Below are 72,089 nucleotides of genomic sequence, written 5' to 3' on the forward strand. Positions count from 1 at the left end.
AAATAAATGTGTGCTATTTCATATTCATTTAGTAGCCACCAATAATTTTTGATGCAAACCTCTTCTGAGGTGCTGTTGCATAAGTGTGATCTATTTTGGCATTGCCTTTTATTCTTTTATTCTCAATAAAACTTTCATGCAGCAGGTACGACCACTTGTCCTTCTGAGCTAATTGATTAAATTCCACTACTGAATTTAGCTTCTAGCTTTTAGACAAAGAAATGGAAGAGCACAAAGGGCACAGATGTTCAGGCAGGAGAAGTTTCTCATGACTTTCAATTTCTTAGATGACAGAGTAGCTTACCACTGTAGTTTAACTGAGGCCTACTCTGAAAGTTAACAGAAAGGCACACTTCTCGGGAGTTACCCAGCCTTGGAGTTTTCAGGGTTTCTGGTGTTATTTCCCTGCCAGTATGCTGAAAATACTAATCCTTGGTTCTCAGAATACCTCAATAACAGGGGCAGTATATTAACTATAATCCTCATAAGTGCATTTTATTTACCAAGTCTATTGTGGTGCGTAAAGAATATTTTTTATTCTTTTAAATTTTAATATTTAATTTAATTTTAATATTTAATTAAAATTAAATATTTTAATTTCTTAGTTAAGAGGTTTGATATATTGTCTAATAGCACATAGTGAGTAAGCAATTTAGTGTATCTTAAGGGAATATGTGAACTCTGGCTGGACCTCAGGGAGGAAGGCACAGAGGTAGGAAGGGAAATTGGTAAAGAAAGCCCGAAGCATGGGTACCTAGAGGCCCTCACTGAGAATACGGAACTACTGTCCATAACCCAAGGAGCTGAGAAGCAGAAACTTGCCTTGAAGCAACCGGCTGAAGTAGAGCTAATGTTTGAAACACACGGCACATGCACTTCTGATGAAATTTCCTTCTGTAAGAAAACAAGAGCTTCTTCCATTTACATCTGGATACCTGGATTTGGCTTTAACTAAAACCTTGAAGACATATTGCTGTTATTCTGTCGACACTGGATGCCTAACTTGAAGGCAGCACTCATCTGTCACTGAGGCCACCTATCAACCAGCAGTTATCAGATACAGAATTCTGCTATGTGGCAGGAAGTGGTTTATTTGTTAATCAGGGGCTTATAACGATGACACGTGCACTTTTTAAAAGGTAACCTGTTTTAATGAGGTATACTCATTTATATTTGAACTAATAATCCTATTTAAAGCTAGCTGAATTTAATCTGTACTCTGCAGTCATCAGATTGCCTTAGGAGGGATTAATATTAGTCAACTTCAAAGAGATCTTTATTTATAAATGTAAAATTTTGTATTTAGAAACACATAAACATATGTGGCATTAAAGAAATATTGGCAATAAACTTGGAAGAGAGAAAGGGGAGGTACCTGGGAAAGTTTAGGAGGAAGGGGAAGGGGGAAATGATGAAGTTATAACCTCTGAGTGAAAAATTATAGAAATACAAAATTGAATTCTCTAAATAGTTGCTTAGTTTTGATAATGAAAGTCCACAATGTTCTGTTTGATTACACTGATTGGTTCAGATCTTATACCTTCTTATTTAATATGTTAAATTCTTTCATTTTTATATAAACTGAGAAAGTAAGCTTTATTTTTAAGATCATTATACCCTTAATGATTTGTAGGCATGAAGGATTAATGTAGGCATGCCAAAGGTAAGAGATAGGAATTACAGGATACAGCACAGAGACGAAAGTACAGACTTGCTAAATCATTACGGTAAGGTAGAAGAGGGAAGAAAAAAGGAACGTTTACCCAAGTAGATATGAAGTCACATCCTGACCAAAGGAGGAAGTGCCGCATCACAGGGCTCAGAGCTATCTGGTGCTGTACATCACAGACAGCAACTGCCGTCTGCTTTCAGTTGTCTCTGTAGCAGCAGAAACTGTGTACACTAGAGGTGGCCTGAATTCAAAATGCTAAAGAGGAAGCCATCTAATGCCTCAGAGAAAGAGAAACACCAAAAACCGAAGGTAAGGTGATTCCTAACAGAGTTAAATAAACTGAGACTTCTTACTAGATTGTAAATTGTACACACACACATACATACATACAAACATACATACAAACACACACATAATACACACATTAACACATACATATACCATATATAAACGCATACATAGTCATATATACAAACTCACTCACTTACTCAAACACACAGACTTTTAAACATACACACACAGTCACACACTACACACATGTGCACACATACATGCACACACACAACCTATACTATCACCCCACACATACATACATAATATTTTATCTGGTTTTTTTTTTGTAAGTTTATTCAAGTAGAGAGCTTAGTACATCATAAAACCTATGGAAAAATTCACCTGGCCAAATTAGATACCAGTGGGCAATTATGGTCTTCACAATTGTGTATTAGATTCAATTATTCATGTTGGTAGTTAAGTTTGGGTTTAGATAATTTCACAAAAATCTGTTTGGTGGTCTCTGCATAAGCCATTGATATCATAGACTTTCTTTGGACAGTTTTCATTATTGAGGTGTTCAATGTCTTTCCAGAGTAGTGAATAAATTATTTTATTTGTTAAATTTTAGGCATTTCAAATACATATTTATAAGAAAGCTGTAAATGGAGAGTTTGGGGGTTAATTTTATTTTCTTTTTGTAGTTTGAATGTTATACTATGATATCTTGTTGTAGACATGCATTTACACATTGTCACTAGAGAAAGTTTTGTGTCCTATTTTGAGAAGCAACAAAATTACAAGTTAGTAAATTGGATAAGTCAATCTTATGTAGAATACTCTTTTTTATTCTTTCTCTTGTTAATAATTTTCACTAAAATATAGACAAGCCAAGGTTACCTTTTATTATGGCACCGTTAGTTTTACCAGCAACATTAATTTCTTTAGAATGAAGTTCCAATGTCAGAAATTATCTGCTTTGTTTATACATTTCTAATGCTTCTCCAGTCAATGAAAATTCAATCTTTTTGTTGTTTGTGCAATAAATAGTAGTAGATTCTGAATATTTTTAAAGAGTTGATATTTTCTTATCAGCTTTTATTTGTTATTGTCAGAGAAACTGTTTAGAAATTGATTTTGTACTTCTGAATTGAGGTGACTTGAGACAATGTTCAATGTTTTGCAACCTTCCTCAACAAATCTGAAGCAAAATAAATTCTCTTTATTTATAAACGTAAAATTTTGTATTTAGAAACACATAAACATGTGTAGCAATAAATAAATTTATTTATTTATAAATAAAGAGAATAAACTATTTCCAAATGTGGAAAACTAAAACTAGATGAATTTCAATATTTCTAATACAAAATTCCAGCAAAGTTTAGAGAAGCCTCTTATATAAGTATTATAGAATAGTAAATTGCAATTTCCATCTTTTTCCTATTAAAATGGAAATTCAAAGCAACATATCCCAAAATATACAAAAAATTTCAAATTTTCACGTACATTTACTCATGTTATTACTTGTATGAAAAATAACTCTAAGTGAAATAAATGTTCAGTTGACAATAGCTTTCATAGATACTATAAAAATCAAAATAAAGCAATAGTTTTCCTCCAAATGCTTTAAGTATGACATCTGACTATTTCATGAGGACCGTGACACACAGATTGTGATTAGAATGTTTATGTCACCAAACTATTTTCAAAATTACCTTTTATTATTTGCAATGGGCTAAGCACAGTAATTATTATATAAAAGATGTGAACTATCTTATTGACTTCCTCATTTATAAAATAAAAACGCACTTGATGTGCCTAATATATCACAAAAAATAATAACACAGAAAATATGTAAACATATATAGCTTTAAAATTTTTGCTATGGAACTAATAGTCCTCCATGTAATATAACTATGTCTTAGAAACAACTCCTTTTAATTCATATTTATTTTGCCATAGAGAAGTTTTGAATATTTTATGAGTTAAGGGTATAATCCATGAAGGATGGCAGGAAAATGTTCTTTTCTTATCCCTACACACACGGCTAATAGAAGGAATATAAAATCCTCCATACCTAACAAGGGTTTGTGATGTGATACCTATCTAAGAAAGACAAAATAGAGCTACCAAGAAACTGGCCTGAAATACGGGGTGTTGCTGTTTATACTGAATATCTATCAGATAATATTTTCCATACCCTGAGCCATAGCCATTTATTTTTGCAGGGTACTCGCAAGAGTATGGAAGTGTTTCTTTTGTTTTTCTTTTTCTTTTTTTTTAAATTGTGACATCAACAATGAGGGAAAGAATATCTAATCCTCTGGGGTATTTAAATCTATAAATTTTGGTTGTGGCTGTAGTTGGGCAGCACAGCCCTGACTGCATCCACAGGTTTAATCCTCCAGTTCCACATACACAGGAGAAAACTATGAAACCTAATGTTACCTGAAACAAAAACTAGTTAACTTTTTATTTAAATAGAACACCAGTGGGCACTAAAATTAGGTGGGAATAAGAAGTTCTTGGATGCTACTGCATAATGGGATTACTATGTGTAATTAAAATGTAGCATCTTCTAATGAAATGCTAAGTCAAGGGTCTAGGTACAGCTCAATCTATAATGTGCTTTCTACACAAGCATTTTATCCTCAGAAACTACATGAAAAATGACAGTGTGGTATTCTGTGCCTGTAATCCCAGCACTGGGGTGGCAGATCCAGGCATAATCCTGGACCGAGCCGGGCAGCCTGCCTAGCCTAAAGGAAATGACAATGGATTTTCAAACCTGTGCGAGCCACTGCTTCAAATACCAAGACAGACAACAACCTAGGAGGAAAAACAGCAGCGGCTGTCCAATGGCCTTCACATACACATGCACACACATGTAAGGAACCTCTACATCCATCCACATGTGCATGCACACATACACACACAAAATAAATTGATAAATGTTTAGAAGACATGTGTTTGATTTAAGCACTTACAAAAATGATGCATGTAGCAAAACACTGTAGGGAAGCCAGACCGTGTACAATTTTTGTTTCTTAGATATTAGTTGAAAATAAAGTTAAAGAAAGAGACTTTGTTATTAGTATTTTCTAATACATTTTATAGTTGTGACATTAGAATATTCACAAATCTAATATGCAATAATAGATTTTTAGAGAATTCTACCTACGAAGCAATGTATTATTTTTTGTTTATAGTATTTATCAATAAACATACCAGTGAGTAAAACTTCAAAACAAGTAATAGTTTTCTCACATCTTATTTTATCATTTATGGTGTACCTCTGTCTTAAACACTGTTTCTCCATTCTACTAAAGTTTATTTTACTGAAGTAGCGTATATACAAGATGAACATCTTTCAGGTATATTATTAAATAACAACATATAGGTTGAGAGTGAGAAACCAATGTTCTTCCATATTGGGTAACCAAAAGTATCTAAAGACATATTATAAAATACCTAACAATATATATTAAAGGGTTAATAAATTCTTACAAATTTAATGTGCCCCAGAACCATATAGGTAATTTTCAAATAAAAGTGAAACTTAATGAATAGTGGCTGAGCAGCCTACATTTTTTACTTAGAAATAACCTTGTTTAATACCCCATACCTTTTTATTGTGTTTTATTTGTACTATTTTAGCACTGGTGCTCAATGTTGACAATGATCTAGAGACTTGTAAGCATATCCATATGCAGTCTCCATAACCTTTTTATCTATACTGTTTTTAATGACCTATAAATGTTCAAATAATTATAGGACATAGTTTTTCTTGTGCTTATCTAACATGTTTATTTTTTCTGCTGTGTTTATTATGATTTTATTACCTAACAGTTGCTCTTCATGGATTTTCTACTCTATTTAATAGTTGCCACAACTCTCTTGGATAACAACTCATATCTAGCTTCATAAATGAAGAGGCAAATGAATATAAAAGATTACATATATTTAACAAAATCAGTTAACGTAACAAAAGATGCATAGATGAAAAATGTCATATGAAAAACTTATGATACCAATTTCCACTATCACAGTACTGGGAATTGTGCTGTCAGTGTCTCTTAAATGCCAGAGGAATTTTAAAGACTACAGAGCATCTATCTTTAGGGACATTTGTACTTTGAAAAGGAATTTAAGGTCCCTCTCTACCAACTAAATTCTGGAATTGTACCCATGAAATCTCTCCAGGTTCCTTAGCTGCAAATTTCAAGACATGGAATTGTGTACATTTTTTTAAGTTGTCAAATGGTTTCAAAATATTATAATTTGCTTAGCTTTCCAACATAGTAGGGTCTTGACTAATATTTGAAAAATAAAAAGTTTTGTGAGTCTATTCCATGTGATTCATCACAGTAAGTTGTTTGTGTGTATGTGTCTAAATCCATCTTTAGTTCATTTCTGAGTGTTGAAGAATAAATCCATTATGCGCAAGGCTGGGCAAGATTCTTAGAAAGCTTATTGTTTCCCCGAGGTCAATATTTGATCCAGGTGAGGGAATATGCTAGAAAGTTTGAGAAGAAAAAGAAAATGGAACGCACAGATGAAATTTGGAACTGTAATTAGGACAAAACAGTCTTAATATATCTAGTATGGTAATCTGCGTGAATGCATTTTAACCGGGATCTTCTTGGAGTTAAGGAGATTCAATACCACTGTCATTGTAAAGGGAAACATTGGAATAATGGCACTTCTTGAAATAGCTTTTTAAAAAAGGTTCTTTTTAATCTAAAGTGCATACAAAATGAGACAGCATTAGTGTCACAGATGCTAATTTTCACTAGCAGTGACTGAAGTGGCATTCTTTCCCATTTGCATTTGATCCCAGCAATGATGAGAGGTGATGAGTTGATGATGAGCTGTTTTCACTGCACTGCCCGCTGTGCAAATTTATGCTCCTAGACAGGGATGACACATAGTTGTGGCATTAAAGAGCTGTCTGCATTGCTTTTTTGTATCAAGACTGTTAAAATGCACTTTAACTCTTATTTAACCAGGTACAAGGAAATGGAGGGCATTTCACGACCTGGTACTTATTTAAGATAAGGCATTTGCATGAGAAGCCTATGTTCGTTAAATCCTTGGGAATTTTACACAACAAATTTGATCAAATCACCCCCCCCCAGTTCTTTCCAGATACAGTTCAAGTATTATATGTGTCTAAAGTTCAGCATTTAGAACTGTGTTAAGCTTTTCTTACCTGTCAAAAATAATCATTTGTATCCTTTTTAATAACCCACCTAATCCAATTTGTGCTGCCCATGTTCATGGGATTGGGTCATCCATTAAGGTGTGATTGACCTACCAAGGCCACACCTTTCAAGAAAACTGACTCAGTGGTGTCCAAATATTCATAGGATTGGGGTCATCCACTAGGGTGTGGTTGACCTATGAAAGCTAACTCTTCATCCCTCAGAAGCTATCAACTGCCCATAGCTCCTCAGGCAGGGGTGGGAGTTTGTGAGACTCCACCCCCGACGCTAGAATGTTGCTGAGCATTATCGCATGCAGATCCATGTGCAGACAAACGCGGGTGCTGTGAGGTCTTGAAGCAGGGGTTTTGTCAGGGCCCGAAGACACTGTTGTTCTGTTCCTCCCTAACCTCTGACTCATTACCCTTCTGTACCCTCTCCCATAATGGCCCCTAGAGCTTTGTGGGTGGAATGATGCAGTTGTCCCAATTTGTGGCTGAACAATCCTCTGACAATCTGAAAACTGATCTCTTAGGAGTTTCTGCATTAACCACCACCCACTGCACAAAGATACTTCTCTGGTGAAGTCTGAGAGCTGCACCAATATATTGGTATAAAGATTTAGAGGACAGTTTGATGCTATATCTGCTTAAGAGAAGAATACTTTTAGGGTCACCACTGTGGCTTGTAAGCACCTCAATCATCAGGTCGTAAGCAGATTTACAATAACAGGTATGAGTTTCCTATGAATCAGGCCTCAAATACAATCAGAAAGCAGTTTGTTACCAAACCCCAACAGTTGTGCCTCTATTGAACCCATGGACGTATCTGACCATGTTGTTAATTGATGTAGTTCACGGGTTCACAGTTGGGTAGACTGTTGATAACTTCATGCCCCATGACATACATAGTACTTGCCATTATTATAAAAGTTAAGCAGTAGAAAGAAAGATTCCTGGTTGGTACCAAAATGAGTACTCTTATATAGAGAGCAGTGTAATCCCATATATGTGAAATATTTCACTCAAGGTTAAAAACTATTTTGGTCTTACTTGGGCAGTGGTGGCATGTGCCTTTAATCCCAGTACCAGGAGGCAGGGACAGGACACTCTCTTGTGAGTTTGAGCTCAACCTGGTCTACAGAGCGAGTTCTAGTACAGGCTCTAAAGCTACACAGAAAAACCCTCCCTTGAAAAACAAAACAAAACAAACAAACAAACAAACCCCCTCAGCACCACCAACACCAAAAAGCACCCCTATTTTTGGATTTTGGGTTTGATTTTAACATGATAGTGCTTCTATAACCAAATCTGTGCCCTAGTGTTGCTGCTGTATTTCCTAGGGCTTAATTTTATAACACTAATTAAGATGAATTCAGACGACTGTTTAGCTTTAAATAATAAATGCTGAAAATCTGTTGATCCATCAAGGGAAAGCAGTATCTTGGACGGGCCATTGAAACATCTTTGACTCTGTCCTCTGTCTTACAGAACGCGTCACTTTCAACAGCATCCACACTTTAAATGCCAAACGTTCTGACTGCTACTACTCGACACTGCATTTGTATTCTGCTTGTCCACTTATTCTAAGTAGAAATGGCTCAACTTTACTGCTCACTCCTTGGAAGAAAATCACCCATCATTAACACACAACTTCTGGAGGGCTATTACTTCCTCCTTCAAAATACAATTATTTCTATTGAATTTTATTTCAATTTTAGGGTACTTCAATTAAAAAATGAACTCATAGCTTATTCAGCTCACTGTTAAATTGATGAAAATTTTGAACTATTTTTAGTGATGAACACTCTTTCCAACAGATCACTAATTTGCTTTAGATTTTCCCATCTTAAAGAATGTAAATCAAAAATTAAATTTTAATCTCAAGCAAGTAGCAAAGAATTTAGGGCCAAGAGATTGCCAATATTTAGGAAGTACTAAGTAAGTATGCAGAAAAATCAAAGGATGGTGGGAGAATTAGGAAAGCATAGCTTCCTCTCATCCTAGGATTTGGATGATATCCCGTAGGAAGAATATACAGCCACCTCAACTACTATTGCACTCTGTGCGTTAAAACCGAGTACTCAAGTATCTTTCCCTTATATCTATCCCTGATTTAGAGATAAATAGCTTCATTATCCACAGGGAATCAAGTCCATAAGCAGTCTATCTAAGTTTCCAAGTACGCATTACCAAACTGATCCATTTCTCCCACTTGCTAGAATTACGGACTCGGGTGGATTTTTAGAAATAAGTCATTCATGGACACTTCTTATTAAAGAAAAAAAGCTGTCCTCCATTAGGAAAAATGAATGCTTTGAAATTGTCTGTGGTGGTAGTTGGGATGATTCTTAGATAGATGAAGAAAGCTACTGTCTTATGGTTAAGTCCTCCTCCTCCAAACTTTACATGTTAGGAGGCTTGGCTTCCAATGAGGTCTGCAAGGGATGAACCTGTCACACAGCTCCCAGTTTACCCATAGATGGATGCCCAGTGTTGTCTTTTCCTGTGCATTTTCCCCCAGGATCTCTTTTTGTATCACTGACAGCATCCTGAAAAGAAACCAATAGGATTTGATTAGGGAAAACTCAATGGTTATATATTTTTTTGAAGTTAATAATCTCTTTGAAGTTTTTAACTTCACACAGTTACCTTCTGAAACTCTCAAGTTAGAAGACAGCAGGGTTTGGGGGCAACACAGTTTAGCCAATAACAGCGCTAGGACTGTTAAGTGCTCCAGCCTGTGGAGGTGCGGATTTTATCTCCAGCTGCTGCTTTTCTTCCAGTTGTCTTTGGTTCCTTTCTTCTCATGGTCGCCCCATATTTGACCTGCACTCCAGATTACATGGCATGCTCCCCCTTTCTCACACCCTCCTGCCCCCTTCACACTCATCTTTTCTCATGAGAATGTACCCCTGCTCTATTCCAGTAGCTGCCATAAGGCATCATTTGAAATACATAAGGGAAAAAAATCTGTTCTATAACCTTAGGCAGTGCTTTATGGTTACATATTAGGATCCTCTGAGGTGCTTTACAAAGATACCCATGAACTCGCAGTCTGATTTAGGTGGTTCATGAAGACCCTTCTTCCTGATGCTACAACCACACTGTCTGCTGTTCTTACTCTGGAATGATTCTTGTGTATTCATGAACTCACACCTGTTTTATTACCTAGCCAGATTGTCATCTTCAGGAAGCCTTCATCAGTCACTCCAACACGAAGTAGAAGTGGTCATCTGGCAGAGCAGTAGGCAACATGGACCAGAGTCACACAGAGCGAGGCTTGAAGGAATGATTTTTGGTATTTCCTAACCAGAGGACTGTGAGGAGTTTGTTAAACCTCATTTTAGCCTTGGTGTAATGATTGGAAAAGGGACTGTATAAAAACCTGTCATGTAGGCTTCTTATAGGTTATTAGCATGCGGATATTTCCTGGCCTTCATCTATGTTCAGTAGATGATCTTCCCCATTTTCTAATCTTGCAATAGTTATTCCAGAGTTGCTCTGTTTTCCTGGCTATAGTTAGCTTCACTCAAACTAGCTCTCTTGCCAAGAAGCGGAGATAGATCTTACTCATTGTACCCTTGGACTCGGAGGGAACTCAGGATGGATTGAAGAGGCCTTTCTGACTTCCAAACTACACTGGCTTTCTCTTCCTTTTGCTGACTACCACCAAAAGCATTTACAGAGTGCACATTGCAGTGATCTTTCAGTATGTGTGCACTGTGTGCGGCATGACTAATGGGTAATGTTAGTCATTTACTGAAGTGACCTACTTCAGAGAAACCAGAAGACCCATCCACGATAAAGATCTGGGTGACACACACACACACAAACAGAGCAACCGTTTCTAGAATCAGATTGCAATGAAACAAGACAGCAATCAAATAGTAGATCATAATGGAAAAGGCATAAAAGATTGTTTGCAGGACAGTGTTGTTTTGTAGGGAACATTACACACACACAGACACACATACACACACATTTGTATGGGGGGAGAAAATTACACCCATGACTGCAGAGATGCAAAGAGCAGAAGCAAACATCCCATTTAGCTCTGCATACTTGCTCACTACCTGAGATGCAACTGGAAATAGCATCGTGTCTCCAGTCTTGACTTAATTGACTTCACCGTTATCCAGCTACACTAACCAAACCATGTCCCAGCAGTGACCTGCTGCCTTGGGTGCCATTTCTTCCAAGGAAGAAAGTTCTTTCATTGGTCTACAGTATGCATTCTCCTCAAGAGAGGAAGTTCTCACAGGAAGGAGATATTTGACAGTGTCACCATCTGGTCTTGCTTGTGAGTCAACCTGAGGTTGTTTATTTCTGTGAGCCTGATAAAATTCCCAGACCTGACCCAGAGACATTGGTTTCCTAGAAGGACTGACCCAAATTACTAACTGGTGTTACTTCTAATAGCTTTTCTCTATGAAATAAAGTGAAAAACAGCAAATAATGAATTTTATTTCTGTAATTACATAGTTTTATTATCTAGAATAAGACTCAAGGCATATTTAACCTTGAGTTAAATATAAAAATATTATTTTATAATTCACAGTGATAGAAATTAGATACTAACCTCTAAAGAACAAACTGAAAGATTACAGGATTTTCCAGAAATATTTTCCTATTACAGTTGACTTTCTAAGTAAAAACAATATAAACATAATATATGTTGAAATTGTTAAATTGTGTAATGTCTATGCGTATATATGTTCTTTGTTAGATCTGCATAGCTATTGGATTTCTTTGGTTCAATGATAGCTTTTGTTTGAGTTGTTTAAGTTAGGGTAGCTAGAAATTACTCGAAGATTAGCTCGTTATTACTTATTACCTTCTTATTACTATTATCTACCAATTTAAAGTAGCCATTAGCAATGAAACAAACGTTTATAATTTAAAAAATATTCCTTCAGAACTAGATATACTACATTTATGAGCCATGACATTGTAGGTCACAGAGTATTCATTAGCTTAATTTATTTCTAACACTATGTATCTCTCAATACACTGAGATACACATGTAACCAGATGTAAATTTGCTGAAAGAAAAACAAATATACTTGATGAACTGGCAAAGCCAAAAAATCCTAGCACCCAGGCTCCCTAGTACTATTTATTCCCACATACTCTTTCCCTGTTTGGGAATGCATATCATATATTTACCACACATAAACATGTCTGTTCTTACTAAGAGAAAAAAAAAGAAAACGTTTAAATTCCTAAGCCCTGTGGCAGCAGCTGCTGCCTGCGAAGGGGTGTTTATAAGCTTTATGATATTAACTGCACCACTCAACCCCAGGCAGCATAAAACATGCAAAAAAGAACTTTCTGTCAGTTTTATTATTTCTAAAAAGGTTCCCCTTGAAGCAGAAGAGTGACCTTGCTTTGCTGAGCTGACATATGCCACTGGATTAATGGTGGAGTTCGGCTGAAGGGAAGCTCACAGACACATTACAACTCCAGGAGCTGGGCTGCCGGTGCCCATTAATCAGGGCCACCAAAATCATGCATCAAACCCACCCATTTAAAAGTAGTAAAAATGACTTAAAAAAAAACTTGATGCGAATTAGCTTATTGTTTGTCATCACTTGTGTTCAAGGAGATCTCACTGAATGACTAAAATACCCTTTGGGGAGACCTTTAGAAAGGTCACTTTGTACGCAGAGGCCACCTGAAAGCAGAACTTGTTTAAAATGTAGGGGACTTACATGGTGTGCTCCTGAGTGTCTTCTGGGAAAATCAGGGAGTATATTCTTTTTTCCCAAGTTAATTTCCACCTCTTTAACTATGATTTCACAGTGATGAGTACTATACACAAACATCACCTCTTTGTGAGCATATATATTCTACATTAATATATAATATTATACAATATATATCACACACCACATCGTCATATATTAACCCTAATGAAAGATTTAGTTGTAGTAATACAAGACTGACAAAGCTATTAGGTGATGTTTTAAAGACCTAAAGTTTGAAAAAAATGTATTAAATGATTTACTGTGTTCAAAATATCTTGGAGTTGGAAGTGCCACAACCTTTTCACCATGCTGATCACGATTTCATTACCACTTTGCAGTGTTTTTCCACCTATAACTATTGAAAAAGTTAAAAAAGGTCTTAGATATTAGCTTCTACAAGGAGTTGTTCAGTAAATAAGTGACAAGTCACTCTTATCTCTTTGAACTCTCCTAATACCAAAATTGGATGGACTTAACTACTGCTTCATACATTTTCATTTAGATTAATGCTGCTCTATTTGGTTCTATGGTATAATTTCAGTTGCAATGGTACAATCTGAAAAATTAGGCACTTATTAAGGAAACCAGAGAGTTTTTTAATTTACAATTTGGGCTAATTTAGCAAGGTAACAGTATTTGAAGTTCTTCTGCTAAGTAATAGTTGCTTTGTTTGTTTGTTTCTTGAAACTGTGTTTTTGTTTTGTTTTTTGTTTTTGTTTTTGTTTTTTTCATCACAGCCTTGATTGTCCTGGAACTCACTTTGTAAACCAGGCTGGTCTCAGGCACACAGAGTTCCACTTGCCTTTGTCTCCCAAGTGCTGGAATTAAAGGCACATGCCACCAGACCCAGCCCTAGTTGCTTTCTTTTGCCAGGATCTTAAAAATTACTTTGGTTATTAGCCATATCATACTCAAAATGCCAATACAGAACGATTATGCTTTTGAAGTTTAGTTAACTGCCTAAATAATTAGAAGATTCAACTCAGTAATAGCATGATCAGTTAAAATCATATTTAATATTTATTCATAGATTAAAAAAACAAGTATGTCCCAAAATTATCTTCTAAACTTATTGGGAAGAATGCATATTTTTTTCTTGTTAGAGATTTGAATCATCTATCCTTTGCACAGCCTTCTCGTACCATAGTCCACAGAAGCCAAGATTAGTCATGTGAAAATAGCGGAAGGAAACTTCATCTTTTGGTAAGGAAGGCAGATACATCAGCCTTGTTACCTTGGTTTCCTGTGTCTTTCCTCCTATGTCCTCCATCTTTCCAAGAACTAATTGTATCTTATAAACACTATGCACACAGGTAGCCAGGACTTCCGAAGCCTAGAAGTAATGTCTGAACATTTCTCTGTATGACTCCTCAGAAAGCTTTTAAACAAACTGTCCACACTAGCATACTGGTATATGAATTTGAAAAAAAAATGTATTTAAAGCAAATGAAAATATTGCTTATGAACTCCTCATAATAATAGAATAGAGTACTTTCTACTGAATTGCTAGAACTGTAACATAACTTACAGTCTTCAGTTACACTCTAAAATAATGACACATCATGGCAGATCACATAGAGGTAAAGTTGAGAATCTTACATACTCTTTTTACTCTAAGAACTTGTTTAACACATAAAATCAACTGTTATCAATAACGTTTTGCATTGACCATTTTCTGTTATTATTGAAGTTCTTCCCCTCTCCCTTGAGTAATCTCTGAAGTACTTTCAATTTACAGGAAACCTTTTAGTGGCACATAAAATTCTAAAACTAAAGTTTCACTATGGAAGCTCTGAGTAAACTTCAGACTCCAGCGGTAGCACCACCCTCCATGTGTTTGACAGTTGATAGGAAGCTGATGAGGTCAGGAAGCAACCAGCTAGTGTTGGTTCCTAGAGGCCAGGTGCACACACTGAAAATATCCATAACACTGATTTGTGTTGTGTTGTTTGGATCCTTTTATTTTCTCTGCATTGCCTTTATGCCTTTGTAATGCTAGTGCCGAAGGCAGGAATGTGCAGTTCTGGTTGTTTTTTTTTAGCTTGAAGTTCCCTCACACTCCACGTACTGTTTTCCATTGGCACCACATGAGGCTGTAATTATTTAACGCTGAGGCAATCCTAACAGATTATTTTAAGTGATTTAAATTTGATTCTCTCCAACGTCTTAGCACCTGAGTCAGCCAGAACAATTAAATCCTCGAATGCTTTTGGATAAAGGGTGACAGACTTGTTGGGATTTAGCTTTTTATAAAACAACATTTATGGTGAGCTCAAACAGGATTTTGATATGAAGAGTGGATACTAACAAATGTCTTCTTATGGGTAATATTTCAATGTGAAAACTTCTTGGCAGTTAAGCACATATAATCTTCAATTTGTCAGTGTACTTCAAAATACTGTGGGTGTCTGACTCACATATGCAAATATTTCGTTTGAAATAGATTGACACTTCTACCGATGCTTTACTCAAATTTGAAAGTCATGGTGGAGATAAGATTTTATCTGGCAACCCTAAAAGCTGGTAGCTGGGTAAGACAGAAATGTAAGATCAAATCTCCTGGTTTTGGCCAAAAGCTTGATTCATACTTTTAAAGGAGATTCCATAGTTTTCTTTCATGTTCATAATACAGACAGCTGAGTGGTTTAAAAAAAAGTCTATTTAGTTCCATCCTTCCATCCTGTTCAGAGGCAGCTAATCTGGAAATGAAAAGACTAGACTAAAATTCTGTGAGAGATGGCTTGGCGGAGAGGATGACCTCAGGGTGGAGGATTTTCAAGGATGCTTTGTGCAGTTGTTGCTTTGATTTTTATTCAAATTGTAACCCTTACACCAGACTGCTTGTCCAGATGGACCAGTGATTACTAACAATGCTGCCACTTGCATGTGAAATAACAATCTACAGAACTAAGGTTGTTATGCAAAACTAGAGATGACTAGAGACTAATGGATGGATTCCCTAAGTCTGTTACTTGTATTGTGTTCAAACACTCCAGTTGACACCAACTCCTCCAAGGAGACTATAACATTTGTAACTGAAGGTTTCTCTCCCACCTGCAGATTCCTGAATATTCACTCTGAGGCTCAATATTAATTACAAACTGTTTGACCTATTAGCTCAGGCTTATTATTAACTAGCTCTTACAATTTAAATCAACCCATTTCTATTATTGTATATTTTACCAAGCAGGTCACCTCTTGCTTCCCAGGAGGCTGCTGGTATCTCCTAGACCCTGCCTTCCTTTCACTTTCATCTTAGCTTGGATTTCCCACCTGGGTTTATTCTACCTGGCTATTGGCCAAATCAACTTCTTTATTAACCAGTGATAATAAAACATCTTTTATTTTTTACAGTATACATAAGGGTATCCCACATCAATATGAAAACAGAAAACTGTGATCAAGGGACCACATATAGACTTTGGAGCAGATAATCCAAAGCCACAGTTATACAAGAAATTCATGCCCTGGCAATGCTGAAGCATACATAGGCAGCCCATAGATAGGGTTCTGTTTAACTTGCTCATATTGGGTTTTCTGGTCCAAGTTGATAACGACATCTGACCAGGACTCTTCCTCCAGAGGGCACCAGATCTCATCACAGATGCCTTTGAGCCACCATATGGTTCCTGGGAATTGAACTCAGAACTTTTGGAAGAACGGGTAGTGCTCTTAATCTCTGAACCATCTCTCCAACCCAAAGATTTAGATTTTAGGAGGCTGGAGAGATGGGTCAGCGGTAAAGAGAGCTTATTGATCTTGTAGGGGACCCAGATTCAGTTTCTAAAACCAACCCTATACTGCTCACAACTGCCTGAAACTCCATTGCTGGGGGACCAATATGCCCCTGGCCTCTGCCAGCACTGATGTATGTGTCACCATCATGATCATTTATGCCCTGGACATGCTTAAGCATGCATGGGCAGCCCATTCATGGTGATTCCCTAGTTGTTTCTATCCTGGGCAGTCCTAGATACTAGTGTTATCCTCATACCCAAGATTCCAGTCTTCCTTTATGCTATCTATTCAGCATTTTTGGGGCCTTCCTATTTGCCTTATCCTGTGTACTCCTCCAAACAGTACTATCTTTGGGTATCTGCTGTCATTCATTCTTATAACATGACCAACGTATCTCAAGTGCCATTGCTGTATCCTGTAGTTTATTTCCTTCTGTAGATGGAGACGTTTCTTAATGTCATCACTGCACAGCCTATTTCTTCATGTGATACCCAGAATCCTCCTGAGACATGCCATCTCAAACATATTTAGTTGCTCTTCTGAGGAGCGTTTCATTGTCCAGGTTTCAGAGTGGTAAGGAAGGCAGCTCTAGACAAGTTCTCATATACTTGTATTTGTTGTTACCATTATGTCTCATGTTGACCAAACCTTTCCTATTACCTGGAATGCAGCCCTCACTATTCCTATCTGCCTCTTGATGTCTGAAATAGTTTTGAAATTAGGTTTCTTCCCAGATACTCAAAGTCAAGCTGTTTGCTTGGGGTTCTGATTCTTTATTACAATATTAAAATCCTTGTGTGCCCTTCCCATGTGCTGTATCTTAGTCTTCTTGAGGTTTACTTCATATCAATGTTTTCACTTTCTGCCACCATGGCCTACAGCTCATTTGGACTTTCAGCAAGTAGTGTTCTGTCATCAGTGAAACACAAGGTATTGATCCACACATCACCTATCTGCACGCCTTTCTCCTCATCCTCCAGGACTGTTGTTATTATTAATTTCAGGAATATTTTAAAGTGTAGTGGTGAGAGGATGCATCCTTTCAACACTCCTACGATTGACATTATTTCCGAAGGCACATAAATACACATAAACAAATACAATAAATAAATCTTTAAGAATGAATTCTGATTTTCAAAACCTCCATTTTATATCCCAGTGACACAGAGTACAAGAAATTACAAACCAAGAAAAATATGAAATTTTTAAAAATTGATTTACTAAAAATTCAACAGACTATTACATTTTAACAAATTATCTTCTAGTCACCTATGTATTTGTATGTATAAATGTTTGACACAAACACACATAAATATACTAAGTGTTTTTTCTCAGAAAATTTCAAGCATGTGCAAAAATAGAGTACTATAATCTATACTAAATATGTACAAGACAGCTAGCCATCAAATGACAGCTGTGGTTTTTTTTGCCAACACACTTACTACCTGTCACAAAATTTTCTATAGTATAAATTGAAAATAATTTGTTGATGTTTATTCAGCATCAACAAATAGCCATTCATCGTAAACTTTCCTCAATTATACTTTTGATGGTTTTGGTGGTGATTTATTTGATCTATACACAAATGATACCCACATTGTATTTGGTTGATCTAACTGATGAAGGCTCTTAATTTAAAAAATTTATAACTTACCTGTTCTTTTTCTTTTCAATTTCCATCTGTTAGTCAAGTGGGAAAAAAAGAAGTTATTTGTGCTGAGTTTTTCCCATCTGGATTTTTCTAGCTAACTAAATCCTCTTCACATTACTGAACAGACTTTCACGTCTGTGTATTAACTAAAATATCGTAGAGAGAGAACTGTGGTTAGTTCTACCCTTTGATCCTGCCCCCATGCCCATACATCTTTCCGTGTCATCTCTCCTTCCCTCTGAAGATCATCTTATAGGAGATATACAGTGCTTCCATCATAAAGCACATATTCTGGCTGCTTCTCTTTGTTTAGACATTAAGCACTTACTATATGCAGTATAAGTAGAGATCTGCAAAATAGTAATTTTGTAAGTTCATCAATTTTAAGAAACAGAATATATACATATTTGGAATAATTTTCTACAATAAATTTTGTAGTTACTCTGAAATATATTTCATTCAGAAAAGACAGTTTGTTGTCTTTTATTTTTGTCTATTTTCAAAATACAGCTGTGATGTTTTTCAATACAATAACTGATGTGTTTCTCTTCAGGATGATTAAAAATCAGTGAATTCTGACCTGTTAAAATATGCTGCAACTATTTCACAATATGTTACATGTATTATTATATTTACAGAAACTAAATAGCATGGCTTGGGCTACAATCTATTCAAATGCTAAACAAATTCCATAGAGCCCCTTATGTATTTGGCAGTCACGTCTGTGGATTGACAAGGCAACAGGCATCGTACTATGTTTCTGTCTTAGTTCAGAAGAGATCTGCTTCCATTTTGAAAATGTGTGCATAGGATGTAGTTTGTGAACTAAAGTGACACAAGACTGGGCCGTCATTGTTCCAGACCATTATGTTTATGAGTAGAGCATGTATGGGAGCATTTTAAGTGGAGGTACATCAGGATGTGGGAGGTCCTTCTGTCTATGTGTTGCTTTTATTGGTTAATGAATAAAGAACTGGCTTGGCCTATAGCATAGGAGGAGGAAAGTAGAGTTAGAGAGAAGCCATGGAGCCACCAGCGACAGATGCTGGGAACTTTATTCCGTAAGCCACAGCCACATGGTAATATAACAAATTAATAGAAATGGGTTAAATTAATATAAGAGTTAGAAAATAAGAATCTAAACCTAATGGGACAAGCAGAGATTTAATTAATACAGCTTCTGTGTGATTATTTTGGGTCTAAGCTAGCCAGATGGCTGGGAACCAACAGACAGCCCTTCTTCAACATCACTGGTGTTTTCAAATGAAATTTAAGATTCCAGATCTTATTTAGGCATTTTATTTCACATCTGCATTGCTCTCAATATAGTGTGAGAATGTTGACTTCAAATGTTATTGTACTGGTACTCGCTTTAATTGTTAATGCTTACACATGCACCAGTACTACTGGGCACAACAGGTGGAAACAGGTTAACGTTTAGTTTGCATTCCATCTTCTCCTTGCAACATTACTATGTACAGACTATCAAACTGCTTTTTTAAAAAATAACTTATAATAAGTTTTTCCCTTAAACATTCATCTTGATTTAGAAGTAGGTATATTTGTTTCATTTGGATTGTAAAGTTCAGGGATTCTTCTTTTGATTGAATTGGATTTATGAATTTGTGAAGCTTTCGCATAGCTTTGTGTTCAAATCTATGAAACAAAGTATATTCAGAGGAATATATTTTCTTTCCTGTCACCCCTACTCATTTCTCACACAGCTCTGTGAGAGGAATCCTGCATTTGCCTTCATGAGACATATGCTTAGATAAATGGTGGCCTGTTCTGGATCCTTTCTTCTGTTTTGTTGTTTGCATTTTCACTGTATCATGGGATGGTTCTATTGAATTAGGGAAAGATGAATTTCAATATTTCGCCATTGATCCATACACATACTACTCAGTTAGTATCTTTTTGATGAATGTTGGCAAAATATTGCAATGAATATGATGTATATGTGTATACAAACATTCACTCATATCCAAAAATTTAAAAATTTAGTTGTTATGAGAAAATACATATATATATATATATATATATATATATATATATATATATATATATATGAAAATTTATGGGACGGTGACAAATTTCTTGTAGTGGCATTTTATAAATGGTATTCTAAACATATAAGGACTGTATACTTTATTTTGCTGAGGTTGAGCTGGGTTTGAACCTAAGTCACTGATCATGCAAAGTGTGTGTTTTATTTCTGTGCTACACTCGAAGTCCCTGAATATACTTATACGCAGCATAAAGAGCAAACATGTCCTAATGCTACCATTCTCAGATATTATCTAACATGTGACTTGCTTTTTTAGTCACACTGCTTTGTCCAGAGACAGTTCTTCACGTAATTGCTTTATCTTGATGGGAGCTTCTGTCACCAGCTAGTATCTGCAAAATGATTGCACTACAATACATATTTGTGAATATTCAAGCATATTCTCATTTATTAAGGACTACTATGTAAGAAGCAGGCTTTGATTCCACACATTTTACCTTTTCACTATAAAATTTGACAGCAAAAATTATAAAACTACTCCTTGTCTATACCTCACAGTAGGCATTAACTCCTTTCTAACACAAGTTATAACCTATAAATATATTATGAAACCATCTTTCTGGACTGTAACTGATTTTCATAGTGGGTAATGAAATATATTAAATACTCTTTTAAATAGGTACTGAAATTTGTTTCTTACGAGAATCTTAGGATGGACAGACAGACTCACCTACCTTAAAGTTCTTGTGAAATTAGTTCTGACAGGACTGGCGGGACCCAAAGCAGAAGTTTTCTTTCTCTCTCTAAAATCACTGTTTGTGTATCTGTTTTTCTTTATTGGTATAACAGGGGCAGAATTAATTTGAAAAGGTGGTGGCTATTGATTACTTAATGGAAGACTGTAAGTATAGAGAAACGCTGACGTGAAATCTATTCCGTGCCCTCCCATGCAATAGGCCCCATTATCTAGCAGTGGGAGCCATTTTGTAACTCTCATTAATATGTAATAGGCAGCATCAGGCTGGATATAGGCTACTAAATTGCCACCGGCCTAGGTTCCAACAGGCCATAAGAACGTCTTAAGTATACAGTAGAGTAATAGGTGTCCGTGATGTATGAATCTTCAAGCAGGACAGCTGTTTCCTCACTTCCACCTGAACTCAGATCAATGATGGCCTGATGGATACGCCTACTAGGCACGTCAAAGTGATTCACACCGTGGGTGTGTCTCTAAGTTGGAACGCTCTATGAGAACTGACTTGGTATTTTCCGCTGTGAAACACAATTTCAGCTACCTCAGCTCTCCTCTCACCACAAGCAAGCAGAGCTGTGTGCCTGTTCAGCACAGGAGGCCTCTGCCAAAGGTGCTGCGTCTGCACAGCCATCACGCTTGGAGCAAGATTCTGGAGCACAAAGACTGTCAGGCTCACTAGTTGTCACACGTCCAGGATCTCTTTAATTTCAACCCATTGTACACGGAAAATAAGGAATTTTAAAGGCAGTGGTGGTGAGAGGTGTCGGAGAATGAGTCTAAGGACTAGGATTCTCTGGGAAAGACTAGCTAAAGTGACCTCTGATTCTGGGTGGACAAGAACAAACTCTATAGATTAAATTAAAACTATTAAATTAATTCAATTAATTTAAATTTATTAAAAATATTTTTTAAATAATTTAATTATTTAATTTTTAATAATTTAATATTTTTTATAAATTTATTACTATTTATTAAATTAAACTCTATAAATTAATGACTACTGCTATATACCTTTTTTCAAGTTACTAGGTTACCTTTCCAGTAAAAACTGTTCATTTCAAAAGTATATTTCCTTGAAATGATGCATAGTCCTTAGGACACGGTAATTTTGGAGCCAGTTGGTGGTGGTACATGCCTTTAATCTCAGAACTCAGGAGGTAGAACTCACCCTGAGTTCAAGACCAGCCTGGTCTACAAGAGCTAGCTCCAGGACAGGCTCCAAAGCTACAGAAAAATCCTGCCTCAAAAACAAACAAATAAAAAAAGATATCTTCTTTGGATTTATAGGTACACACACACACACACACACACACACACACACAAGCATGCACACACACCATAAGATTAGAATCCCGCCATCCTAAACAATGCATAAAATCAAATTGATAGTGAGAAAGTCAATCTTTTGAATCAGTGATTTTGAAAAATTTTGAAAATGTATTCAGGAGAGCCATTTACTTTGAAGCATCTTAAGATTATTTATAATTACTTACCCAGAGTGAGTAAGCATAAGAATGTAAATTCAGTCTGCTAACATGTGAAGCTTCTCCGTGAAGTCAATGAGGGGAGATGACCTGCAGAATGGGGAAGGGGAGTGGGATCTCAGTGCAATCCCACGTGAAAACGTGAAGAAATTCAGTGTTACTCTCAAGCTAGGCATACATCTGTGCATTCTCTTTCCGATTATGGGCAGAGACGTTAAAGTTTACAAGATTTACTAGTGGGAAATGTACTTGCGTTATTTTTGTTTTTAAGCAAACCTATCTTAGGAGGCTGAAGAAATCAGTCAGTCGCTTGCTTTGTTCCATTGTTGTATCTTTATTGGTTGTTGGCTTTGTTGTTGCCTGTTCAACTTGTTTAAAGGAGGCTCCGTTTAGAATCGTCAGATGCTTCAGTTGCTTTTGTCAAGTGATAAATACTATAAGTTAATTTAAAAAAATTCACCACTATTACACAAATCAAAGGAAGATATTTTAGCAAGTTTTAGTATAAAATATGATTAATGTTTATGCCTCCAATGCCTATTGAGAGTCCAGAGAAGGACTTTCCATAGCCCACATATTCAAAATGCATTTCAGAGAAGCTGTAATAAATTTAGTACTTTCAGTGGTGAAAGTCAAACCTTAAGTTTCTTTTCCTTTTCCAATTTTACAGCGCAGCAGCAGTTTTGGGAATTTTGATCGTTTTCGGAATAATTCCACATCCAAATCTGACAACTCACCTGAGGTTAGTGTTTTATTCTATCTTTATGAACATTATAATAGCATATTGTCAAAGTTTAAATGTTAGCTAAGGAATTTAAATACATTTTAAAGTCATGTAGACTCTTATAAAATTTTGAAATAAATGAGCAATTAGGGCCTAATATCATGTTGGGCATTAAGAGGTAAACAACTATCTAAAAAATCTTCTCAATGTTTGGGCAGAACATGAATTTAAAGTTAGTGACAATTTAAATATTCTTCTAATGCAAAGTTACCGTGACAGTTCCAGGTCTCTTGAGCATTTCCTTGCTAAACAATACACATGCAGGAGATGACGGCATGCTAAGTTGTTAAATGGGCTTGATGGTTATTCTGATAAGACGAGCATGTAGCTACTCCACTGAACTCTGCCATGTCTACTGTATGCATTAAAAGCCTTATTGGTTACCATTACAAACATATTGGTAAACTATGCACAATTTGTATGTGCCTAAGCAAAGTTCACCATAACATTAAAATTTGTATATAATAAAAATAACTATTTATATTTACATTTAATTAATTACTTATCATAAAGAAAGCATAATGCAACCAATTGATTGTCTATTGAGAACTATTGGAACTATTGGCATTTCAATTTTATTTTTGAAGGGATAGATCTGTTCACTAAGCAAAGTTGCTTTTCTACTACAGAGAAATGATTAAGGTAGAGCCCAACCTTTTCTCTGGCTTTACTGTCTGCCACTCTGTTATACCATTTTATTTATGAGCCACCACTTGGGATGGATGACTAAGGAAAGGAACAGTAACTAGTTAAATAGTAGGAGGGATTCACATCGAGAAAACTAAGAATGCAACACTATTCATTATTAAACCTAATCCTCACCCTACCCTAACTCAGTGAACTCACTAATAGTTGCTTTTAGATAAACAGGTTATATAAACCTTACATACAGATGCATCTATATATAATATGCTATTTTTCCCTCAACAAGGGATATTCTAATAATTAAAAATATCATTTCATATAATATTATTTTAATATATCCATTAACATGCACCTATATGTATAACATATTGACTTATGTAATATATACATCAGCTATCTCACACACACACACACACGCGCACACACACACACACACACACACACATACAACACACTTGTCTTAGATTCTTCTCCTGCTGTTGTAACAAAATATGCTGCCAAGAGCAACTCTAGGGAGAATGGGGTTATTTCAGACACAGTTAAAAATCCCAGTCCATCAGGGTGGGAAAGTCAAAGGTGCAGGAATATAAAGCAGCAGGTGGTGTCACATACAGAGTCAAGGAGCTGTGAGCAATGAACACATGCTCAGTTTCCTTTCTCCATTTATAAAGCCTAGCCAGGGAATGGTGGCTAGAGCAGGTGGAAATTCCCATCTCAAATGGATAATCAAGATCATCCCCCAAATGCTTGCACACAGGTTCAATTCTTAGTGATTCTAGATGTTCCCAAATTGATTGTAAACACCAACCATTGCAATCACTTTTTACTTTCTCTATATTTATTTATTTAACTTAAATTTTTTTTATTCATTTTACACCAACCACAGTTACTTCATCCCTCCCCTCCTTGTGTTCTCACCACCTCCCCATCCCCATCCATTACTCAGAGAAGATAAGGCCTCCCATAGGGAGTCACCTAAGCCTGCCATATGAAGTTGAGGCATGACCAAGTCCCTTCCCTCTGCATCAAGGTTGAGCAAGTTATCCTACCATAGGGAATGGGCTCCAAAAAGATATAGTTATATACATACTCTCTCTCACACACACGTATATATGTATAAACACCTGTTTATGTTTGTGTGTATATACATGTGTAAATACACAGAGAGGAATTTACTTATGACACTTTATTTCCACTTAGGGTTTCAGATAAACTTTTAACTCGCTATAGCCATGTACAGTGTATCCTGCTACTATTTAGTTTTTAGGAAATCTATGTAAGCTTCTCAAGCTCATTCACTGTCAATGGAATAAGTAGTAATGGCCTTGTAATTTGTTAAAGCATGGAGAAGAGCTGATAAAATAGTTTCTCATTTCTCAGAAACCCAGCATCAATTTTTCACCCTTTTCACAGGTACTTACATAATGGCAGGGTTTCTGTTAACTACTCCAAAGTCCTGTTGCAATGAAAGATGAAAATGCCTACTTCATAAGGTCTGGAGACTGCAGCAATATTGCCTAAAAAGATGATGAAAACAACAGAATTGTAAATCCTAGACAGAAATATAGTCCAGGCTTTGGAGAACTTCACAGAAAAGAAAACAATTTACAATATATGGAGACAGTTTCTTTGAAGCCTCTATAAATAATTATGAGAAAGCCAAACAGTATTTGTATTGCTTTATTTGAAGCTTAAATAATAGTAACAATATCGGTTTTAACTAAATAATATACTCTCGTATTTATTTCAGTTAGTAAAATAATTTTTCAATTAAAACAATAAAGTTAAAAGCAAAGAAAAGAGAGAAGAAAAAGGCTAACTAAAATTTGAATGCTTCCAAATCAAATTTTATTCTGGTATTTTGAATTAAGCAAAGACTCTGCCTTTATAACCTTGAATGTAGAAATTAATAATGTGCAATGAGGGCTTAAATTGGCTGTCCATTCATATTTATCATAGGCAATTTGGGGTAAGATATGAAGCAAAATATAATATTGATTAATAATGATGTTAACTATGTGGTTAAACTCTCATATTAAAATATTAAAGCTCACTACCCAGAAGTTTCCAGTCATTTTTTGTGTTCTGGGAATGACAGGCTGTCCACCCATCAAGCATGGTGGGCCGTACTAAAGCAGGTGACCTTCAGAGTTCATGGCTTGCACATCTGTGGTACCAAGAACATCTAATCCAAATATGTCCTCCAGGGGAGAGAGGAGCTGTCTCCATTTTCACATCGGAATTTCCTCTGCTTAGAGGACACTGAGCACCAGTTAACATGCCTTCAAGCAGTCTTAAGACAAAATAAAACATACAGACAAAGCCTTTATTCTCATAGAACTTGTGTCATGTGTGAGATGCAGATGAACAATAAACGAGCAAACAACTTTTCAAATGAAATAAGAGCAGAGAAGATGAGTACATCAAATAAACAACAGGAAGCGTGGACAGGCATGGAGAATGATGAATCTGATACTTCTTCACTATTACTACATTTTAACTGGAGACCTAGATAGCTTATTAGATCCTTGGCTATCTCGATGTAGCCAAGGCAAAACATGTCCAGACTTCAGTGAGAACCTTCAGAGGTAAAGGAGATGCACAACCATGGCAATATTTTCTTACCATTTCTTTTAAGTTTTGTTGTCCATCTGTGAGTCAGAATCACCACAAATGACTCGTTAAAACAAACTGTTCCCTAATATTGAAGATGCTGCTTTGTAATCTGATAAGCAGCAAAGAGTAAGTTCATAAAGGTATGCTATTTTACACAGATTCTATATGATGGAACACATGTTTTATAAACATTGATTAATAATAATGTTAATTATGTGGTTAAGCTTTCAGACTAAAGCATTTAAGATCACTACAGAGAAGTTCCTCATCATTAATTATATCATATCACATTGATTTATTTATGCTATGCTGTTGAGCTTTGTAGGCAAACACCCTTACTTGTGTTTTGCTCTGAGTCATAGCAGAGACTACTGCCTTATAAGGAAGATTGTTAATGAGCACACAGTAACAGCAAAACAAATAAAAGACTTAATTATTAAATACATACAGTCTATATATTACATGAGAATTTCTCTATTAGTGGGTTGAGCCAGTATTATTTACTGTTACTTAAAGTGAACAATGAACATGCACACACTTAGTCAGATGAAAATATTGTAGATTTCAACTGATTTAATTAACTTCCAAACTTCTTAAAAAATCGCTATGACCATGCAAATTCCTTTGAGATGCAAGAGGCTAATATAATGCTCTTCCATCACAGAAGGATGATTAGGGTTTTCTAATCCTGCCACAGCTAAACTACCTCCCATCATATAGCTGTAACTCATGCGTTACTTGTAGCCTGATGGTTACTTCTGTTTTGATCGTCTCAAAATCAAGAACTAAAATGAATAACAAAGCTATTAAACCATTGCTGAAATCCTCAAAAATTTTCGCATGCAAAGATGAGAGCTCTCAAGCAAGTTTCTTATGTAGGTAGCCAGCTGGAAATGCTCAACAATATGTACTGTGCCCAGAATGTGTACAGCACATAATGACCAAAATATCCAGACTTGGATTCTCCCTAAGGAGGTTATCAATGAATGTTCTTAGGGTTGGACACAGGGATTAGATGTGCTGCCCTTGTTTAGCACGTAAAATCCCTAGTACTGAAAAGCACACAACTCAAACAAATGATTTTTTATTCTTTATAATTTTATCTTCTTTTTTCTTAAAAAAAAAAAAACTCCATTAGGTCCATGAAGGGGAACTAACCAATGGAAGTGAAGAACAAAATAAAACCTCAAATAATGGAGGAAATCTAGGTAAAAAAATGAGGGCGATTTCATGGACCATGAAAAAAAAAGTTGGGAGAAAATACATCAAAGCCCTTTCTGAGGAAAAAGTAAGTGTATTTTGCCATCTGTATTTTTATATTCTTTTTATCTTTCTTCATATAGAGACTATTGGATGTTTTGCAAAGAATTTATTTTTATTTTTTTTCTTTTACTATCATACCCAGGAAGTTCTGTAGTTCTTGAAGAAACAGTGTGTTCTTGTGCACATGAGTGCCACAGGGTGCATGCAGACATCAGAGGACAACTTTTCAGTCTGTTCTCTGTTTCAACTTTTATGGGTTCCTTGGATCAAACTCAAGCCTTCATGCTTGTTCAGCAAGTGCCTTTACCAGCTGAGCCATCTGGTTGGCCCAGTTTTATAAATCTTAAGGGATTATTACTCCTGTTTAAAAGAAGAAAACTCACATATCTAGCATGTAAAGAAGAGCACATGGTTTAAGTTGTAACAATTATCTGTAATTTATTTCTTTTTATCACAAAATACTAGCCCATTTATAAATTATCTACACTTCCACATTTACTGCTGGGTTTTTGAGCTGTTTCTACTTTGGGCATAGTATGAGTAATACTTTTGCAAACACTTGTGTGTGATTCTTTGAAAAAAATATTTTTTGTTTCTTCTTGATATACGGTAATTCTACATCTAATAATGTGAGAAGCTGGCAACTGCTTGCCCAAAACCATGCACAATTTTACTCACACAATATCAATAAATAAATGGCTCCAATATTTTGATATTATGTCTGCTTGTGTTTTTTTAAGTATTAGTCATTAGTGAAGATGAAGTAGATTCACACTGTAATTTTTCATTTACATTTGTCTTATAGTGGATGACACCAAGATCTTTTAATGCGCTTGTTGGTTCTATCTATTTCTCTTTAAAGAAATGTCTATTTAAATAGTTTGTCTGTTTTTTAATAATTGGTTATTGCTACTTAATATATTTTAAATGTTTACATAATTTCTGAATGAGTCTTTTAACCAAATATGACTTCTAAATATATATTCTATCATTGTGTGCATGGTATTTTCATTTTTATGGTATTAGTTGAATCCTAAATGTTTATAATTTTATAGTATTCCAATTTTTCTGTTTTTCTTGCTCTTTAGCTTTTGGTACCATACTTGAGATATTGTTTAACATAACACAATGAAGATTACTTCTGTATTTTCTCCTAATGGCTCTTAAATTTTAGTATACGACCCATTGGGGGTTAGATGTTCTATGTGGTGTTTCAGAGGAGTAAAACTTCCATCGTTTTCATGTAAATATCTAGTTGACTCAGTTTCATTTGTTGAAGACTCTTCTGCCCCCATTTTAATGTCTTGGTAGCAATGTTTAAAATCATCCGACCATCATACCCAATATTGTTATAAACATATAGATTGTAAATATAGATATGTATTGTATAAGATTTCAATTCTATATTGCTGATTCCTATGTCTTATGCTCATTTTCTTTCTGCCCTCTTCTACTTGAATTCTGTCCCTGGTATTCTATTGCAACAGTAGTTAGTAACCTCTGTGATGCCCAAACTCAATGACACTTTATGTTTTATTTATCATGACATGTTTACATGGAAAACTTTCTGTTTCTTTGAGCACTCTTTGAACTTTTGTCTATCCCAGAATCCTTCTTGGCTTTGCTTTTGATTCTATCTCTCTAAATATTAAGACTACCCAAGGCTTATTTAAATACCTCATTTGTGATCTTAAATAGTCTTATGCCATGGTTTTTCAAAGTATCTCTAGCTATGACTTCTTCACTTGATTGCTATATCCAATCAAATAATTGACCATTCGATGCTATCACAGAGATGTTCAATAGATACCATAGCCTATGCATATTGAAAAATTGAAATTCTCAACATTTCTATCAGAAACAATTATTTCTCATCCCTTATTTTTAGTGGTAAATGACAATACTTTTATGATTCTAGAAGCCAAAGAAAAAGCAAGGGTAAAAAAAGAATCACTCCAAATTGTTTATCCCACTTTGAACATAATTATCATAATATATCATAATATAACCATAATTATCCTCTTGGTTTTAATGTCCAAAGAATATTTAGAGTTCTATTTTTTTTAGTCAAATTGTCCCAGATTTAATCTAAGTCACTAGACTCTCCTGCTTGTATTATCAAAGAGCCACCACTTAAGTTCTGTCTGTTTTCTCTCCAATAAGATTCTTTTAGGACAAGAAGGCATAAAAAAATTTCTGAAAGGTGGAACAGGTCCCATTGGGCCCCAGATTAAAGCTTCCAAATATCTTGTAAAGGATCCTATCAATACAGTGTGATAGATTCTATCAATCTTGCTAGTCCTCTGTGGAACAGACCTCTAAGAAATAATAATAATAAAAACACCAATGATCAACTAGGGAAATGTCTGTGAAACTCTTTATTGTTGTTTTGTTTTGTTTCCTGACATAGGATTTCTCTGTGAAATAGCCATGGCTGTCCTGGATCTCTCTGTGTAGACCAGGCTGACCTCAAATTCACAGAGATACACCTACTTCTGCCTCCAGAGTGCTGGGATTAAAGGTGCATGCCACCATCCAGCACCTATGAACTCTTCAGAAGTGAAAGTGCATAGGGAGAACCTTGCAATGGCAGTGCAAATCTGACATCTATAAAAAAGACAATGAGAGGAGATAAGTATCAGAGTTTCTCTTTACAGTCCTCTTCTGAGAACGTTTTGGCTAGATCTTGAACCATAAACTTCCCACTGGAAGAACTCCTTTTTTTCCCCACCAGAATAGGCACAAATGTTATTCATAAGTATTCTTCAGCTACTGACGCATTGGAGGGTCTGACCTCAGTGTAAACACACTCGTAGATACCAAGGGGAATAGCGAGAACTGCTACGGTGCATTAGTCATATTTCTGTTGCTAATGGCAATTCATAACAGACTGATTATTCACAAACAGCCTCATTTTGGTTGCACTTATGGTCCAAGAAAAAGTGGCCACTTTGGTGGTAGGGTTACAAAGCAACAAAGGTGCAAATGCAGGATAGTGTCTATCCCTTTGGTAGTAAAGCCACCAACACCTAGTCAAGGAGCTTCTATTATAACCTCATCTAATCCCAACCATCTCCCGAAGGCTGTGCATCTAAACACCAAAGTCGGATTCCATTTCCCCTTTTATGATACTGCACAGTGGAAATTGAATAAACATATGAGTTTTTGGAGATGACAATATGGAATCATAGCATGCAGTCTCCAACCCCAAAGTTCATGTACTTTTCACAATACACATTTAGATCTAGGTGCCACATTCCGGTGGTCACCACAGTGGTCTACAACATTCTTCCTGAACTGAATCTCAATCACTTCTTTGAGTCACTATGAAATACCCTCCTTTCTCTCACGACATTGATTTGTACACCCAAGGCTAATTATGAGTTCCATTTTGTTCTCATCTTTCCTTTTGCTTATGCAAAAGGAAAAGGTAGAAAAGTACCTTCAGAAGAAAATAGAAGTGCTATTCTCTCATAATTCAGACCAACATGTTATAAAAGGGTATCTTCATACTTATTTGGGTAGACTCAGGGCATTTGTTACCTTACAGTGAAAGTCTTTGGAATTCATCTCACCTAAATCAACTAACCTTTCTCATTTTTGCCCAGTTTGCCAGTTCTCTCACATTATACAGTCTATCTCCTTCATAGCACTTATATGGCTCATACTAATATTTATTGGAGAAGGGCTGCCTGTTGGTTCCCAGCCACCCGGCTAGCTTAGACCCAAAATAATCACACAGAAACTGTATTAATTATATCACTACTTGGCCCATTAGCTCTAGATTCTTATTGGCTAATCTCTTACATATTAATTTAGCCCATTTCTAATCTGTGTATCACCACGTGGCAGTGGCTTTGGCATGTCTGACTCTGGAAGCGTTTCCACGGCTTCTCTTCTGACTCCACCCTTCTTTCTCCCAGCATACAGCCTCGTTTTCCCCACCTAGTTCTATTCTTCCCTGCCGTGGGTTCAAAGCAGTTTTTATTCATTAACCAATAAAAGGAATATATAGACAGAAGGACCTCCCACACCAAATATTTTCATGTACATAAGTTCAACTCCTTTAAAGACATAAATACTAGCTTATAGACTATGTAAAGCCCATGAAGACTACAACATAACCTCTTAGAGTCCAAACCCTTTTCTTATGTTATCTTGTTTATTAGAATATCCACAATTGTTTGAAAGGTGGCAAGTACCTACTAGGCTGTGCTTCATAAACCTTCCCTAAATTACTGCATGAATAAAGAACAGATAAAAGCAGAGACTCAAACTAAGTCTATGCTTAATATGAAGTTTTATCAATGCTCAGTAATGCTCAAAAATAAGACTATTGAATTACAATGTGATGAGTATTAAGAAATTCATAAGCTTTGTCCAAACTTTCTAAAAATGGCAAACATTTGAGATGTTTTCAAGGAAATGTAATTTGTTTTGAAATTGTCTGTCTTTTCTAATTTTATGCAAGATTTGCTTTTCACTTGACTAGGTGGCAAGCGCAGTATGAGGTTTGTAAAGCTCCTGAGATAAGGTTTGCGTTAGAATTGCCAAGTGAGCATGTTTTATTCATATCTAGTGATCTGGGAACGTGCAAATAACTGACATGAAACAAATGTGCAGAGTTTAAGCCTGTAGTATCAGATCTCGAAGGATTAGTAATGGCAGCAAACAGATAAGAGGGAGGACATGAGGAAGCAACTGCGCTTTAACAGAAGAAGCATCAATGCCAATATATCCCACATTTCTGATTAAATAGTCTTGATATTATATTCATCTTTATTTTCAAAAATAGACCGTTATAATTGCAGATATATTCCACAACAAACAATGTCTCGTCTAGGGGTGTTTTCCAAGTATCCTCTGAACTGTTTTCCTAGAAAATGAACTGAAGATTAATGACTCTCATATTTTATGCTGATGTATTCATGAGTGTTTTATTGTTTAAATGTGTCTTGCTTGTAGAGTCAGTGCACACAGTGAACATCTCCATGGAAATCTGATCTGCACACTTAACCTCTAATATGTTTTCTTCTGAAGGAGGAGGAAAATGGAGAGGAAGCCCTCCCATATAGGAACAGTGACCCCATGATTGGAACACATACAGAGAAGACCTCCCTCAAAGCCAGCGACTCTATGGATAGCCTCTACAGTGCGCGGAGCTCATCAAGTAAGGCTAATGAGTAAGAGGTGGTATCTGAGAAACGAAGCTCGGGTTAAACTAATTAAAAAACGATGAAAGATCAGCCTGAGGTTGTTTATCAGATTAGAAACAAAGATCAGACATTTGATATAGAGAAGCTGAAAAGGTTGGATACATTGAATATACATGGAGTTATTGATTGTGATACATAACATAACATACTTTGACACTGTAGCCCGCAGGACTCTTGTGAAAATGCCTTGAAAAAGTTGTATTAAATAATGAAATCTGATACCAAATTGTGTGCTCAGAAAACCTCATGTTAACTTGAGTCAAAGATAGAAAATTAATCGAAATAGAAAAATAAAATTCTATTCTTTATTTTTCTCCTTTGATTTTTTCTTTTTGTCTTTGTCCCTTCTTCTCCCCCTCTCATTCATCCCATTTCTCCTCTTCTTCTTCCTCCCCCATTTCTTTCTTTTTAAATTATTTTTTGGTTTTCTGCAAAGTGCAGGACACATGCCTCAATTCTAGCACTTACATTTACCATTACTTACATTACATTACCTGTAAGTAAAGATGGAAACAATGAATACTACCACATGATAGGTATGTCGCCAGTGGGATGGAGAAGAAGATTAGCAGGCAACTCTAAGGACTGCTGAGCCAACACTGATATTTGATAAGAAGGACATTACTCAAGATTCAGTCACATTTTTCTGCTGCAATACTCACAAGAAAGGACTGAGGGTGCTGGTGCCTTATGTCTTTCTGTATGTGCAGTGTTATCTTTCCTCCAGTCACTTCAGAAATTGTAAATGCCACTGAAAAGTTTATTTTCCTCTTCCTTTTAAATAAACTACTTTTGTTATTTGAAGACGACTAACAAAGAGCAGATATTTTGAATATCCTCAAATGTATTCATATTTGCTGTACAACAGTTATTTTGTGATGAAAAACTAAGGCAGAAACATTTGAAGGATGCAGTGTGTGTGCATGCATGCGTGCAAGCGTGTGTGTGTGTTTGTGTGTGTGTGTGTGATTCAGATTTCATAAGTATTTCTGATGGAAGTATTCAAATTCATGCTGTGATACTGAATGTGGAAAGAATTTTCCTACTTCGGTCCATGAGGCAAAGCCTGCACCCACACATTCATCTAGAAGGGAGGCCTGGGGAGAGAGTGTTCCACTTCCACGTTACACTTCTGTTTATACACAATGCAAAAATGTCCTGCAGGATTTTTACCTTATTTCATAATGCATGATAGGGAAACTACCACTGTTGCCTCCCCGAGCAGCAAAAGGTCATTCTCAAGGAGGAAGTGAGGAGACTGAGAATGTGGGAGAAACACGGAAGCCCTTGCATTGTCCACAGAGCTGACATGACAGAAAGAAACAAACTGAAGCAAAAATAGCTTTGTTCTGTTTTGTTTTCTTACTTCCGAAATCAAGATCAGAAAGGAAGGGGAGCAGAAAGCAAGCAGCTTGGCGGAATAGGATAGCTTGGAGGTTCAAACATTTGGGCCATCTCCTATGCAAGACACACAAAAGCATCACCTGTTATAAGCAAGGATTTTTCTCTCTTTGGCCTTTGGCACACAATCAGAATTCTGGGGCAAACATTCATTACAACTGTGTAAGCTATAAGGAACTCTGAAATGACATATTTAGGCCATTTATGATCAATAATAATACATAATGACTAAAATGTTATATATCAAATTCTTTCTTAGTTTTCAAGTATGAAAATTTCTTTCTAGGTCTAGGCTTGAACCTATACCTTGCTACAGATTAGTAAGTGGGCACTTCTTAATGCCCTTTAAGATAGATCAGATCATAGAGCCAAAATGAGACGGTATTGGAATAAAGATTGAGAAGCATATTCAGACTGGCAGGGAGCGAGTCACAACTAACTCTGAAGAGTGAGTCATGGAGGGAGTGTGATTAGGAGCTCAGTAAGACTGGCATCCATTGCTCCAGTTTTAGACGAGGTGCTGGAGGCTGCGAACCTTTGATAACCTGTTAACCTGTTCCCTGTACCTATTCCCTGTCAGGCGGAATGACAAGCTGCTCAGACGGAACAAGTAACAGGGATAGTTTTCGCCTGGATGACGACAGCCCCTATGCAGGGCCATTCTGTGGCCGCGCCAGAGTGCACACAGACTTCACGCCAAGTCCCTATGACACCGACTCCCTCAAAATCAAGGTAGGCCCACATTACATGTGCTTCCTGGTCTGTCGAATGCCAGTTGGGTGATTTCCTTCAGGAACTACAGAAAGCTGGTTTTCATAGTAAGCTGGACTGACGCCCCAGTGGGGAGAATTTGAACTTAGTGTGGGGTGGGGTGAGAGGGATCAGTCTCCTGTGGCCATTAACGTAAGAATCTGTGGGAGGGGGATGAATGGTCAGCATTTTTTGAAGCTCTCAGAGGTGACCAGCGAGGTGTGTCCACCTGATACCAGCTAGACAAAAAGAAGAGCGCAAAGGGAGTAGGCAAAAACAGAAAAGGGAGTAGGCAAAAACCGAACTATGCGACAGGCACCCGGCAGAGCAGAGGCTTGGGGAACCACACTTGGCTGGGCAGCTCCAGGGCTTTCTAATTTGGTTGCCTCACGTAACCAGAGTTCTTTCCCTAGTGATAACCCCACCACAAATGTCACTGTACAACAAATTACCCTCAGCTCGTAGGCTTCAAATAACACACAAATATTCAATCACAGCTTTTGAAGGCATAAACCTGGATATGACTCAGCTGTTATCTTCACAAGGATACCCCTGGCAAAATCAGGGTGCCAGCCACACTATGATCTCCCCCGAGACTTGATGTCCTTCTTAAAGCTCCCATGGGTAGGTAGAACTTAGTTTGTTGTAACTCCCTACAAAATTATGTCCATGTGCCACTACGGTGATTTTCTGGGGCCCTCACAGAACACAATAAACATCTCACAGGTCCCGAGTAAGGAAACTGAGTCTTTGGGCTCACCTGTGACTTTTGCTGCAATTTGTAAGTTTAAACGACACAAGGAACAAGACCAGAAATGTAAAATATGACAGGAAAGACCCAGTGAAGAACTGTCACACCCAGAAACTTATTATTACTTCTAGGGAGTGTGCTGGTCTCCTGGGCGTATAGGATCTGGCCTGTCACTTCATTCTCTCAGGGAAAAGTGCAAACACCTAGACCCAAACTCAGAAGACAGACAGGTACACATCCTATCCCAAATTAGAGAGATCATATCTTTCAATCACAATCACATCCAGTTATAGATTACTAGAACAAATAAATTAGTATTTTTCTTCAATCATATGTTCACAGGCCTGCATGAAAATATAGATTTAAGCATAGCTTAGTTTTAAGATAGAACCTTAAAACTAGCAAATATTGGAATCTATGGCATCTCATTGGGATGTAAAATTATACCTCAAAAGAGTAACTTTGATTCTTATTTGAGTAAATATGACTCATAAAATAGGCACATAATTTTCTAGAAATTAAATCTTCTCATAAAGAAGTATTGTCAAGAGAATTTTTACTCTTGCCAATAATTGCATCCTATAACCAAATGTAGTCTTAGATATGAATACACAAAATGCTAGTTGGTTTGGTCATGCGATTCTGCCTAATTCATGCCTCATTGAAAACTTTGTTGTGGATTTTATTTTATATAATATCTCCTTTGGATGTTATCAGAATTTTGGGAAATCCCAGGAAGGTTCCCAGTTACGTGCTATCTGGGAAATCAAGGTCCTTACATGGAATTCCTTGTCTCATTAATAAAAGAATTTAAGAATGGGCTCAAAATTGAGGAAAATTTGACTGTAATTAAAAAAAAAAAACCCAGGGCAGCAAGTTTTCAGTCTATCCAGCTACAGGGAAGAGGAATACAAATTGAAGAAACAGAGAAAAACATGGCATTCGAGTTAGTTCAGCATGGACGTCACCTACATGGTAGGCAAGCAGCCACATGGGAGAGTTGGGTACCGCAGTGAAAAAAAGAAGGCAAAGTATCAGGAAAACACACTTAGAAAAGAGATACAATAGAAAGGAAATGTATGGTTTTCTGAGTAATTCAGACGACTTGGGAAATTGTCTGCAGCCCTACCTGAGCAGTGACAATTCTGGGAAGTAATAGCTCTTTAGCTCACTAAAGGGCTCATTCTCATTATTCCTCTTCTCCCTTGAGCATAGTTTAAGGTGAACCCACTTCCCAAGAGATGACCCTTTGGCTAATGATTGTCCAGGCCAACCAGATTAATCCTCTTATATTTTGAGTGCCTTGAAAAGTTAGGTCTCCACCAGGCCAGAGAGCTAGCTCTCCGCCCCGCCCCTGTGGGTTTCTGTAGGTCACGGATGAGAGCTTCCACAAGTGGCACTGACGGCAGGAGCGCCATCATTACCTCAAAAGTTAATCAACAGACCTGGCTACACAAATACTTCCATTGCATACTTAGTAAATGCTTTACTTTCATTGCTTTAGCTCAAAAAAACAATTTACATAGACTTATTTTATACTGTAAAAGAATCGTGTCATATGAGCTAAAACCATGGACAAAGAGTCCAAGTTTCATTCTTCCCCCTTAAGAGAGCACATTCAAATGATGGTCTGATGCTTTATTCCTATATTGATTTAGGAAGTAGAATAAAAATGAAACATTTTTAAGATGACATAACTTAGGCTTGAGTTCTGACCCCATCTTTAACTTCATTTAAGAAAGTGACAGGTCACTTAATATCACTGTTTCTTTTTCTGTCACACTAATAGCAATAATCTGATACCTCATACTCTCTACCAAATACATATGTAGTGCAACAAGAAAGCAGTATATTTAACATACCATGTATATTGTTCTACAAATGTAAGTTAGTGAGTTAATATAATAGGAAAAAGAAAAGCAGCATCAAGCATGTAGGTGTTCTTCACTATATGGTGAATACTTTCAATGAGGATGCGAACTCCTGTCGATCTCTGAAGACCTTTACTATATTATCCTCTAGGATTCCTATGGTTCCATTCTTTCTCCATATTACTAAAGCATGATGGTGCTTTGACATTTGATTTGCATTTGTTTTTGTCCTTAGAAAGGAGACATCATAGACATTATCTGTAAGACACCGATGGGAATGTGGACAGGGATGCTGAACAATAAAGTTGGAAACTTCAAATTTATTTATGTGGATGTTATCGCAGAAGAGGAAGCAGCTCCTAAGAAAACAAAGGCGCACAGAAGTAGTAAGAGAGAGAGCACCGGGACTCTGCAGAATTTCTTAGAGCAGATTCACCTCCAGGTTAGTAAACCTTTGATCTGTTTGCTTTTGCTGGAAAATGGGTGAAATACAAAGTGGATCAGTCTTTCCACCTGGTTGTTAAGAATGTAAGATTTACAGCAAAGGAAAATCTGTTTTTCTAGAACAGCTCTTATTTTTCCTTTATTACGTTTTTATACAAAGACAGGTCTTGATGTAGCACCCTTTAGACTAAACCCTAATCATACTTAGCAGTCAGTAACAGTAGAGATTAATGTAGAGAAATGGCACTGAAAATGAAAAAATATACATCTAGGAGAATAGGAGACCACAGAAAAAGTATTTAAGTGAGAATGACCAAGAAAATAGGTAGAATACAGTCAAATTTGTGGGACTCAGAAGAAGAATGAAAGGAAGCTTGTGTTTTTATGAGAGGTCAAAATGAAATTCAGAGAAAATAACTGAATATAATCGTCTCAGAAGTAATTTCAGAAACAGTGATAATTAATGTTCAATGCTCTAATGATTATTTCAAGGAAAAGTTTGTTTTATGAGCACCACACTTGAATGCATTGCACCACTGGCATGCCAATACCTATTAAAAGAAATAGCTCTTGTTACATGGTACAATATACTACATAGTACAGTATCTACCATAAGTAGCATCACTCCATTCTCAGTGTAAAAGAAGCTGCCACAGAACCACACACACACACACACACACACACACACACACACACACACACACACACGTGCGCACGTTACATAGCACAGTATCCACCATAAGTGGTATCACTCTACTCTCAGTTTCTAATCCATTTGCACAACTCACTCATCAATATTTGGCTAGTGCAAGTCATCAAAACAAAAGCAATTATATTTTTCTTAATTGGTATTTCTGAGTTATTAAGTTACCCTTCTGTCTGCCAACATACTGTTCAACTTTCATTATAGAATGATTGAGACAGTGTGATACTCCTGGGGGAAAACACCATTGAAAACCTGCCTCTGTCACCCATGGAAAAACACCTAAGTGTGGTAAACACCATACTAAAAAAGTCAGAGTTAGATTGTTGTGTAAGAATGGAAATTTTGGTATTCTGTGTTCTTCTAAAATACACTATTTTTAAACAAATTATCATTATTCTTTTCCCTCATTTGATTAAAATGTGCTTTGTAAAAAGTTTTTTTCTGATTACTTAACACTTTCTGATATCATATTCAATTTTAGTAACTGAAATAAAAATATTAAAACTAGATTTAAATAAAATTGGAGACATTTTTGAGGAAGTTGGAAAAAATGTCACTTCACTTTGCATATTCAGTCTGCTAGAACAGCGGTTGTGGAAACAACAGTGCTGTTTCTCACCCTTCCCAATGCTGAAACCTTTAACACTGTTCCTCATGTTGTGGTGAACTCCAACCATAAATTTATTCTTATTATATATTTTTTTGAGACAAGGTTTCTCTATGTAGCTTTGCTGCCTGTCCTGGAACTAGCTCTTGTAGACCAGGCAGGCTTTTAACTCACAGAGATCTGCCTGCCTCTGGCTGCCAAGTGCTGGGATTAAAGGCAGGTGCCATCACTGCCTGGGATAAAATTATTTTTGTTGTTACTTTATAACTGATATTTTTCTACTGTTATGAGTCATAATGTAATATATGATACACAGGATATTTGATATACAACACCAGTGGGGGTCACAACCCACAGCCTGAGAACCACATAGATACTTTATGATCAGAAGTCTAAGAATTTTACACTAATATATATTGATGCAAATGATAGACAAAATGTCCCTACTGAGGAAAGGAAATAAATACTAACTTCAACTGTGAGTCTTTTATGTATAATTAAAATTTAAATATAAAGGGGAGGTGAGAGGCAGGGAGGGGAGCATAGAAAAATGTGGAGCTCAATAAAAAAATCAATAAAAAAGAAAGAAAAAAATATATAGCAAACCTGTAGTTCACAAGATATATAAAACATCTTCACTCAGTCAAAATACTAAATTCATTTTGTGTCTGCTTCAAATTCATTTTTATTTCATAAATTTATTTGTTCAGTGTGTGTGTGTGTGTGTGTGTGTGTGTGTGTGTGTGTGTGTGTGTGTGCACATGCGCACGTATGTGCATGCATGCCATGTTGTGAATGTGGAGGTAAGAGGACATTTGCAGGAGTGCATTTATTTTACCATTTATGCTCTGGGACCCAATCTATGTCATCAGCCTAGGCAGCAAGCAGTTTACCTACTAATCCATCTCACTGGCGCTCAAATTCATCATTTAACTACACTAAGAAAATAATGAGAGTAGATGTTTTCCTGACCAAGCAACCAAAACGAGAGACTGGTGCAGAGATATTACTATAGCTTCATCTATGAGAGGTACTGTGTTGAACGCCTTGAGAAAATGCTGCCTTTTGATGAGGTACAAAGGGAGAGTGCCAAGTGGGATGGACAAGTCAGCTGATAAGAGATCCATAATTTCCTGCTATCATCAGAGTCAAGGGATTATTTCTTCTTTATATTTGTCCTTCTGCAGGTCACGAATTTACAGCACTCTCTCTTCAATGCCCTAACATTTGTCTGTGGGAAACTAGCATAAATAAAATGATACCAGGCAAAAGGTCCACTGCTGTTTTTGCTGTCATTGGCATTTGTATAATTACTTTAATTTAGAGGAATCACAATATTTGAGCCCTGTTAGTTTACGGATTATACACATTTTCCTCCTCCTACAGGAATATACTTCAACACTTCTGCTCAATGGCTATGAGACCCTGGAAGACTTGAAGGATATTAAAGAAAGTCACCTCATTGAATTAAACATTGCCAATCCAGAAGACAGGATGAGGTTACTCTCAGCTGCTGAGAGTCTTCTGGATGAAGAAAGTAAGTGTGAATATCCACCCTTCTCCCTCCTGGTCATCACGCTTTAATATAAACAGTGAAATCACTAAAAGCATAACCCAATGTCACTTACTAAGAATCATATAAAGCATTCTTCCCTATAACTGAAAGCATTTTTATATAATATCAGATATTACTCTGGCCAAAATGTATAATTAGGGAAAAGATTTTGATTGTATTCTTACAAAAGAAAAAATTTTCTCTGGGTCTCTTGTTTTGGTTGGTTCTCCCAAACTATTAATTTACACACAGTGGATGCCTGCATTCTCAAAGACCAAGGGACTTAGAGACAAATATTTTAGTGACAGTGTGAGCCATTAGTGAGAAATGCCACATATGTCTACTGTAGAACAGCCCAGAGCCTGGCTCTAAGTTAATGAGCTTTCCCTACCACACAGGAAAATTCATTTCATTACCATATAGTCACATCTTGCGTGTGTTTATAGTACTCTTTGTAAATGCTATAATAGCTTGCAAAAATATTCAGTACTCACTTTTATTATCAGAGCTGGTTCTCTGTATTTGTAAATATAAACTAAAGATGAAATAATAAATGCAGATTCATTTATGGCTGAGTACAAGTTATGCCAGCTGGGTTTATGAAAATGGAATAGTTTTTATTTTTACAATTGCCCATTCAGAACACTCGTTCTATTAAATCTAGTCAAACCTCAAAACCCTGAGTTTAGGGGAAGGCCAAACACTGCGGAGTATGTTGTAATGAGAAAAAAAAAAATAAAGAGGAATGGAGCCTCTGCCCTAAACACATGCAAATACAACAAAACCAACTAGACTCCATAGCTATAGATGTACAGTTGTTTCTATTCGTGTGTGTGTGTGTGTGTGTGTGTGTGTGTGTGTGTGAACAATAATTATAGATGGGGGCCTTGGGCAAACATGGTGGGAGCAGCAGGAGGAGAAAGGGTGAAAATGACAAGAATATGGTGTACTCAGGTATGAAATTCTCAAACAACAATTTCAAGGGAAAAAAGACAAAGAAAAAGGAATGGAATCTAACTTTGAAGTTTAAAAAAGGATCTTAAACCATCCAATCCAGTCTTCTTTTTCAAAACTTAAACAGTAGATCTTAAATACTTTCTTCGAACATAACACTCTTAATAAAACTTCATTCTAACATCTTCATGTTTATTATTTTCCTTCATGCTGCTGCCAGCTCAGAGCCTGAGGCAGGAAGTGCCTTTTATCTTGAACACAAGCTCCTAGTGATTACAGAGTTAAGATTCAGGCCAATGTTTGGGAAGCATTGCCAGACTTCCTCATACTGTAAGGAACAGTTCAGATGGTGAGCGTGAGGGAATCTTTATATAGCAACCAGACCTCTTGATTTCCTTTGTGGGTTATTCTGTACCTCATTTCAAAAGTCCTACCAAACCGTGGCATAGCTTGTCTATACTTGTTTCACATGTGATAACAATTAATGTACCTCTTTAGAAACATTCTTTCTTTTTTCTACTTGTGGTGTTGTGTTTGCACAGATATTTATCCTTTCCCAACAACTTCGGCATGCATGAGTAATCCAACACCAGTAGAAATGACTCTATCCCTGATTTATTGTTATAAATAATATTTATTGTTATATTATATATTTTATTATTATAAATAACATGTTATTTATAATAATATAGTTTATTTGAAGTTCTGGGGACTGGGTGATGAGCACAGGTGGATAGTCTCAAATGCAGGCAAAGATTGACTTAGAAAAGTAGATGGCTTATTCAGAGCTTGAGAACAGATAAAAGCCGCCGGTGAGACTTGATGCAGAGATATCTCTTAGGTAGATGAGGCAGCTTCTTCTACATCCTATCATTTCAATTCATGGCTCCTCACTAAACAATGTGTGCTAAGAAAGAAGTTCTGGAGGTTTCTCGTGTTGTTCATGTGCAGTCACATAGCCAATCTCCAAAGGAATGTAACCCTGAAATACGAGGAGGGAGAAGATAGTTTCTGAATGTTTGAAAATGCTTGCCGGTCTTTTACATTTCAAACCACCTACCTTGTCCTACTTCCAGCTGAAGCAAATAATAACGGAATTTCGAAGAAGTCAAACAAACAGATAAGAAGGAGAGGTAGGGCTGTCATCAAAGGCACACTTTGTAAAGCTCAAAGTTCCACCTTTTGTGTATGCAACCTAGTAAAGATAAAAATAAATTTATAAAAAATTTAAAAAGGGAAACTTTCTATGACTTCATCAATTCCCTAAAGGGTAATATTTGCAAGATAGAAAAGCTAAACATGAATAGCTAACTAGATTTTTCAAGCCGTCTATGTGGGACTAAGTGTCCTAAGACTGTGAGATTTGTATGTTCCAGTCTTTCCTGATCTCTGAAAACAAAATGCAGGTGACATCATGTGACTTTCATTGTTGGGCTTACGAAAAGGGCAAATGCCAGAAATTATTTCTCTGCATGAGACTCTTTAGAATGTGGCACTTGAAAGTCAAGAAAGGCTGAATACGCAACAACACCCTCTTACGTGTAAGCATAAACACAGAGCGTCTACTTTCAGGAGACAAATGACAGAAAAATGCAGGTTTGACTTGTGTCACTTCCAACACGCAGCCCTGAGCTGACTCTTACTTTAATCTTGTGCTATAAAGTAGTGTGAGAATATACATGTCAAAAAGATGCATATCGTATGTTAGGCTATTCTGACTGGAAGCTATTTATCTCATATGAAACCGTTTCGCTTAAGAAATAAAGAAGAATGACTTTCATTTGTTGATAAGATGGTGAATTCTGATGCTGTGGCACCGTGCTCTGGCAGGCTTATTTTTATCTATCCTACTTTGTGAATCATATCTCCTACACCAACCTAAAGAGCAAAAGCACAACCTTCATGTTTTTTGAATGATAAAGACCTTGAATATATGGTTATATAAAAGTGTGATATTGTTTAAAAAACAAATGCATGCCATAGTCACAGGCGAAAAATAGCCCTTTTAAAAGAATGGGGTGCACAAATTAGCCCCATTTAATGTGTGTGTCTTTATTACTATCATTGAATAATCCCAGCTCAGGTCTGTGAGAACATTCCTAATTTGGGGCTCCACTGTTACTTTGAGAATTGGGGGAGTTTCTGCTTTGCCCGTCATTCGACAAAAAAAAAAAAAAATTAAACAAACTGGACATGTGTCCTAAGTGTTAAAACCTCATGATATTCCAGGAAATGGCACAAGTCCAATCTGAATCCTGAATATATATGGAGTATTAAAGAGGATTGGAGCTAAAGGGGTGGGGTAAAAGAAAGAGTGGGAAACAAGAATCTAAGATTTAGAATTTCATTTTCATTTTCTCTTAGCCCAGAAGTAGATAGTATTGTTCTAACTTTAATTAATATTAAAATGTCAGCTGGATTAAATATTTTAGGACACTGCTTGATGGGAGGCAAGATTCTTCTCCAACTAACTGATACAAGGGCAACGAGAGGTATTGAAGCTGGTCATGGGTTTATTGCTGGACAATGACGACTTTGGGGCTCTGCAGTCCCAGCAGGATAATTAGGGGTATTCAGAATCCACTCCCATGTTGCATTATCACTGAGCAGAATAAAGTCATTGGATCTCTCGCCCAGGAATGTAGATAAAATGTAAGAAAGGCAAACTGTGAGCCAGTTCTTGAAGGGACAGAGAAAGCAGGATCTATTTACTTTGTTCATATAAAGGTTCCTGTGTTCATGGTGGGACTTTAAAATTGTTCTCTGCTTTGTGAGCAAATGTTCTCCTTAACTTGAAGAGGTGTGTGTGTGTGTATGTGCACGCACGCACATGTGCAAAGGTGTTCTACATACAAAACATTTAAAGTCGCATTGTCTTACCCAGAAATACTTCCTTAGAATAAGATAGTTAACTGTTGTTTAAAAAATATAATTTCCTTTTCTTCTGTAATTTCTTTGTGTACATTTGGAATAATGTTGATGTGTCTTAAATATATCTCCCAAACTGTATTCTACTGTCCTTAAGGTAAAGGAGTAATGGAAATACCTTCCTTTCTTAGCACAGAGGGCTAATTAAATTTTAAACTATAAAATTACGGGCACAAAATAAGAAAACATCACAGAATTGGTATTCGGTGTATTTTATATACTAGTAAGCTCCGATTTCAGTGCCAAGTGAGGAGGAAGGGAGAAAGGTAGCTTGTGTGCCAGGTTATTGGCACAGGCTGGGGTCACAGCAGCTCCTCCTTGCTCTACCATCCCCAGTTGTGCCGTCCTGCCTGCCCAAGTTTGATGCAGGGCAAATGGGAGGGCCCTGTCAGTAGCTGGAACAAGAGCCGCCAGCAGGGGAGATTCGCAGTGAGAGCAGACCGCAGTCCAGCAGCTGGTGCAGCAATGTGCCAGTCTACCCTGGAAGCTAGCCCCTGACATGTGTACCTGGGCTTCGAACCCACCTGGAAAATGATTTGAGTCTGGATACAAAAAGATAAACATTTTTAGAAAAGATACAATAATTGCTCACATGAACAACTAGAAGAGATGGACAGATATTTTATTGGTATTTATTTACACATTCACACACACACACAATTTAATATATTTTACTCATAGATGCTTGGCTTTGGGATTTAATTTCTCCAGACATATCTTTCTTGTTACTATCTAAGATTTCATTTGTGGAAAATAACATATCTATACAATAAAAAATAAACTGAAATCAAAACATTTTTAGCCTTTTTTCAAGAGTAATTTCTAGTGAGAAGAACCTAGAGACTTTTCACACCAGTCATAGGCTATTATTATGCCTCATGTGCATGTGTGTGCATGTGTGTAACACTCTAGCACTTGCTTTTATACTACAGTGCAACTGTGACCTAGCCTAGGCATGGCTTTGAAATGATCATCTCAGTCAAACAAGATGAAATCTTCTAACTCATGTGCTTTCCTCAGATCTCAGTCCTGTCTTTCGTCCAGTAGGAGGCTAACAAACACTTGCAGAGACAATAGATATGAAGTGGGGATGCTAAGTAAAGAGGCCTGCAATAGTGAGGAAGACTCTTCTCTGATGGTACAAGGTGATGTTGCCTGCAGTCCCACCATACCTGAGTGAGTTCTGCAATAGGGAGATAGGTAGTTTGGTATCTAGTCAAGATTTATTTCATTGACATGTTAGCAACGTACACGTGTGTATACAGAGTGTAAATAATTTTTAGAAGGCATCATGTATAAAATTGAAAGTTTAAAATAGGAACAGTTTAAATATATAGTAATTCAAGCTCTAAGATTTTTCCCTGAAATTTACTTAAAACAAAAATTGCCATCTCAAATGCTAGAAGATCTAGTTACAACTTAAAATTCTACCAACTAACTTGCTAAGTTAATCAAAATATACCATAAAAAGCAAGGCATTTTGGAAATATTAAGAGCCTGATATTAGTCTCTATACTGTGATATGAACATATGTGAAAAACATTAAATGATATAATGAATATTTTTATTGTTTCTGTGGCTAAATCACTGACTTGAGAAAACAAGGGAAGGGGAGGTTTACATCTCACAGTTTGACGGGACAGTCCATCACGGTGGGGAAATCGGAAGCAGGAGCAAGTAGCTCCTCACATTGCCCACACAGTCAGGAAGCTGAAGGACAAACTCTGGTGCTCAGCTCTCTCTCTCACATTTATTCAGTTCAGCATCCCAGCATATGGAACAGTCTCACCCACATTTAGGGTGCATAGCCTCACCTCATTCAACCCAATCTAGAAACTACCTCAAAAACTTGCCAAGGGGCACGTTGCATGTTGATGCTACATCCTGTAGAGTTGACCATTAAACATTGTGAATGGTAAAAAAACAAACAAACAAAAACTCTGTCCACATGTGGGTAATTTATTTTTTATAAAAATCATAATTTAAGGAACGATATTAACTTTTGCCATATTGATAAATCAAGGGAATTGTACCTCTATCCTCTTATAGTTTTGTTTTCTTTTGTCTGTTTGCTTTTTTCTTCTAAACCTGATAATTAAATTGGCATAAGACATATCAGTTGGAGAGAAAAAAGATGCCAGCATTTATTTAATGTTTTATATATCAAAGAGTATTTTCTCAGGAAATTAAGAATAAAAGAATTAGAATTGAAGTTTTATGCATTAATTTTTAAAAGGGCAATAAAGTAATAGTATGGCCAGGTCATGGGCTTGGCATTGGCTAGGCAATGGGGTAAAGAAATGGCTTGGAAAATAAACCCCAATGTAAAGTTTTACCGTGGCCTCGTCTGCCCTTTGGTGCATTCCTCACGTGGGAACCTCCTCCCCATCAACAGGAAGAGGAATGTACATTTGCACCTGTTGCTCTCCGCGCACATTTAGTTACTAAGAGTCAACATGCAAAGTACCACATTTTGAGATGACAGAATCGTAACTTCATCAAGTAGGTAGAATCTTATTTATTAGAATTATAAAATTAATTTTCAAAGTCTGTTGCCCACTAACGTATCATAGTTGGGTTTTGTGTCTTACTTGCTATTACCAACCTACTCCACTATGACAGCAACTCAAAACAGTGGAGACATTTCTCCAGACCAGAGCCTTACACGGTGTTACTGAGAGCAGCAGGACAGCAATGGCAACCACAGCTGTGCTCAGGAGTCCTGGCCCTGAATGACGGCGCTTCTGCCCATGGAACGGTGTCCAGCACTGTGGGCGTTACAGTTGCTGCAGGTGTGGGGGATCAGATTTCCTCCTGGTCCCCGCGTCATTAGAGGGCGACTAGAACGCTGTGCTCAGGAATAGATGGGGTGGCTTCTGCAACATCTGCTCCCAGCCTTAGAAAAACAACCACAGCCAATTGGTCTTCCTTGAATGAACTTCTTGTATTTTGCTATCACGCTAAAACTTAGGTTACTATAGAAAATGAAAAATAACTGCTACCATCACATAATTTAAAGGCATATTTAAGATGTACTAGTTATTAAAATTTTCTCCATGGACAAGGCCTCACCGTACAAAATCCATGCATGGTTATCTGCAGAATCGATGGGTTTCAGTGTTGGGGACTCAAATGGAGCTCAATCAGGAAGAGGTTTGTAGCTGTCCTAAAATGTGTACGCCTGTTCTTCTTCGCTGGTGATTGTGCACAGTCACAGAACATGAGATTCATAAGCCAAGGACATCTTTATTACTCTCAGGAGTTCACACATTCCTTTTGGGTCACCTCTAGCTTTAATTTTTCCGCTGCAAACATTGTTTTGTTAGTGTAAAACCACTTTCCGTCAATACCTCTTTTGGCCAGGCATTTCCCTGCGCCTCTCAGCTTACTTTATTTTATAGGTTAGCGGTCACAGAAACAGAACTTTTTACATCTAAAGCAAATGCAATAATAAAGTTAAAATCTGGGAAATTTGTGGTTAAAAAACTTGAAAGATCAATCAAAACTTGGAAGTTTGGACCACAGAACCTTTAACTCTGTAATGTGTGAGAACAGGGAACCTGCCTCCCTTAGACACTGAGAAGTTCTTCCCAGGAAAAAGATCTAGTTTTATGCCTTTAAAATGTTCTCCACTTTTAATATAATTGAGACTACCTACACTTAATTAATTAAATGTCACAACTCCAATATAATTATTTTATGAATAATTATTTTAGCTGTCTTATGTTTAATCACCATGCCATTTTTCAACATTGATGATAATCTTAAATCTATAATTTTTGATTCATGGACTTTATATAATTCTCTAAAAATTTTGGTAGGGAATAAAAAAAATATTTTCTAAATAGTCTTTCCTTAATATGTTAATTTTAATTTTATTATGTAGCACATAAAATTTAATTACTAAATTTTTTATTGTGGCTGTTATTAATCGATTGCAATAACCAATACTTATACTCACTTATGCTCATGTTTGAAATGCATAGTCTTTGGGAAATTCGCAAATCATTTTGTGGCCATCTTAAATAAAAATACTATTTTAACTTGTCCATTATCTAAAATAAAATATAAAATATTGTAGATATCTAAGAAATAAATGGAAGATCAGTCTAATATTTGAATACATCTATTTGTTAATTAATTATATGAACAGCTGCTCTTACATAATTTGAATAACATAATATAAAAAAATGTTGTTTATTTTGTTGTTATTTTGTGTTTTTAAGTATCACTGGAAATGTTTTATTGTGTAAATATGCTCTTAGAACTCTTCCGTGAAGTCCTTAGTTTTGGCAGTAAACTGTTTCTTATTACAATGTGTTATTTGCCTGGTTAGTTGAGATGATTGGAACACAGGACTGAGCTGATGTAGATTATGGTATCAATTTCTAGGTAAGCCAATGAGCCTTGCTCTGTTTCCCTGACACATGAGAGGTTTAAATAACTTAGAAAGAAAATGTGAGTGCATTACTGTGAGTTTATTCTTACTGCAGGTAAAAAGAAAATCCAAACAAATAAAACAACAACAACAAAAATAGCCTAAGGCCTACATTTGTACCAATCCCTGACATTAGTGTCAGCATGAAAAGAAACAAGACGCGATCTGGCCCTCTGCATCCAAAGCCCGGGGTCTATGGAGCTGCCCCCGCCATAGCGCTGTATAATGACCTGCCTTTTCTTTTTATAGTTACAGTTGAGGGGCTGCAGCTGATAACCTGCCGGAAATTATGGCAGGCCTGGTGGGAAGCATCTGAGGAGAGCAGTCATGTTTTCACTTCACGAGGAAACCATTAGCAAATCACTGCTGTTCCGTAAATTACCGGGCTGCTTAAGTCTCGGCCTGAGAAACTGCTTTCTCTTTTCATAAAGAGTGCAGGTGGTAGGGTTCTCACAGCAGAGAACCTGTATGTAAAACAGAGTAATTCCTGGAGTCCAGAGACCCCGAGACAGCATTTCTCGGGGGAAACAAAACAAATGCTCCTTTGTTACTAAAACAATGCATGCTCTGGAAAAGTCAGACTTGGGACCATTTGTGGTGCAATGTGTAGAGGTTTCTGAGGTTGAAAAGAAGAATCTATGTGATTGTTTTTTTGAAAGAAAAAAAAAGGGAGATAATTTTGGAAATCAGAGACTTCTGAGCATAAATTTTCTATCTTCAAAGTTGCTCCACACATTTTACTCAATCTGAATAGGACAGAGGGCTAGGAACAAATGATTCTGAGGATCCCAAGATTGGCTTAGAATGTCATCCTGAAGGGAAGCGGTTCAGGGCTTTTCATTTTACATTGAGGTAATAGGTCCACAATGAATCTGAGAAAGCGTGACCTTTGGTTTGCCAGCGTGACTGAAGGGGTCACACTCAAATATCTGCAAATGTGGCAGCATGTATACGAAGGAACTAGTCTGGCTTGTCTTTTCCAACAGTGCCAGGGTAACGGGACAGAACTGGTTTGTTTCTTTTCGGTAGCAATAAGATGAAAAGGCAGTAGCAAGAGGAGTAACCCCTTAGAAAATGATGTCAAAACTCAGCCCCTTATTCATAAAAGGAGGGCTTGGTAACACAATGACAGATCTTCATCAAGTCTATTGACTAAGTAAATCTTCTACAACTTAAAGGTCTTTGCTAATAAACAGCAAATGCTTCAAGGTAACTGAGTTTTATGATCAAATTATTAACACCACCAGTATTCAAAGGCCAGATTTTAGAATACTTAAAAGTCATAGCAACAATTAATTAGGAGAATATTATTTATATATTATATGTTAATATTATATGTCAGGAATCATTTATTGAGGAGAAATGCGATAAATGTGGCTTTGGGGTTTGAAATTAAACTCCTCCAGGAAAGGGTTAAAGGAAATGGCGTGTTTCAGGTTGAAGATGAGTAGATTAGGAAGTGGTTTTTAACATTGTTTCAGTAATTTTGAATAAGTACTTATTGCATAACTACAGAATCAGATAATATGTTAAGCATTTTCTCAAATGATCTAAGTGTGAGGAATAGTTACTAGCATTCTGATACAAGAAAGGGAAGTTGTTCTCTACATACAGGAATCGCTGAAATCACCAGCGTTCGTTTCTCATGTCTATCAGACGTTAGTGAGGGCCGATTGCTAGTGAGGTTAGATGAAGGAACATAAACCAACTTCCACAAGATGGAACATAGACAATGCTCTTGAAAAACAGAAGATGACGTGCAAGATAAAGGCAGATAAGCTAATTGGTGATATGTGAGTCAGCTGAAAACAATTTTGGACCTTGAAGCTCTGTTATATTGTCCTCTAATTGGAAGTGGATACGTGCAGGGCAACAGGATTAAGAATATGAGGCACAGTTCTTGCCTCAACTGTCAATTTATGTGCTTGCCCATCCCGGTGTGGAGCAGAGAAGAGCAAAGTGAAGAGTCCCTGCTACAAGCTGCAGACGGAGGGTGTGCCGCTGTGGTGAGACAGATAGGAGTTGGCAGTTCAGATTCATTTTCTGTCTGAAGCCCCTAGCTCACTAAGCAGAGAAAGCCCCAGCTCTGGTATCAGAGCAGACAGAGAACCTTCACAGAGACCAGAAGTAGTCTGGTGGCAAAGGATCCCAGACAGGAGTCATAGGACACAAGGTTGCTTAGGTTCTTTAGAGAAACCTTTTGTACAAGTTCTGAGATTCTTCATTCTAAAAGACAATACCTTTATTGTATATAAATCTGCTTTAGTGAGCAAATCTCAAAATAAACTATTGTTATTTAGAACTAAGAAGACGCATAAGACAAACTGAATCTCACAAAGCAGTTCTGGCAATTTGGAGTTTTGTACTGAAAAAGTTGCCTCGTTTCCTTATATCTCTTTCTGTGGTGAATGCAGATGTAGGAGAACTTTGGATATTTCAAAGAGTATTCGCTAAATTCCAAGTGTCTGAAGACCTGCTGTACAGTTTGTCACAGTGAGTGATCTCTTAGTTACATATCCACATATTCATAATTCCAGAACTGTTCATCACTTGGATTATACTTCAAACTACACGTGACTTTCCTAATGATCCCTTAAGGAATATTTGGACCAAGCATCTGTCATACTGTGGATACAATCTGTTTTCCTTGGCAACTTATTATTAATGTAAAATGAGAGTTCATATTGGTCTTTGCTCATGTAGGCAGTTCACATGAATAACATGAAGATAAAAGAGAAAACTGATAAGCAACGGTTGATTTCCGCGAGTTTGAACATCTGGGTGCACGCACATAACTGGTTTAAACAATTAAACGAGTATCTTATTCACAGGCGTTTCCACTGAAGTCACGTCGAGATTGGAATAGTTAGACTAGGATCACGCTTGCATCTGACAGTCCTATAAAAGTTGTCTCGGCTCTTCCTAACCACTATGCTTTTCCCATTTGCAGCCACTGAAGAGCAAGAAAATGAATCTGCACCTCTGTCCTTAAGACCTGAAAGCAAGTCACAGTTAGATGACTGCCCCAGGGACTCTGGCTGTTACGTCTCCTCAGGAAACTCAGACAATGGCAAAGAGGACCTGGAGTCAGAAAATCTGTCTGACATGGTACAGAAGATTGTCATCACAGAGGCCAGTGACTGAACACACATCCGCATCTCCATATGTATGAAATTCTATACATTGAGCTCTTCTGCTACAGGATCAAATAGAAGTGTTCCAAATGCATTCCAAAGTGCAAAGTGTTTTAATATGAATGATTGCACATGTAAATATATATCTCTAAATTCCCAGTGAGTGTGAGCAACGTGTGTATTTATTAAATACTATGTGTTAAAGTTCATCTGCCTATAGCAGAAAAAAGACAAAATGCAAAATACCATGGTGGTGCGTGATGTATGCTGTTCTTGCCTTTATTTCATAAGTGTAAAAATATAATAATAAAAACTGTATATTTATATAGATTATTGGGATATTTTATAGACGAGGTTTCAGTTGGACTGACTTCTAAAGCCAAACATACACTCATTTTTTTAATTGCTGGAAAACGTAGTCTGAAATTAGATACTTTATTCCGATCAACAGTGAATTTTGAGTGACAATATTCTGTTTATTTCTTTACTCTGTTATCTGATATGTAGATAGAGTTAACCATATACTTTCTGTTTTTATCTAGTAAAAATAATTGTAGATATGTTTTATTTTTATATGTAAATATTTTTAATTTTTCTCAACCCTAATAATAATAATAAAATATACCATGGAGATATTATATTTTCTAGACTAAAGTTATTTAAGATATTTTACTATTCTATTTTAGAGAGCATTTCTATTATAACATGTTGAATAGTCAATCTTCAGTTAACAAAGTATAGTGATCACATGCTCATTCAGTCCCAGTCCAGCTGGCCATGGTGAGCTCCCATTAGATCAGTCCCCTTGTATCAGTGGGTGAATGCACCCCTCACGGTCCTGACTTCCTTGTTCATGTTCTCCCTCCTTCTGTTCCTCATTTGGACCTTGGGGGCTCAGTCCCGTGCTCCAGTGTGGGTCTCTGTCTCTATCTCCATCCATTGTCAGATGAAGGTTCCCTCTGATCCTGACTTCCTTGCTCATGTTCTCCCTCCTTCTGCTTCTCATTTGGACCTATGTGGCTGACATGGGGGCTGACTGAGAAGCCATTGATAATGGCACTGGGACTTGTTTCTTCTGCATGTTCTGGCTTTTTGGGATCCTAGTCTGTTTGGATGCTCACCTTCCTAGACCTAGAGGGAGGGGGGAGGAACGTGGACTTCTCACAGGGCAGGAAACCCTGACTGCTCTTAGGACTGGAGAGGGAGGAGGAGAGGGATTGGGGGGAGCGGAAAGGTATTGGGAGGAGGGGAGGAAGTGGAAATTTTTATAAATAAATAAATGAAAAAAATTAAAAAAAAGAAAGTATAGTGATTCCACAATCATCTCCTAAATGCAGAATCATGTTACTGAATTCCTGTTACTGAAATCTTCCAGATTTCAGTTTGACATGCACAAATACTTCATCTTCACTAGAAAATTCTTTCACCTATTTTCTTTCTACCCCGCCATTTCTTTTTCTGAAACTGAGAGCTAGTCACTGAAATGTAAAGTTACTTCGTTCTTTGATCTGCTTTGATCTTCCTCAGACAAATTTGCAAATATGGATCCTTCCTCTAGAAATGCTTCTAATATTCCCAACATCCCATCTACAACCAGGGCCGCTATCACAATTCAGACTCTTGTGTGGAATATTATAATGTCGTTCCAATAGATAGTCCATGTTCAAATCCACTCCCACATAGTCTCTAGAAAAATCTTCATGACTCAAGTAAAATCATTCTCCTTCCTTGAAACATCTGATGGCCTCTCATTAACTTTAGCATAACATGTAGACATATGTAAACCCTTTGCCAAGGGCTTTGCCCTTCCTCGTGATCATCTCTGGCCACACCTGACCGTGCGCAGTCAGCTCAGTCTTTCAGATCCACCATTCCCACCATGACTTTCTGTATATTAGGTATTTTTTTCAGTGCCTGGCCTTCTATTTTTTCAGCCAAATCTTCCCTCTATTTTGTCCTCAAACTATGATACAAGACTGGCTTGCTATGTGAAAGTTTTCTGAACCCTTTCTGGGCTTTTTTCTGTTTCCAAGCCCCCCCTTATACATAGTTGGTTACAGAAATCCTCCATTTTTTCACCCTGAAAGTTGCCTTTACACAAGACTGGGGTCTCATGATAGAATTCATTTGCTTAGGCTTTTAAATGTCCGGTGTCTAGTAAAATCTGGCCCAGGAGGAACACTCAGACAATACTTGCTATAGTTTATTGAGTATGGTGATTATTTCCAATATACAATTGGAACCTTCCAGTTAAGCCACTCTTACCAACCTACAGGGGACTGTCTCCAAATTACCTATCAATTTTTAAAGAAAATGTGGAGTTGAAAATGGCTCAGTGTTTAAGAGCACTAGCTCCTCAATTATGAGAGCTGGAGCTTGTATCCTAGCAACCAAGTGGGTAGTTCACAAACATTTGTAACTCCAGCTCCAAGGAGCCAGATACTCTAGTCTGGACTCTATGGACACCCTGGCACACATGTACTTATACAAATTCTCTTTCTCTCTCTCTCTCTCTTTCTCTCTCTCTCTCTCTCTCTCACACACACACATACACACACACACACACACACACACACACACACACCATATACACTAAAAACTGAAATAAGAGGTCTAAACAGGTTTGTGTGTTTAGAGCACAGGCTGATCTTCCTGTTCTGATTAAAACCAGAACCTGGGTTTAATTCCTAGCACCAGTACCAATAGTGCACAGCCACCTGAGACTGAAAGTCCAGAGGGTTCCAGCTTCTCTAGTCTCTGCATGTAACTTCATCCCTATGAACAGTTCTCAACCCAGAATGCACAAACACATAATCAAAACAGTAATGATCGATTTTAAAAAACAAGAAATGAAAGATAATAAAGAAAAGTCAGGCAAGAAAAAAATGTTACTCTGAATGCTGGAGACAACACCATGTTTCAATCTCTCTAAATGATCTAATCTCACGTGAAGGGCCGTATCAGGTATGACGCACATGGTTACCTCAATTTCCTCCTCAGCAAAGTAGGCTTTTTCCTGACTTTGGTTACCACACTTAGAAGATTAGTCTAGAACACGTTAATGCACAATACACGGATACCGACCTCAGCTTTTCTTTTACATTGTACTAACCCTACTCTCTCAGTTTGTTCAAGAGAGTGTGACTCAAGAGAGTGCAATGAAAGCAAATTCTAGGTGGGAAAGGAACTGTGGAACCAACTGATAATAAAAAATACCAATATCTTACAGAATGAAACTCTTCCACAATTTCTATCCCTTGAAAATGGAACTTCATATCAGTTGAGAATTTAGGGGCATCCTTTTGAAAAGAGACCTTCAGAAGTCAATAGCAAAGAAAGTCTGCACTTTTATAAAAGGGAGGAAGAGAGAAAAATAGAAAAACAAGAAGTTTAAGTATCCAGGACAAAGGACCGAACATGAAGACCTGCCCTAATGAGGATGTGCCTACAGAAATATGTCCCTATTTAAGATGTTGCTGCATGTCTTTAATTCCTAAGTCTCTGGACTTATAACATCAGTCTGTTCAATGCAAAAGATGCCCAATCAACAGATGGAAATCCGATTTTCATTATTTAATCATATATAGATCACTGAGTGGAAAGACCCAGAAAGGCAGGAGCTCACAATGAGCTAAGGGACTGTACCTTCTGTTAAGTTTCTTTTCTTTTCTTTCTTTTCTTTTTTTTTTTTTAGAAGGAAGTTTCAGTCTGAGTCCTTTAAGAGCAGATGAGGATAGAGTTAGAAAGTCATGAAGCTAATATTTAAAGGATACTCTTATTGGCCCTGAAAGTTTAAACCTGGCAAGATGCCCAGTCATATGTAATTATTTAGACTTGTTCAATAAAGGTCTTTTGGACCAAACAATGTGCACCAAGAAACTCACAATCGACCTGTTGGAGTTAATTGTTTACAGATAGTTTTCTGTGACTGTAAAGTCTTTCTAGTATGCAGAGGTTACCTGGTCCCGGAGGTATTTTTATATTTCAAAATTTAGCTATGGCAGTTGACAAGGTAAGAGAAATGTTAGCCCCACCAAATTTTCCAATACAAAAACAAAATTCAATACATGGTATTGAATCCTGCGCCATGTACACATAAGGCAAGAACTGAATCACCCACTTCTATCTTTTATTTATTATTTATTTACCTACTTACTCACTTATTATAAATAGATATATTTATGAGATAAGGTACACTAGATTGTCTAGGGTGGCTTTAATCCTCCCGCCTTAGCCTCCTGAGTAGTAGCTGGGATATAGGCTTACATCATCAAATCCAGTTCAGTTTTGTATACGTGTGTGTGTGTGTTTTGTTTTTTGTTTTTGATAAATACAAAATTCAGACCATTTCAGTTCTGGTTTTCAATTAACTCTATAATTGATATTTATAAGCCTGAATATTACCTTCAATTGAAAATATGTTACTAGTAGCTTTTTTTGTTTTTTAAATCATATTGCCGGGGGGTAGAGAAAAAAATTAAGAAAATGACCAGTAGCTGATTATTAGGTTTCGGTCAAGTTTCATTTTACTGAGGTTATAGCCACATGGTTTGCAACTTCCTGAGTGTGGCAAAATTGATGACATTTAATGCTGAGAAATTTCCACTGTAAGCATAAGTTCTGAGAAAAACATGTGCAGAAATGTTTAGATAGTTCCTCATCTTACACACAAGTACTACTCCACACTGCCACCGAAAGACTTCATAATTAATTCGCATTAAGACTTCAAATCCTCTTGATAAAGTGACTAACCCTGCGAAATTTATGAGAAGGTTCAGAGATAGGTGAACAGACTCTAAGCTGAAGTTAAAAACTAATAGCATTTTCTAACTCTGAAAAGGTGTGTGAGCAGGGGGAAGAAAATAGAAACCACCTGATTTTGTTCTACCTCCACTTACCGACGCACCCCGCAGACAACTCACTATGGAAGTAGACCTACAGACTAGCGGTTATGGAGTTGAGTCATGTGGTTTGAGAACTGTGGCAGACTCCACTCAGGCATTTATCACCAAAGAGTGATGATTTTTCATCTAAAAGGGATATGAACCCTGGTATATCTATATGAGGTACTCAACACAGTATGTGTAGTGCTTGTAAAAAAGCCATTATGATGTCTGTAGCCACAGCTTCATTTTTCCCCTACCTAGCTCTAGCTATGAGATGGAACCAGCACTCATTCTGTGATCATGCAGGTACATACTTAGAGATCTTGAAAGTCTTCAGACATAGGTGGCCTGAGGTCTGCAGAAAACCTGTGCTGGTCGGAAACACTAAGGGAGTAGAGAGCTCAGGGCAGTGAGATTTTCCAGGGCACATTGTTTATTTGTTAGCACCTGAGCAGTTCAGTAAGAAACTCTACTGCTCTTCACCTTAACTCTCCACTCTTCACACCTGAAATGAGTAATTATTTTTAATAATGAATTATAAATTATAAATCGAAAAAATAAAATTGGGATTGTTACTGCCATGTGCCTTGGTTTCTCATAAATTATAGGCTGATTGCTCTACAGGCAACAGAGAAGCTCTTCGAAGGCACCCTAGATATAAATATTTACATATATACAAAATTTTCACACATTTTGGCAGAGGATCATCATGGGAAATTAAAGTACGTCAGGTTACAAGGGATGTATATGTGTTTTCCATTACTCCCCGTCTACATGAAAGTCCCCCACTTTCCAACACTTGGTTTTGCTTTGTGCTATATTTTACAAATTTAAAAAGCATAGGAGAAAAAATGAAAAAAAATGGCTTTAGTATAGTCAGCGATGTCTTTTGACTTTCTAGGATCTCAAGAGAGTCTAAGGGCAGAATACTGTTGCCTCATAGGGCAAGAGTGGAATTGTGATGCACAGGCTAACAGGATCATTTTCTCTCTTTCAGTTCTTGGGCACCAGGCCAACAAAGTGGGCAGGAGCCCTGCCATTTGCAGAGGAAAATGGGGTGAAAAGCACTTCTGGCATACTTTGTCCATATAAATTATACTTGTTTGCAATTCATCAACTCGTCCTCTGTTTTATGTCCATATGTAATGTAAATGATCATCTTTCTCTGAAGCTCAACAGTGATGCACAACTCAAAATGTGATAGAATCAGCTAAAAGGAAGCAGATGGAAGGGTTTTCGCCAATATGCATATTCATAAAAATACAGAGAGCTCAACAAGAGAAGATGCATAGGCTCCCGTGCCCAGAGGCAACACGGACTTACACACAGCAGCAACTCGATTTTCTGCAACTGCTTATTCTTCAAACCTTTCCTCATTTCTTCCCGAGCAGTCACTGAAAATGCCCTGGGTGAAAATCTGCTTCTCTCTACACAAACCAACACATTCCCCTTTGAATTTGTATTGTACCTTCGAATCCAAGATTCAGGAAGTACTATTTAAGTACTTTGCTAGAGACTACAATTAGAAGACAACCCACATACCAAAGTGTAATCCTAAGGTTTGCATTTTAATCACACTATTCTGTCCCACAAAATAATTGATATAAAAAAGTAGTGAACTGCCTGAATCATGTTTGCCTATGTTTTTTTAAATATGTCTGATTAATTAGAGATGAAGGAAGTTCATTAATTGCACTGAGGAAGCAACAATGCTGCTTGAAACTTTGTTAAGATAAAAATCTAGACTGGGGAATACAGACTGTGGTTGAAATAAAGGAAAAGCATTCAGATAGTAGCTGTGCGCTCCAGTGCCATAGCCAAGGAAGTGACGTTCATGCCAATGCGCATGCTTCTGACTGTCTCTGTCCATTTCACTGCAGGCCAGGCTTGAAATCTCAATATGAATGCCCAGAAAAGTTAATGAAATATGTTCATCAGCATATTAAACATTGTCAGGGTTCCTAGCATGTGAAGTCCATGTGAAGAAACTCCATTATCCACTCAGAGCTCATCTTTGTGGCCTCCATCCCGGGTCTGTGCACTTGAGGTACCTCTTGGGCTCAGTGAATGGCTAACTCCATCAGGGCATTGATGAGACAGAGGGGAATTTAGACCCAATAGTGTCTGTTCTACCCATAAAAGAACCTAGCTGCCCTCCTTAATAAAACGTCACTCATCAGTTTTTGTCAGGTAACTTTACATGGGGTTCTTTTTAGATTCTAATAGTGTCCCCTTTCCCTCACCTCTGAAGGTTTTATCTCACTTTCTGTTAAATGTCTGGGGTTTTTGTTTTGTTTTAGGTTTTTTTGTTTGTTAGCTTGGTTTTTTTTTTCTGTTCTTTTACTTTCAACTTTGCCCATGACTCTACAATTAGTTTCCTTATAAATGAGACCCCCTAAATGATCCTGATTTGAGTGCGCCATCTGTCTTCTGTAGGGAGTTAGAGTGGCACGTTCACCCTTTATCCCTCGTGACTGCCAGTTACTTGGGTCATTCATGAATCCAATGAGCAATGCTCTGTGCCTCCACTACAGCTACATGTAAGTGGTCTCGGGTCATTTCCTTCTGTTTCACTCCCAGCCTCCATCTCTACTGACAGTCGAGTGACTCCAGGAACAAAAAGGAGAGAAAGATAATGCTTTTCCACTCATACCACCAAAACATATGTCCTGTACGTTTTCAACAGCTTCTCTGTTTCAGGGGCCCACATGTATAATTCCTTTTGCAAGAGGCTTAGAGTTACTGAAACTGGGGAAATTGACAGGACATGATAAGATATCATCACATGCTGTTCAATCAATCTAGAAGAAACACCCTCTTAGTAATAACCACACCCACAGTTCCTTTATATGAAAAATGGGGTCATTTCTATTAGACCAATAGACATTCACCAACATTAATATTCACCCATCAACCAGGCAATAAAACAGAATGATGCAAGTGCATACTTTAGCTGATTAATAGTGAATCAGAAATATCTGTCATTAATAGCATTTTTAGAGTTTGTAAAAAATTGATATCAGATGCAAACTAGGATTATATTAGACTTTTCTTACCTAAAATGTCTTAATTCAAAGTTCTATTTTACACAATATCACTCACTACCAATGATCTCTCACATACAAAACATTAGGTCTTTAAATTTTGAAGGAATTTATTTCAAAATATGGATGCCCAGATAATTTGCATGATTAATGAATATACATTTTTTAATATTAAGCATGTTTAAGATGTTAGCATTTAGTAGGCTTTCTGACAGAAGTTAAAGGACTATTAGGATGACTGATGAATTGTTACAGTACATTAGCCCTCAGAACATGGGAAGAGCTAGAGGACATTTACGCAATTTTCAGTATTCTTGTTTTTCCTTACCCTACCATTGCCTAACTGAACTGTCTTTTGTGTGACTTTGGTCGTTTTAAATTGCTATGCAGAGATTTTTGCCATTTTTATCAACTTGAAAATCTCCTAGAAAATCATAAAAATCAGGGCAAAGTGCATACTTTAGTTGATTAGACAGATGTATTAGACAGGATGTTAGACACAATATCTGTTACATAGTAGGAAATTAGTTAAAATTTCACTGAAAAGAGTAGCTTCTCTCTTTCCTGATTAGAATAGTCTTACTCAGTGAGCAAATATAAAATAAAAGAAAAGAGAAGGAAATTGAAGATTCTTCCTTGATCAGAAGTAAGGTTATTAGTAGTTTAACTGGTTTTTTTTTTTTTTAATCTAAGAAAGGATGAAAACACATTCTTTCTATTTATTAGGAATTGGGTGTCCAAAATGAAACTTAGTAAAGTTGTACAAGAAACTTTTATCTTTGATTGCTACAAAGCTTATCATAGTCTAATTGGTCATTTTTCCCTCTTCTTGGTAAACTTGGAGATGAAATACATCAAAATAAATCCACCAAGAGGTGTCTTTTAACCCATATGAGTAATAAGTAAATAAAATTGCAAATGTAGAGCCACATGAAGACCAAAATAAATTCTTAAAATAGAAACAATCAGCTACATAATAAGCTTGCTTTGGATTAGATAATTAACATTTGTGTAGGTCAGTGTCATGAAGTGACACTAGCTGATGGTCACTTTGGAATCTAGCTGATGCCAAAATCAACTACTTAAGCAGAATTTCCCTCATGGTGTTTCTAAATGTATAATTCCTCAACACAATTATTTCTGTGTTAGTGACCATGAGAAAAAAATGTACACTTGTATATCACCTAGTATCTCCCTGCTTGATTAATAACGAAGAGTGGATGGACCAAATGCAGTAGACTGAAATATTGCTCCAAAGATTAGACATTAACTCAAGGAATCCTGTATGTGCTGCTTTAATTGAGTAAATGATCTCTGTAAATTAATTTAAGGATCTTGAGAAAAGAATATCAGGTTTGATTATGTAGATTCCTAAAGATGTTCTTAATTGTTAGTATAAGAAACAGAGGATACAACAGAGCCCATGTGAAGACCTGAATTCAGACACCCATAGACTACATAAATGTCCAGCATGGTCTGCATCCACAACCCCAGCTCTGGGGCTGAAGATGGTGAATCCAGGAAGCTTAATAAAAAGCAACAGAAAAAGTCACCAGACATGGGCCTCTAGTACACACACACACACACACACAAACTCTCATGCACAGACATTGACAGTAGTTGAAAAGTCTAACATATTACATTGGAAACATATCTTAGTTCTTATTTTTATGCTCAAATATTTTGGAAACTCACAGAGGAAAATCGTATTCAAGGCCATAGTAGATGATATTAAACAACTTCCAATTCTGGATAACAGAAGTAGAGAATTAAAGTAGTTTTTCTCATAATTTCAAAAGCAACCACTTGTATAATAAAGGTTGCTTAATTAAAATCTATCCAACTGAAACGCCATTTATCTGAAACAAATGTTTGTGCTACTGATATCAACCAAGTCTACACATGAGTAGCTAACAATAAACAATGGAATGAAGCCCAGTGAATAGCAATTAAAACAAATTGCTCCTAATAAAGTTTGCCCTGAGAAATACATGGGCAAATACACACATGCTTGTGAGCACATATGTCCACACACAAAGCTTCTCCACTAAACTGGGAAGAGTGGATTCACATAGGATGCCTCTGAGTATTTTATCCTTCACTTATTACTGAAGCATTGGTTTTAGTCACTAAGGAAGCATGCAAGTCAGAAAGCAGGGTGTACACAATGAGAGGTACTCAGAATGCTTAGATTTCTGGTCCAATGCAAAAGAAAATGTGTGATATCTAGGGTCACATTTTTTTCCATTGAACTTTCTGTATTTATTTATTTAATATTTAATTTGTATTGTTTTTACTGGGCTGGAGGGATGGTTCAGTTGTTAAAGGCTAGGCTCACAAGAAAAAAAAATAGGTTCAGAATTGTTAAGCATCTTAAGATAGAAGAGCAGAAATTTAAACCAAATGTTAGACTTCATAAGAGCACAGTCTTGAGTCAACAAAACAAGTTATAAAACCTAACTTGTTTCTGTGTTCAAGCATTTCTTAGCAAGAATACCAAGTTGAGTTTTCTCAATAACCATCCTGCACATGGGGAAAACAGAAAGAGCCTAAGAAGTTAGGCTCATGTATCTTGCACACAGGCTTGTATTAGCTATAAAGGCATTCTTTGGCACCCATTAAAATTGTTATGATCGAAGTTTTTCACACATGCTTGATTTTGCTTTTCCTGTTCTAGAGAGCCTCACTCATGTAAGTTATGAGGCAGAGAAAATGATCTGTGTTCAGCAAAGTGTGTTTATTAGGCTCCTGGGCATACCTCAGCTCTCTTCCATTCATTTGAGTCCATGTGATGAGTTCTGGCCAAAGGCCGTGACTGAACTGTACAATCTCTTTTGAGATTCCTCTCTTCCACTCTTACAGTTTTCCTTACTCTTCTATGGACTCCTTCCACCCCTTCACCTATATGACCAGTGAAGGACCATGAAGCTTGATCAGGAAGGAACCTGAAGCTCTAGGTCACTTTCTGAGGAGAGTCATTCACAAATGATATGAATTCAGGCCACAGTGCCTTATAAAATTAAATTAATTTCTTCCGCTGCTTGTGTTATACTAATTCTCAATGGTAGAAAGTATGAGATCATGAGAAAAGATGATACAGGCCCAGGAAGTATCAAGTTTGTTGGATAATCCTGACACCTATAAGACTTGGATTACCTTCCCAGAAAATGTAAAACTTGCCTTTTCAGTGGACGCCTAAACAATGTACTAGCCAAGATTTATGTTCTCACAATAAAATCAATCACAATAAGTTTTAAATATATACACTTATTTTGTATGTAATTCTAGAGGATTCTGGAACATTGTGAAAAACTACAAAGTCAGTTATCATGGTTAAAACGACCAATAGCAAAATGATACATTACAAAAGATCCCTTCAAATCTTATATATCATTATTCTTCTGTTTATAAGAATTATAAACTGCAAAAAATTCAAATTACCTAGGGACATACTTGATAAAAACCCTGGGGTCTGGCTGACTCTTAGTATCTGGGGACACTGATCTGAAGAAACCCAGAACCTGGTACTATCCTGAGGGACAAGGGGAGATGGCCAGGGAGCACAGGATAATGGCAAGTATTCTTTTCCCGTTGGCTTCAGAATGTCAGCATTTATGGGAAAAAGTCGATCAAGTACTTACTGGATCTGCTTAATCAAGCATAATTGTCACCATGTGACTGGCAGTTATTGGAAGCTCCTACATGATACGGTGCCAGAGCCAGTATGCAAAGAGCCACCTAAATTATAGACAGCTAAAGTCAAAAGAGCTCTCCCTTAGTGTCCAAGTCAGCATTGCATAAGAAGAGAGCATGGCTGTAGAATGGGAGGGCTTCGATGGAAGGTTTAATTTTGTCACTTATTTATTTCAATAGCTTAAGCACCTAAGATCTACCTTATTCGGACGTAAAAGCCATGTTAAGTGCCTACATGATGTTTATATTGAGCTAGAACAAGGAAGGCAATCAAGCAGTATTTTCCTCTGCCAAGTTCATTACTTGCACGGTGTCATTGTCACTAATAACAAAACTTATGAGAATTAAGAATGAAGAGGTATTTATGTCTGGTGATTTCGAGTTTATTCCCCCAAAGAATGAGATTTCACGTCTTTCTCCCCTCTGTAAAATGCAGGAATTCTCTTGCCCTGACTTTTTCCAAGGTCCACTCAAGGTGACAGGCATCCTCATATTGTATTCTCTACACAGCAGATATATCTACGTATGTTACAATCTCTCAATTGTCCACTTCTAAATGGTAGAAAGTAACAATTTGTAAACAGCTGTGAGAGATGCAACCATCGCTTTCCAACCAAGGAAGTTTAGTGAGAGAATTACTTCCTCATTTAGAATATTAATATTAACAGAGGCATCCAGATTTATGTAGAATTTCATGAGTGTTCTTAGGCTGTATCTCTCTAAGGTTCCATTTCCTCTTCTTTAAAAGGTCTAGAGTACTTTTCTTCTGAGTGAAGACTCCAAATTCTTCAAGCTGATTGAAGATATAAATTTAAGACTGATTTACGCTACATCTTTGAGATATGATTCATACATCATGAACACTACCATTACTACAGTTTCTTGGCTTCATGCTTTAATGCACACGGCCATCTTTGTAGTTAATTGATTTAATAAAGTTGCTATTTTAGATAAGTTGTGGTATTTATCAGTATTGAAATATCCTACAACTACAAAAGATTCAAGACTAAACTCTCTGGAAATGCCGTAAAAAGCAAAGTGCATTTTTAAAAGTTACGTAGAGTTCAATAAAAACCAATAAAAAAGTAGAAATTGGAAAGTGGGAAAAAAGTTACTTCTAGGCCAGTAAGAGGCTCAGTGGGGAAAAGCCATTATTGCTGAGCTTATCAAGCTTAGTTATGTCCTGGGAACCACATGGTGGAAAGTAAGAATTTATCCTGCAGGTTTCTTCTCATATCCATATACATGTGGGAGCGTGTGCGTGCGCGCATGTGCGCACACACACACACACACACACACACTGAGAGAGAAAGATGAGAGACAGAGAGACAAGAGACAGACAAAAGAGTTGAGTAATTTATCGTCTTTGCCTACATAATATGGAGGTTGAGGAGGTGTGTATACCAGAACACAACTTCATGGAGTCCTTTTCTCTCCTTCCACCTATGAATTCTAGGGCCTTAACTCACGGCACCAGTCTTTTCTAGTACGTGCCTTATCTGCTGAGCCATCTTAGCAGGCCTAAATGATACCACAAAGTGTATCATTTGCTGTAGGGAAACACACACTTGTAGAAGTTATTTCAAGCTTTTAGTGTGTAAAATGGTGACTACCCTACTTATAAATTCACACTATCCAGACATAGAAACCTCCATCACACATTTGGCTTAATGAAACATAGGCTACGTGTTCTTTGCGATCAACAGGCTTCTAACCTAGTTGCAGATGTGAGTACAATATCAGTGACTGTAATGGCAACACAGCCATGAACAAAGATGTAAAATATAGCCTAATCAACAAAACAATGGAGAAGTGTGGAGTTCTGAGGGCACCGACAGACCTATCAGCTGCCGTAGTTAGATATTTGCCTTCTAAGCCTTGTCGTTCTAGCCTTTAATACACAGCTTGCTTGCCTTTTCTTTTTCTAATCATGCAATTGCAAAAGAAAAGGTACCATAAAAACACTTTGTGAGAAAGTATAGTAAGATGTGAGAACACAACTGTTTAGCTATATGTGATATAATTTATGAGAGCAATTGTCAATTTGAAATCAATTGACAATAATTATTCCAGAATGAGTTTCAGTTTCCTACAGTAGATAAGATGCTTTATTCATCCCACTTTGATGAGTTGTGATTACTGATTCCAATAATTAAAGGATTTTTGCCAGCGTCATTATTTTTATAATATTATTTTATATTTTAAAAAGTGAAATGCAGTTTACTATGTGATTAGCTGTGGGCCGGCTGTCACACACTGGGAACTGGGAATATTTAGAGATTTAGAGTCTCAAAATATCAATTCCAGACCTGCACTGCCCTACTTGTTATCTGAAAAATCACAGCTCAATATATAATACAGTAAAACAAGATGAATATGTAAAGGCTAAGTGAGTCTTTAGAGACAAGAATCTCTATAGTTACAAGGATACGCAAACTTTTATAAAAGGGCCATTTCTGTTCTAACCCTTTGAGTATAAACATGAGGAAGACATACATATGTTATCTTTTAACTTACATTTTACCAAGTTTCCATTATTTGTAATAATACCTGAGGTAAAAATCCAGGTAGAAAAGAGTTTCCAGATATTGAGAGCATGTCTTAAATAACTATCTTATATTGTATATGGAGTACAGTTTGCATGGTGCTGGTTAACTCAACAATAGGAGAGTTGTGCCACGTTGGAATGACAGGTGTCTGAAACAGTGAGTGTAGTCTAGATCAATGATACTGCTTCATAGGAGAGATTCGAGACTAGAGGAGTGAAGCTATCTGTCTATGGACATCTCTATTCACAAGCAAGAAGAATTCAGATTTGCATGGAGATACGGCATCAAGCCCGAGCTATCTCACTCTGTGCAATCTAATCATACAAAGGTCAGAATGCTGTGCTTGAAGTTAAGCATCATCAAAAAATGATGATACTATAATAACGTCTTTCATTCTTATGAACTTCTTAAATGTGTTTTTCAAAGAGGAAAAGGTTCCTAAAGTAAGAACAGAAGAAAAACCACGATAGCGAGAAGGAAAGGATGACGGGCGATCTTGTTCAGGGAAGTGCTTGCCACAAAAGCAAGACCTGACTTCTGCCCAGAACCCAAGTGTGAAAGACCAGGCGTGGCTGCACTTACCTAAGATTTCCGTGCTGGGGATGTGGGGAGTCAGCTATGGAGGCATACCTAGGGTTCAGCTGCAGGCAGCCTTGTCTACGACACTAATTCCAGGTCAGGTGGATGGTGCCTGAGGAATTATAACCTCTGACTTGACACACAAACCACAACAGTCTGTATTCTGAATAACAATGCTCATAAGTAACAAAATAAAAAATATCAGGATATGCTTGACTTTAGGAATCATTGAGTGTGCTACCCATCTGAGAGTAAGAAAGTTTAGTATTACAAATCTTTTCACAGCTTTCTATGAAATATGGGATGTATGCCAACAAACTTAAAGAAAAGGAAGGTTTTTTTGTAAGGTGTCTTGGAGAATCTCTGTCAGGGCCTTGTGAAACAACATGTTTTATGAGAAAGTGAAACTGAATCAAAATTCTTGGCAAAAAGTTATGCTTACTTTATTATTTATTTATTTGCAAATAAAAACTAATTAGTTGAAAAGAATGACCGAGAACATTTCAATTCATATGGTACCTTTTGATTAGGCTTCTATGGTCTCAAATTTAAGAACCACGCTTTCCTTAGGACTCATTGCCTGATGATAATTACAAAGGTATGGTAATAGAGGGCCCTAAATCAAACCTGCTGGTAGATCTGCTATCACTGCAAGAACCATCTCCCTGCAAGTTGGCAGGGAATGATGTGCTTGCCTTTCAATTGGCAAAGCAGTCTCCTTGGCTGGCGTAGCAACCAGTGCTGGCCTTAAATCTTCCTGAGCTACGCCCTGTTAGAGTAATTTGGTTAATTGAAAACGTCTGTCTGTGAAGGAATCTTCCACGGTGTCAGTGTCATTTGCTGGTTGCTAAGGAAGATCTCCAGGGCAGTAGCACTGCCTGGCTGCCTGCAAATACCTAACTGATCATTAGCAGCAGCCAAAGTCATAGTAGACACATCGACCAGGGGCCATCCAATGGCAGGCCAGCTCCCCTCTTTTGCCAAATAGAATATATGAACAAATCAGCTTTGGGAGAACGAAATGCCTTCTATATAGCTGCCAATATAGATAAGGAATTCAAGCATGCCTTGAACAGTTCACTCAAGAACTCGAGTGGAATTAGAATATTCAAAAAAAAACTTGACCGACCATCTCTAATTTAAAAAATAAATTCGGGAATGGAATACTCGAGTTGAAGGAGAGACGGAGTGGGAGAGCAAAGAAAGAGATACCTTGATAGAGGGAGCCATTATGAGGTTAGAGAGAAACCTGGTGCTTTGTTGACTCTGCATTGGAGAATTTGCCCTTAGGGAGGAGTGGATGGGGGTGAGCAAAAGGGGAGGCAGGAGGTGGGATAGCAGGTGGGAGGAAGGGGGAGGGAAACAGCAGTTGGAGTGCAAAATGAATAATAAATAAATAATAAGTCCATGTTACAGGACACACGATAGATAGGATCAAGCAAGAGAAAAAAAAGAATAATAATTGGTATACTTTTGCAATCAAAAAGGGAGTACCTACTGAAATACCATGCTAAAGGTTGCATGAGAAATAGATTTTAATAGAAGTACAATGAATGAAATATTTTTTTGGTTTTATTTCCTGATCATTTCATTTCAATTTAAATAACAGCTGAGTGTGGTGGCACATGCCTGAAATCTTAGCAAGAAAGAGGCCTAGACAAGAGGATGATGAGGCTAAGGTAAATTCAGGATATAGCAAGAGCATACCTCAATAAATTGTTAAATTTTAAGGTAAAATTGAATTAGAGACAGATATATTGATCCATTTATGTAATGCAAGGGCTGAGAGGCTGAGACAGGCGGGTTGCAGGGTTTTTTTTTTTAATAAGAATGTTAATTTATTGCAGTTATACATAAAGCAACATATTTTTTTGTTGTTTTTGTTTTTTGAGACAGGGTTCCTCTGTGTAATAGCTCTGGCTGTTCTGGAACCCACTTTTGTAGACCAGGCTGGCCTGAAACTCATAGAGATCCACTTGCCTCTGCAAGAATCCCTGAGTCTTGGGATTAAAGGTGTGCACCAACAAACCCAGCTGAAAAATCTTATATAAAATTCAGTAGAGCTTCTCAGGATAAACCTGTAATCACTAAAATATTCATCAGAATTGTGCCAACTTTCAGGGTCAAAGAAATAAACATTTAATTTATTTTCTAATGACTGAAAGGTAAGAAGTCTATATGCTTTTTTTTTATTAAAATATGAAAGTTTCCATTTTCGCCCCTCCTCCCAACACCCTCCCACTCCCCCCACTCCCTCTCCTCTTCCCTCTCCATCCCTAAGAGCAGTCAGGATTTCCTGCCCTGTGGGTAGTTCAAGTTCCTCCCTGCTCCCTCCAGGTCCAGGAAGGTGAGTATCCAAACAGACTGGATCCCAAAAAATCCAGTATATGTAGAGGAAACAAGTCCCAGTGTCATTGTCAATGGCTTTTCAGAAAGACTCCGGACCAGCCACATTCAGAGAATCCGGCCACATTCAGAGAATCTGGTTGGATCACGTGCTTGTTCAGTCCCAGTCTAACTGGCCTTGGTGAACTCTCATTAGATCAGTCCCCTTGTATCAGTGGGTGATCGCTCCCCTTGCGGTACTGATTTCCTTTTTCATGTTCTTCCTCCTTCTGCTCCTCCTTTGGACCTTGGGGGGCTCAGTCCGGTGCTCCAATGTGGGTCTCCGTCTGCATTGCCATCCATCGCCGGATGAAGGTTCCCTCTGATCTTGCCCTCCCTGCTCACGTTCTCCTTCCTTCTGCTTCTCGCTTGGACCTAGGGAGTTAAGTCCAGTGTTCCAACGTGGGTCCCCGTCTCTATCTCCATACATTGCCAGATGAAGGATCTATGATGATAAGCAAAATATTCATCAGTATGGTTATGGGCCAAGGCCAGTTCAGGCACCCTCTCCTCTGTCCAGAGAACAATCTGGGGATCTCTCCTTGGACCTGGGATCCCATTTACAATCAAGTCTCTAGTACCCTAAACTGACTTCCATAGTTGAGATATATTCTTCTTTGAACCCATATCTATCCTTCCTCCCTACCCCGCTCCCAGTCCCCCGAGCATTGCCCATTCCTCCCCTGCTCCCTTCTCTCTAACCCTCTCCCCTTCCAAAAAAAAAAAAAAGAAAGAAAAAGAAAACCCTTTACTGAGTCAGGTAAGCCAGACCCAAAAAGAGGAATAAGGTATGTATTCACTCATAAGTGAATTCTAGCCATAATTAAAGGTCATTGAGTCTATTATTCGTGATCCTAGAGAAGCTAAATAAGAAGGTGAACCTGAAGAAAATTCAGGTAGTTTTCCTCCTGGAGATTGGAAATAGACAAGAGTCCCAGGTAACCACGGGTGCATGGGGGAGTGGGAAGGTAGTTGGAATGGGTTGCAGGTTTGAAGTCAACTTGTTACACCATGCACTCAAGGCTAGTTGTAGCTAAATAGCAAGACACATGCTTAAGAATTTTCAACAGCAATAACAATTCTGTTTTCTTGTTCCTGAACATTAAAGCACTAGACCACAACTGAAAAATATGTTTATAATTCCTGTATGGATTAGAGTAAGGGGTTAAGTCACACACTGTCTACCTTGTCAAAACACATCAGTGAATTCAAAAAACACAAAACAAAACAACAACCAGAAAGATGGTGTGTTATCCCTGTGTGAAAAAGAACCCAGCTCTGGGTAGGAGAATCCTCTCTGTCCCATTCTTCCTGTCTGGGCCAGCTCAGAGGGCATTGCCTCTGCTGCTCCTTTCATGATCTCAATTCCCTCAGCTGAACATCTAATCCAGGTCCCTTATATTCTCTTTTCCATCCACCTGTATCTTACAGTGATTCTGTTTGTTTACTTCCCTTCAAACATGCTACCCTTCAGGGTATTCCTTCTTCCTTTCAGATCTTACTATTCCAGTTTCCCCATTCACCCTTCACTAGAAGATATAAACATTCCCAGAGAGCCAAAGAACAACGATCATCTCCGGAATTCTGACAACAATTCTATTCTTTAACATCTGGTACTATGGCAGATGTGCCTCTTCTCAATGTCCGGTTTCATCTTTAGTGAGCATTCACTCATATGTCCTGGATATAAGTCTATCTATTAGAAGGGCTTCTCCAGTTAGGTAGGGCTGTCTTCTGAAGTGCACTTGTGTGTTGATTCCTCGAGATTTTAAGCACCTTTTCTTATTATCATATACAGAGTGGATCAACCCAAGTAATTTTAAAATGTACCTCAGTCTACAAAGGATATGATAAGTAGTGATGAATTAAGAAATGCCAGAGGTCCACTAGTTAGAGGTGAAAGAAAATGAAATGATTACACACTCAATAAAGTTATATATGATAAAATAGGCATTAATAAGCTAACTTCCATTTTCAAATAATGTACAAGTGGCAGAACGAATGTAATGTACACTGCAAACCTGTATAGCAACTCAAGTCACCTTCCTAATAACCCTGAATTACAAGCGTTATCCACATGGTAGAAGTACGGCTGCCTAAGGAAGTTGGACAAAGTCACGTAGCCAGTACCTGAGTGGAGATAGTGCTGAATTCCCATATTCTATGCATCCTATATTAAAGACATTATCAGGTTTCTGTTGCATATTCTCAGCATATCTGTTCAAATTCAACTGACCATAAATATATAGGCTTATTTCTGGATTTTCTATCCTGTTACTTTTGAATTGTCTGGTTTATTCCAGTACCATGTTGATTAAATTCCAATAACACTATAAGGGGGTGTGATATTTCCAGTT

The 72,089-nt window shown here is 37.1% G+C and overlaps 1 protein-coding gene across 1 annotated transcript; it reads left to right on the plus strand.

Annotated features, from left to right (window-relative positions):
- The first annotated feature begins 1,820 nt into the window (after positions 1-1,820).
- On the plus strand, positions 1,821-53,234 carry Samsn1 (SAM domain, SH3 domain and nuclear localization signals 1). Its single transcript, XM_048422565.3, has 8 exons — positions 1,821-1,981; positions 23,204-23,275; positions 27,717-27,866; positions 32,882-33,011; positions 35,039-35,190; positions 38,066-38,272; positions 40,974-41,124; positions 52,413-53,234. The coding sequence occupies exons 1-8, from the start codon at positions 1,925-1,927 to the stop codon at positions 52,604-52,606; spliced, it is 1,113 nt and encodes a 370-aa protein (XP_048278522.3). The 5' UTR covers positions 1,821-1,924; the 3' UTR covers positions 52,607-53,234.
- Positions 53,235-72,089: the final 18,855 nt, after the last annotated feature.

Source organism: Myodes glareolus, chromosome 2 (genome assembly GCF_982192425.1).
Source record: "Myodes glareolus chromosome 2, mMyoGla1.1, whole genome shotgun sequence".
NCBI lineage: Eukaryota > Metazoa > Chordata > Mammalia > Rodentia > Cricetidae > Myodes > Myodes glareolus.

Bases quoted from the DNA above. Each gene is read 5' to 3' on its own strand.
- Samsn1 (XM_048422565.3), top strand. From the start codon at position 1,925: ATGCTAAAGAGGAAGCCATCTAATGCCTCAGAGAAAGAGAAACACCAA. The intron at 27,867-32,881 runs GTAAGTGTATTT...TTTCTTCTGAAG, and splicing joins AAGCCCTTTCTGAGGAAAAA to GAGGAGGAAAATGGAGAGGA. The intron at 38,273-40,973 runs GTTAGTAAACCT...CTCCTCCTACAG, and splicing joins TAGAGCAGATTCACCTCCAG to GAATATACTTCAACACTTCT.